The 72,089-nt window shown below is 35.7% G+C and overlaps 1 protein-coding gene across 1 annotated transcript; it reads left to right on the forward strand.

The window, feature by feature from the left end:
* The first annotated feature begins 2,276 nt into the window (after nucleotides 1-2,276).
* On the forward strand, nucleotides 2,277-56,468 carry LOC133519475 (cardioacceleratory peptide receptor-like). The gene is made up of 11 exons (XM_061853480.1): nucleotides 2,277-2,375; nucleotides 7,409-7,461; nucleotides 9,062-9,246; nucleotides 11,500-11,603; nucleotides 16,950-17,043; nucleotides 18,337-18,432; nucleotides 22,946-23,128; nucleotides 34,390-34,485; nucleotides 45,377-45,557; nucleotides 51,932-52,064; nucleotides 55,784-56,468. Exons 1-11 carry the CDS (start codon nucleotides 2,277-2,279, stop codon nucleotides 55,922-55,924), a joined length of 1,365 nt encoding a protein of 454 aa, XP_061709464.1. The 3' UTR covers nucleotides 55,925-56,468.
* Nucleotides 56,469-72,089: the final 15,621 nt, after the last annotated feature.

Here is a 72,089-nt window from a genome sequence, read left to right on the forward strand (position 1 = left end):
GATGCGATGTTTCAACTACGAAAATTGAAATTTTTCACAAAATGTGACATAATTTTGTTCATTAACTATAATTTCTTCAAAGAGTTCTTGACAAGTTGGCTTAGGGCTTAATCTGTCTTGAAATTGATGTTACTTTGTGAAAGAGAAATCAACTTAAAGCTCGTCTTATTATTTGGCTTAGACTGACATTTTAGTAGAATTAATTAATTGTAATGGTTATTGAATCTGTTTAAGAAATAAGATTGAATAATAATCGTCTTAATTAAATTACTTTCTTTATTGCTTCAAAACGGAAAAAAGGGGAGATTAGTGTATATCGGGTGTAGGGGTAAAAACGATACATTTCGACAAGGAGCATTTAATCAGAAATAAGACATTATTTATGTGCATCGATATAGAATGGGGATTTAACAATACAATTTAACATGCAAGCGTGCAAATTTATAATCAGTAAAATTGAAACAAATATATGATGTATAAGAAGATAATGTATTTTTACTAAATTCAAACAAAGCGAATCAAATAAACTATTATTATTCAATATTTAGTTTGTTTTATTATAAGTAGACACTTATTATGTCACATATGAAAAATGGAATGGAATGGAAAAATGACTAAGGGCAGGTCCAGGCAGTGCCCAGGATTGGAATCAAACGACCAGCAACTTTTTTTTAGTAATAGGGAGCAAACGAGCAGACGAGCCGCCTGATGGGAAGCAGTCATCGCCGCCCATGGACATAAGCAACATCGGAGGAGCCACTTATGCGTTGCCAACCTTTGAGAATCCTAAATACCTGCTTCTTGAAGAACCCCATGTCATAACTTAGCTATCCCGCTTTTTTTCGTATTTTTATTAAACCTATTTATGTTTATGTAGCCCTATTTTTTTACAATAACATGAATTGTATTATTATTGGATGTAATTTTAAGAGGCTGTCAATACCTAAAGCGCGCACACTGTCTATTTGTATCGGAGTAAATGAGATAGCACTGTCGCATGTTACTGGGCCTGGGCAAGGGAATAATAAGAAAAATATTTAAATAAAAAAAGTGGATTATTAGTGTAATATTTTACTCAATAGCGGTTTAGATATAAATGTTTTGAAATTGTGATTTTAATTGCAGACCCATAAGTCAAAACAATAAAGACATAGAACCGTTTAATTGTGATTTTAAGACCAATCTTTGCAATTATTTTCTATCAAGCCGATTTCGTTCAATCATCTATCGAGTATAACCACGGTCTTTGAAATATAATTAATATGAACATATATTTTTCTTACTTGACTAAAACAAATAGTCTTTCTTAAAAAACTGTTTAAGTAACATCAATTTCAAGGACATTGGGTGTTGACAGCCTCTTAATTACTATCAAAATACGAGTGTGTCGGGTCAATGTCAAACACCAGATATTTACAGTGCAATAAGAATAAATCAAAGAGGTATGTAGAGATATAATAAAATAACCAACACTCTCAATTAATAGTTATCAATATTGATAACACTGAGTGGATATTTAATTAATACTGAAAGTCTAAAACCTAGGTCCATGGGGTCCTAGCACTCACAAGTTTTTGAAATCGCGAAGCGTCTGGTTGATGTAACTGGTGACCGAAGAGCTGGCGGCGGCTTCCTCGCACAACGTATATACATTGCGATACAACGAGGAAATGCCGCCAGCATTCCTGCTACAATGCCTCAAGGGTCTATTTTAGATTTAAGCTAGTTATTTATTTACTTTAGTATTTTTACAGTAACTGTAATATCTCTGTATACACTTTGTATTTTTGATATAACCTCAAACTTAAACTAGACGTAGGTTTTAGTGCTATAAAACAATTCTGAAAGATATTTTTAGTTTAGTCTTCCCTACCAGAGCACAATTAATTTTTGAAATTTTTTCGAGCGGCAATGTATATCGTACATCATGATCACTTTTGACAGTTGTGACGCCGCCGCGTCATTAATGAGACGTTTTGAGTTAAAACAAAGTAGTGTTACATTGCTTGCTGAATCATTTTGTATGAATAAATAAAAGTCGTCCATTTTTTAAAAACCTATGAAAGTGTGTTCATTACAGCCTAAACTAACTGCCCTTTGATTATATGTTAATATCAAAAATACACGCTGTATATCTATTATGTGAATAAATTTATGTTTTACAATATTTATATGTTCATAAGTTACGTAATTCAATAATAAGTTCCCCTGAAAATCTTGGCTATGCTAAAAAAAATTGCCTTGTTGCAGGTACATTGACAAGATGTGACATCGTCATGGAGGATTTAGATTGTCCGGAATGCGTCGCCTTGAATGGCTCGTTCTACAACGGCTCTGCAAATTTCACGTTTATCAACAAATTTTACTTCTACCAGGTACGTTCTAGAACATTTTTGAAAATATATTTAAGTAAAAAACCGGGCAAGTGCGAGTCGGACTCGCGCACAAAGGGTTCCGTACCATTATTTATAAAAACGGCAAAAAAAATGTTTGTTGTATGGGAGCCCCCTTAAATATTTATTTTATTCTGTTTTTAGTATTTGTTGTTATAGCGGCAACAGAAATACATCATCTGTGAAAATTTCAGCTGTCTAGCTATCACGGTTCATGGGATACAGCCTGGTGACAGACGGACGCGTCTGTTTTAGTATTTATTGTTATAGTGGCAACAGAAATACATAATCTGTAGAAATTTCAACTTGCTAACTATCACAGTTCATGGGACGGACGGATGGACGGACGGACGGACAGCGAAGTCTCAGTAATAGGGTCCCGTTTGACCCTTTGGGTATGGAACCCTAAAAAAAACTATATGATGCGCATTAGGCTCGGTTCTCCATTCAAACGTAGTTACGCTCTCATTTTGAAAGACTAGCTTGCTCTGAAATTTTGTACTTCCTGTAAGATAAGGTATATCTATACTTGGAATTAGTTTATGTAGCTTCAGATACCATAGTTCAAAAAATACAGCGAATTTAACTTTTTCATAGAAAACATGTTTTTGCTGTATTTTTCTTGTTTTAAAAGCTGGAGCTATATAAACGAATTACAGTCCTAGATATACCTCATTTCATTGTATGTGCAAAGTTTCATTACAATCCAACACGTAGTTTTAAAATGAGAACGAGACTTTGTTTGTATGTGAAGGTGAAATTCGACAGAGCTTGCTGCGGACTCTTAACAATACAACTCCATGTATTTACAATACATAATATATACATAAATACAATAAATTACATGATGTTTTAATTTTAATCGGCGATATTAATTGTCACGAAAAAATCTGAACAGCTTATAAACTAGCCACATCGTAAAGTGCTTAATTTTGTCAGAAAAAGTATGTCTTGCGTTAAAATTTATATTACAAGTCTACACAAATGTAAATTTTAAATGAATTACTAATGCACAAATATAGTGTAGGCATCATTTGTTCTTTCAAATCTAGGAGTAACATACTAAGCTTTTATTTTATCATTACTTAAAAATGTTTCAGAATCAAAGTCAAAATATATTTATTTGTAAACATACGTTAAGAGGCTGTCAACACCCAATGTCCTTGAAATTGATGTTACTTAAACAGTTTTTTAAGAAAGACTATTTGTTTTAGTCAAGTAAGAAAAATATATGTTCATATTAATTATATTTCAAAGACCGTGGTTGTACTCGATACACGATTGAACGAAATCGGCTCGATAGAAAATAATTGCAAAGATTGGTCTTAAAATCACAATTAAACGGTTTTATGTCTTTATTGTTTTGACTTATGCGTCTGCAATTAAAATCACAATTTCAAAACATTTATATGTAAACCGTGGTCGAGTTAAATATTACACTAATAATCCACTTTTTTTTATTTAAATATTTTTCTTATTATTCCCTTGCCCAGGCCCAGTAACATGCGACAGTGCTATCTCATTTACTCCGATACAAATAGACAGTGTGCGCGCTTTAGGTATTGACAGCCTCTTAAATATAACTCTTATGTTTCACTATGTTTTGCCATTTGGCATACAAGTTTCGCAATATATTTTCCAAGATAATTGTTAATTGATTAAGTTACCCTATTCCCCGCTGGTCATCATGCCCCATCCTACCCTACTCTTATGGCTGCGATCTTCTGTAAAGTCGAGGTAGTTGCCAATTTACGTAAGAATGTCCTATAATCAGGGCCCGTACTTGTCATGCCGTTGACGCAAAAATGACGTAATTTAACATACAGGAAGTTTAGATAACTTACTTATTGACGGGTATCAGAATAAATACTTGATACGAGAATAAAAGCTTGTTACACTGTTAAAAATCTAAAATATGTATTATTTAATAAATTAATAATCTATTATTTATTTGAGTGACAATAAGATGAAAGTCAGATGTTTCTGTACTGATTGTCAAGTCAGTGGCGGATTAACCGAACAGCAGAAAAAGCATATGCTAAGGGCCCCGCGCCTAAGGGGGGCCCCGCGCTCCGACCCTGACCATGCGATTTCGGCACGCGGAACCGGCCAAGTAGAACTCGCACTCCGCGGATCCTGTACCACCACATTTTATTTACAGTGTATTTTTTTTCGTAACTCAGTAACAATATTGATCAATTATTATTATTTGTTATTATCCTGTCTATTTTTCTTTACAACGATACCAAATTTAAAGATTTTTTTAGGCTTACGCAAAGACCTAGAGCAGAGTTTAGCATAATACCGAAGGTGCAGTGTTGGGGAAGGTGCAAACTTTTGTGCATGGCTAAGCTGCAGGAAACAGCAGAGCTCGGTAACGAACAAAAGAAGATACTGTGTTTAAAAACATATTAGTGAAAAGCAAGGAAGGATGATTTATTTACTAATTATTATTTCAAATAACAAATTGCACCTTACAGCTAATGCCTAATGATGATCAGCTTTGAGCCCGTAGTAGGCCAAAGGACGCGCTCCTCTACGGCTGGCCGGGCCCAAAATATGCCGAGTTGCTGCAAAGCCGTGATACATATGATCTAATTGTCAAAATGTTATAAAAAGAAAACAGCGGGGCCCCTATGCAGGGCTTTGCATTCGCATAAGCCGGATGTAAAGCCCTACATAGGGTCCGATACCCAAAGCATCCCAGCAAGTCGCACTTTCGAGCAAGAACTAAGGCCGAGCAGCAGGCGAGCCGAGATCAATTCCAAACTCTGTTCTCCTACAATTCAGTCTTTGCATGGTGGCGTGGCGCGCCGTGATTGAACGCTCCGGGCCTCCATCCTTATACGGAGCTCGGCCTACGGCCTCGTTCACACTCTGGCATTGATTTCATTCTAGACTCTGCTTTCCTGCAGCTTGGCCTTCGGTTTCGCACGGGAACGCTACGAAATCGGGTGGTCCGATCGGTCCGGATATTCAGCTCGCGGGGCTCAGCCTTCGGGCTTGTTTTTTGGCTCACTTAGCCATTAGTTCCCACTTCTTAGGTCCGACTCACTTTTCACCTATTTTTACAAGCTTTTATTAAACTTAATAATCTTGATGTTGTTAAACAGTATCCCTACATGCTTTAACTTGTAATACTCGTAAGTTGTTTTCAAAACCTGCAAACCATCTGCAAACTATTTTTTTGACCATTTGTCAAAATTTGGCAAAATCGACCTAATCTGATGATGAAAACCGAAGGTAAGGAGGAAACCTATATAAAAGAAAAGAACTGTGATAAAATAACACAACTTTATTAAGATTAGGCTCTTTTAAAATGTATTAGTAATAAAAATAAAAAGATCAAAATTCCTCCCTACATTTTTTTTTAACTTTCGGAGCGATTATTTCCGTAAATAATAACTTTATTTAAAAAAAGGTTTTTGGAGACCATTATTCGTTTCGAAAGAGCTTATCCAACCATACGCCACACTACAGGGTCAAAGCAAAAAAATATCAAAGTAAAAACATTTTGTACGAGAGGTATCCTAATTTTTTTTATAGTTTTTATTTTACCCGTTCTGTCGCAATGCATGATTTATGTATCCATGCCAAATTACAGCTATCTAGCACTAAAGATCACGGAGCAAACCCTCGGACAGACGGACATGGTGAAACTGCTTATATAAGAGTTTCTAGGTGACTACGAAACCCTAAAAAATACACTGCATAACATGTTAAAAACTAATAGAGAACGAGTGGACAAAAATTAAGACATCGTAAAAATGTTGTGATGGTACTGAATCCTCGGGGTGCGAATCCGACTCGCACTTAATCATTTTTTTTTTCAAACCAGGGGGGCCCCGCGAGCTATTGTGCTAAGGGCCCCGCGCCTTCTTAATCCGCCCCTGTGTCAAGTATATGTATAACTTACGTAAAGAGGTTGATAAATGATTAATTATTACGAAAATATTAATTGGATTCATACTCTATGTAGCGTGACGTCATTTTTCTGTCAACGGCATTTAAAGTACGGGCTCTGCCTATAAAGCATATATTTATTTATGTATATAATTATTTAACCTACACAAAATCAAGAGCTCTTTCCATCTCAATAGGGGAAAAAGTATCCCAAGATTTTAATTTCCAATACGTTACCATTTTGCAAATATTTTATACGGCGGTACCTAACTGAATAGAAAGAACGACAAATGTATGGATTTTTTTGTTAAAAAATTATATGTATATAAATTGTATATATAGATGTCAATCGCAATGAAAAAATCAACGATGATCAACTCTGGCCAACGTGGGACTCGAACCCACATCTTTGGATCTTTGGATTGGAGATTTGAGTTCGGGTCCCGCGTTGGCCAGAGTTACCTAATCATCGTTGATTTTATAATTGTGATCGACATCTGTATATACAATTTATAGATTGTAATGTGGCACGTTCCACAATCAAAAAAGGAAAAAAAAATTATGTATGTAATGCTAATGAACCTCTAGTTGATGATACTTAAGTATAAAAAAAAAAAAAAAAAAAAAAACATTTAATAGACATGTTGTTTGTACCACACACCATAGCTCATCAGTAACACTTGCTTATTTATATTCTTCATACGCCACTGAAAACATGCGTAAGCCTCGTTTAGACACGATTAAGTACGCATCACGCGCGAGTGACTAAGTCACGGGATTATAAATGACATCCAGACAATCCTTAGTGTATAGGGTAATGACTCCTAATGTGTCTAACGATGAATTAAGTGACTGAAATTTGGAAATAATTATGTCACGTTACAGTTTACCTACTCTTTAGCAGATTTATAATATAATTTATTGAAGGACGAGTCCGTGGGTAATAATTGTTTTGATTCTGCTCAATTTAGAGGCAGCGGCTGGAGGAGTAATCCTTTGGCGGGTAGATTTAGAATAATTTATTCTGTATTAATTAGTATAAATACAGTAGTGTTGTCATAATACTAGATTTTTAATTTACATTATCTAAAGTAACTATCTCTATTATCTAGCTATTGTCACGCGCTGATAATATTCTACTGATCAGCACCCTCAGCTATAGCAAGTAAGGTATCAATTTAGTAAATAGATAATGTCGTAGTTTGTAGTGGTATTCTCCAATAAAAATGGTCAAATAATGCACTATACTTTTATTTGGAAATATAAAATAAAACACAGTACATAATAGGAATATTAGAGACAAGAAAAAATATATTAGCAAAATAACGTCCGTTCAGTACGACTCGCATTCGGATCTCTGGTTGGTGGGGTCATCCCTGCTCCGCGCGCCCTCACCTACGTTCGGTAGTCGTCGGCAACAGATAATAAATAAGGGCCTACGCTAGCTGACGCGGGTGCACGGAGCGGACGAGCGTGTTAACGAAAAATAGTATGAGCAACGCTAACTGAAGCGGACGCGTGCGGCGGATCTCACCTACAAATAGCACCCGCGTGCGTGCGCACGCGGCGGGCGTCCGCGTCAGCTAGCGTAGGGCCTAAATATTTGAGGACAATCTTACACAGATAATCAGAATCTTATACGTATATAAATAAATACAATACAATACAAATAAATGTCCTTATTGGGATTCGAACCCATCATAGGCAGGTACCCACTAGGCCAGACCGGTCGTCAAAAATAGCTATTAGAAGTCACAATCACTGCACTATTTCATCTCGGGACGGAGATCTTTTTTGCAAACTATTTAGTAGTTTTTGACACTAAAAAGCGTATCGTAATATGTCGAAAGAAACTATCTTCTTCTTTAATTCAAAAGAACGCAGCATTCAGAAAACGCCCATTTTCTAAATACAGTTCGTTATTTATTTTAGTCACTTCTTCCTTCTTGAAAAAAAATGACTTTCATCAAATTCAAGATGAATTCGCCATTGTCAAAAGTGTACTCGCAGAGCATGGCGTTATTCAGTAGTTGCTTTTAGTATATAGTGTTGGACTTTACAAATAGCCACGATGGATTGCCGGGTGTTAACTAACGAATGGTTAAAGCCATTACTAGACAAACTTATGAACTGCTGACTTCCACATCAATACACTTTAAACAATATTAACGAGCAAAAAACAGCAAAAAATTCTAGAAAATTATTCGCCACTTTAAAGTTCAACACGTAATCTTCACGTAGTCACGTTCTTCAAAAGAAACTACAAAAATAACGTCGAACTTTCATGAAAGCGACGTTTATTTTTAGGCTTTACTAGTAGTTTCGAGCGTTTATCCATTCATTTGGTAACTTTCCTGTCAAATCAAAAGGTCGCAAGTGCCTTGCTTCACCGAAGAACTTTGACCCTTTTTACTTTTGTGTTTAACTTTGAATTGGCCACACGGGTATCGTTATCCTTTATTAGTGAGGGCCTTCATTTACCTGTGGAAAGCATTATCGGTGTTGCTGAAGTGATATTAAGTGTCGGTCCAATACAAGTTTTCTGGTATACACGGTACAGGATAGTGAGTATAGATACTGAGTGTTTAGAGAAGCAGTTTTTCGATTTGATAATTTGATTTATAAAACTAGAAAAAGTAAGTCTCACTTTGTATGGGTCACGCTATCGAATAAATTTACACTAGGGGCTCTGTATATTGACATCGAACAATAATACGTTCCGTGACACGGTGAAAAAAGTTTTCATTTTCTGCCATTTCGTTCAGTTTATCATTTAAACATAGTTTGTATAAAATTATTATATTATTGTTTCAGACTGCTCAAGTAGCCGTCCTCTGGATCCTTCTGGTAGCGATAGTGGCTGGCAACGCCACGGTCGTTCTCGCCCTCCTTCTCACCAAGTCCAGGAAGAGCAGGATGAACTTCTTCATCATGCAGCTGGCTATAGCTGGTATGTTCACAAAGGAAGGTGTTAAGCAGCAAAACTGATTCCCAATTCTTAGATACATGGCACCACGAATAAGCGAGCATCTTGCTAGTTTAGTTGCTAGTTCCTTGCAGCTGGTTATAGCTGGTATGTTCGCAAAGGAAGGTATTAAGGAGCAAAGCTCATTCCCACCTATATAGCTACTGGTGGTGATAGTGGCCGGCAACGCCACGGTCGTTCTCGCCCTTCTGCTCACCAAGTCCAGGAAGAGCAGAATGAACTTCTTCATCATTCAGCTGGCTATAGCTGGTATGTTCACAAAGGAAGATGTTAAGGAACAAAACTGATTCCCAATTCTTAGATACATGGCACCACGAATAAGCGGGCATCTTGCTAGTTAGTTGCTAGTTCCTTGCAGCTGGTTATAGCTGGTATGTTCGCAAAGGAAGGTATTAAGGAGCAAAGCTCATTCCCACCTATATAGCTACTGGTGGTGATAGTGGCCGGCAACGCCACGGCCGTTCTCGCCCTTCTGCTCACCAAGTCCAGGAAGAGCAGAATGAACTTCTTCATCATTCAGCTGGCTATAGCTGGTATGTTCACAAAGGAAGGTGTTAAGAAACAAAACTGTTTCCCACTTCTTAGATCCATGACACAAAGTATAAGCGGACATCTCGCTAGTTTCTTCCTTGCAGCTGGTTATAGGTGGTATGTTCGCAAAGGAAGGTGTTAAAGAGTCCCACTTCTATGGCTACTGGTGGCGATAGTTAACGCCAAGGTTGTTTTCGCCCTCCTGCTCACCAAGTCCAGGAAGAGCAGGATGAACTTCTTCATCATGCAGTTGGCTATAGCTGGTATGTTATCGATTCCAATATAACAATTTGTTGGGTCATATCATAACCAGTTCAAAACCATATTGAACTGGTTTTGTTATGACCTTGACGTTCGTCTGAGTAATTAGCGCGATATCACACAGGATTTTTACTTCATTTCGCGTGCAACAATCAGCGTGAGCGATATTCAAGGTCATATCGAGATGAATCGGATCCTGTAAACGAGGTGATTTTGTTATGCCTGCCTTACAATGAGACTAAGCCCGAAATCGCAAAAGAAAACTTTGTACAGGAAATTTCGCCGCAATGTATGAAACAGCCATTTATTTTTGCCATTCAATGCCGGGGGGAAAAGAAAATGTTGTTCAAAATCTCCTACATATTTGTTTACCTTTAAGTATACCACGTACTCGTCCATAATCATAATCATAATAATCATAATCATATTTATTGGTAATATCATATTACATGTCATAATAAATTGTATACTTAAGTACATATGTACATATTGCAGATAATTAATATAAAACATTTATATAAAACAATATTTTCGCGAGTGCCACCCAATTACTTAAAAATCTACTTTAATGGTAACTGCTTCTATATTATTATCTTGACTTTACGTCAACGATCAATAGAAAATTACGTAAACTTTTTAAGATGTTTGTACTACTTTGTACCTACTTACTGACCCACAAACAATAGCAGTTAACCAAAGACTTGTAAAAGCCACTTTGTTTTCACAAGTTTAATTGTAAGAATCCCTGCAGAAGAGGTTTTCCTGTCCAAAGTTTTATTCTCGCGAGTGAGGTTTGGGTGAACGTGGGGGGATTAACAATTTGGATGCAAAGTGTTTTGTCAAGTCGCTTTTGCACGAAATGAGGCGAAAGTTGGGCGGTTTTTCATTTTATTTTAACGTTAAGAATAGGGTAATAGGAGAAACGGTGGTGGCCAAGTGGATCTCTCGTCTGACTGCAAATCCGGAGATTGCAAATTCAAATCCTGGCTTGTACTTAGTTACTAGTAAATTTTTGGAACTTAGGTATGTCATCATTTGGTACTTACCACTAGCTTTTCGGTGAAGGAAAACATTGTGAGGAAACCTGCATAGGCATGGTCACAGACATTAATTGTTGAACAATCTACGGTTCAAGCTAATTTGGTTATCAATACTACCGCTATGACATCTCCAATGTAAAGTAAACCCTAAATGGCTCAAGTCCATGACTGTACAGTCGAGTTCATAAATATGTATACGTTTTTTCACCTTATTGCAATGGATTATGGTGAATAAATGTATACATATTTATGAACTCGACTGCGCTACATCTGCGAAGAAATTCAACTGTATATTTGGTCCCTACACTCGAATTGGACTAAACAAGGATTATTCAAATTATTTATTACATCTGTGCAATATATATGCTAAGATTTTTTGTTACAGATTTGTGGGTCGGCCTTATAAGCGTATTGCCGGACCTGGTCCAGAGGATGACCATTTCTTGGCTAGCGGGCTCCTTGGCCTGCAAGCTGGTCAAATATTTACAGGTGAGATACATTACTTTACGAACGCAGATGATGATGATGGTCCAGAGGATGACCATCTTGTGGCTAGCGGGCTCGCTGGCCTGCAAGCTGGTCAAATATTTACAGGTGAGTTACATTACTTTACGAACGCAGATGATGATGATGGTCCAGAGGATGACCATCTCGTGGCTAGCGGGCTCGCTGGTCTGCAAGCTGGTCAAATATTTACAGGTGAGTTACATTAATTTACGAACGCAGATGATAATGATGGTTCAGAGGATGACCATCTCGTGGCTAGTCAGACACAAACAAGGCTTATTTAATTTTATAATGTTTTATTTTTAAATTATTACTTAAGAGTCGCTGGATTGAGTGTGTGCTCCAAATTTCAACCAAACGTTACAAAGACCATCATCACTTAAGAATCGGATTTAATTCAAGTGTAGATTTTGTGTTTCATACAGATGCAACATAAATGTGCATACATATTTGTCCTTCTTTCCTTCGTGATAAAGTTCTATACAAAGTATATATATTTATGTTGCCAACTTTACTTACTTTTCAAATACTTGAAACAACTTGATCTTTGTATGTCTAGCGGGGTTTTCCGCGGAATTCAATATTTTCTTGTTTGTATTACTTAGTATAGTATTTCAATTTCGTTGAACTCATTTCGTTATTTGTTATGTAATTTATATTTTCGTTTGTTATTGTTATCTCAAGACTTTGTTATGTCTGCTGTTTGATTTCACGAACTGGATTGAAACTTGATAGCTTCTAGTCTATTTTCGGGGAAAATTCTGCGTATACATTTGTTACATTTTCCGCAAATTTGACTTATATTCAAATGACGGTTAAATAAGGCACGATGGCAAAAAATGCAAAATAGGTACTTATCATGAGTTCTTTTATTTTGTTAGGCATTATAGGTAATTAACATTCGTATGGCGACTATAGTTCGTGTCATCGACGATGACGCGCAGATTTGTCAAATCTAACCTTTAATAACAAAACAATACGAATCAAGGCACACGTCTTCGTGAATGACACAATCTATACAGCAGCGTTTCCTGTTGCAGATGGATCACACTGTGACATGTATATTGTATTTGATATAATTTTATGATTCACATTGTAATTGTAATATTTGTAATATACGAAAGTCAATAAACAACATACAAGGACGTTATATTTTCTTATCTCGAGGAATCCTTAGGATTAATTACTTAGCTATCGTAATGCTCACAAATAGACCATAATCTGATGATCCAGGTCATTTTGCAACATCAGAAGTGGGATTCGAACCCACGCGCACAGAAATACAATAATCTGATGATCCAGGCCATTCTGCTACATATAAGTATATTTCATGTAAATTGTATACGATGAACAGACACCACTCGTTCCCTTGAGCGGGCTTAAGGAAGTGCAAATAAATATAGTTGGTCCTATATGTAGTTAAAACTACGTCGAACGAGGAAAACCTTTGCGAAGCTTTGTTACAAAGGACATCAATTAATTGTTTGATGATAAATCTAGGGAATCTTTTATTTGAAGCTTATTGCGATACTAGAAAATAGTAATTCGAGAAACCGATTGTAAGGCAATAGTAATTAGGATTAGGTGAGTACTTACCAAAATAAACAAGGTTTATTTACAGTAAATAAATGCTTAAAAGCAAAATAAACAATTATGTATATCACAATCACATATATTTTGCGAAAAGCTCAAGTAAGTTAAGTGTAGAGTGTAGATATGGATATGGGTGAGATAATACAGTAATGGTTAATTTTCAACATTTTCAATTCTAATTAACGTTCGCCCAACACTGCTCGTAGTACCCGTCCACTACTGATTAACAAATAACACACCACGAATCATTCCGGCACAGAAGTACCCAACACCACAAAGTAAATAGCGGCGGAGCAGAGAGTCCGCTCAGTAAAAAGTGCTATTTTCGCCGCACGCACACAGACGTGACATTTACGCACACAGACGTTACATTTACAGGCGTTCTCGGGCACTCACGGGCAATGCTTAGTCGGGCTGTGCGCGCGTTGCTCACTTGACGTCCCCGCCGCTACGTAGGTACCTACTGTCATGTACGTCAAAATACAGTCTCTAAGGAATGTAAACATGATAAGATGTATGTATAAACGAATCGATGTATGTATGTCTGTAAACTTATATTACCTACTGCTTTTTAAAATTCGAAATTAATACAGAAGCAACCCTAGTGAGTCGGGCAAGTTTAGGTATGTATTTTCAAAAACGGCGAGTACGGACCTTCTGTTTATTTTTTATTTTGTGCCAATACGCTCGCTGCGTTTCCGCGTTGATACGCGATAGAGTCAGACCACGCTAACTCCGCATGGCATGTATAATGACTAAGTGTTGTATTGTCAAATTTCTATGAAAATATGACGTTTATAATGACCCTACCTCACTTTGTTGTCTTCAGCTCCACCAGGTCCCTAAATTGTATCTCTATTTTATTGACTTCTCTAAATATGAATAGAGCGTTATAACTCAAAATATTTAATAACAGGATATTTATTATGCAAATCTGTTTTTATTAGTTCACGCTTCGATATTTTATAAGCTTCATCTTCACGAAGTTTAGACAGTAAATAGTGCGAAACGAAATATCGGGAACTTAATAAAACATATTTACTTACATGGCAAACATCCTGTTATATTATAGTTATTGAATTTTTGAGAAGTTCTACAGCATCTACAATAAATATTATACAAAAAACATGATTACCTACTTATAATCATAGCCAATAACGGAACTCCCTGGAATTTACACAAAATAAAATATCATCTGTGGGTAGACTTGTGACTTGTGCTGGACAAGAATTGTAAATAAAATAAATTAAATTGTAAATCTTTGATACAAATAAAAACAGAATAAGAAAAAAAAACATAGTAAGAAATAAAGTAGGAACGTAATTTTTTTTTCTTATTTAATGCATGTTAATAAGATGTAACGTTTTGACAAGACTTGTCCCGCCGAGTTTCTTGCCGGTCCATATTGGGATACCCTCCTCCAATTTAGTAGGGATTTAAATCTTCTCGGGTCAGAGATATAGGGTTAGAGCCGGTATAGCTCAGTTATTTGAACCCACATTTTAACGACCGATCTGGTCTAGTGGGTAGTGACCCTGCCTATGAAGCCGATGGTCCTGGGTTCGAATCCCGGGCGAATAAGGGCATTTATTTGTGTGATAAACCCAAATATTTGTTCCTGAGTCATGGATGTTTTCTATGTATTTAAGTATTTGTATAAGAAGTATATCGTTGTCTGAGTACCCACAACACAAGCCTTCTGGAGCTTACCGTGGGACTTAGTCAATTTGTGTTAGAATGTCTCTATAATATTTATTTTATTTATTTAATATTATTTGACGTTTATAAACGCATTGTAATAAACTTGAATAATAAACTTTGTCTTTAACTGAATAAGGTAGTACCTAAGCTGTACCAGAGGCTAATAGAGAGAACAAACTTAGATGGTATTGACAGTCATTAACTGTGCATTTCTCCAGAAACTTCCTGCCTTGCACAGCTTAAGCTGTGGAATGAACTATCGCGGTATTTCCGGACCGATGCGACCTTCAAATCTTGATGATAAGAGCGTAGTCCCATCTTAAACGCTGGTAACGCACTTGCAACCCCTCTATTATAGCAGGGGTCCATGGGCGACAGTAATTGCTTGCCATCAGGTTTTCATCCCCACTTTACTTGTAGGAGAGATACCCTAAAAAAATATTTTTATTTTTTATATTACCATTTTGTTGCATTTATTGTTTTATATATCTTCTTCTTCCTCACGTTTTCCTGGCATTTTTGCCGCGGCTCATAGGAGCTTGCGGTCCGCTTGACAACCTAATCCCCAGAATTGGCGTAGGCACTAGTTTTTACGAAAGAGAGTGCCATCTGACCTTCCAAACCAGAGGGTAAACTAGACCTTATTGAGATTAGTCCGGTTTCCTCACGATGATTTATGTATCCATGCCAAATTGCAGCATTTTAGCACTAACGATCACGGAGCAAAGCCTCAGACAGACAGACGGATAAAACGAAACTATAACGGTTCCTAGTTGACTACGGAACCCTAAAAATGAGGCACGCGGGGACTGAGGCTTGAGGCTGTCTTGAATATTTATTACTCTCTCCTCTAAGCTGTACTTAAGTGATGAATTATCACTTATAATAGTTATCTTTGATATGTGGAATGACCAAGTCTCTGAAATAAGTCGGAAAGTTTCAGGAACATTGCGTTATCTCGATAAATTTAAGAATTTTCTCCCGGTAGGTATTAAGAAATTACTTGTGCAGGCTCTACTTTCGCCAGTTATTAACTATGCGGACGCGTGCACGACTAATATCTCTCAGGAGTACCTCAATAAGCTAGACCGTCTTATGAATAATGGCATACGTTTCATTTTCGGACTTCGCAAATACGACCATGTTTCTTTTTATCGCCGTCAGCTAAATTGGCTCTCCATCCGTCGTCGTAGGTCCCTTAGAATCCTGAGTATTTTATTCTCCATTTTGTTCGAGCCTTCCTCCCCTGGTTATCTTAAACGTAAATTCACTTTCATCACCCCCGTCCAGGATGTGAACTCCGTTCCTCCCGTTCTCTCAAACTCTCGATTCCTTTTCACCGTACTGGTTTTATGTCTAACTCTTTCGCCGTTGAGGCAATCCGTCTCTGGAATTCCCTCCCTCTCTTTATTCGACAAGCCCCAAGCAAACCCGTTTTCAAACGACTACTTCGCAAGCATCTTCTGTCAGAAGAACTTAAATAAGGTTCACCATCATGTATATGTACATAATTATATGTATAAGTCTATCTTTTATACATTATATAAGTACTAGTATTTAACTATTTATATATTTACAGTACATATGGGGCTACTTTATAGCACTAGTGCGAGAAGTAGCATATTATGTTACTGTGTCGAACATTTAAAGGGCCATATGTACTGTAAAACGTTGTACGATACATGTGCGAATAGGTAATTCGCAACTCGTGTCGATTTAAAACACTCCCTTCGGTCGTGTTTTAATTTATCGCCACTCGTTTCGAATTTCCTATTTTTCGCACTTGTATCGTAATGTACTATTTTAATATTATTTGACTTCACGTTTAATTTTTTCCTTATTATGTGTTATTATTTTTTCCTGCACCAACATACGCAAATGTCTCTGTTTGACCCAATGGTTGACTGGTAGAGAATGCTTTTTGGCATTAAGTTCGCCATTGGACATTTTTCTTTATGTGTGCAATAAAGTTTAAATGAATAAATAAATAAATGTTAAGGTAATATCGCATATTAATAAATGATTTGTTCACAGGGTGTAGTAACGTATTCCTCAACCTACGTGCTAGTGGCATTGAGTATAGACAGATGCGATGCCATTACGCATCCCATGAATTTCACAGGGAGCTGTAAGTATTCAATAATTAAAGTAATTAGTTGTAATTAATTAGTATTTCTTAGGAAACCGACTGCCATCGGATATACAACCAAATTTCGTCATTAAAAGTGTTCTTACGATTTTTTCTATAATTTAAGATTTCGCGGCGTCGTTTGATATTCTATATTTCGAAGAGCATTTAAAATATGTTTTACAGTACATATGGGGCTACTTTATAGCACTAGTGCGAGAAGTAGCATATTACGTTACTGTGTCGAACATTTAAAGGGCCATATGTACTGTAAAACGTTGTACGATACATGTGCGAATAGGTAATTCGCAACTCGTGTCGATTTAAAACACTCCCTTCGGTCGTGTTTTAATTTATCGCCACTCGTTTCGAATTTCCTATTTTTCGCACTTGTATCGTAATGTACTATTCTCCAATATACTTGGAAATATTCACCTTTATGTAGCAAAAATAGTACGGGAAGTTCTTCATTATGGTAAAACTCAAATAAAAAAAATTCAACCTCTTTCGTGTTTTAGCAGGCCGCGTCTACACGACCCTTTTATTTAATTTTTAATCAAAGTCTATGTAATATAACTTTTATATTATTTTAAGGATCTCGTGCCTGCACATACAGCTTATATTGCACAATTATATTGAATGAACGAATATTGAATGATACTGAATGGTAGAATAAGTTGTCCCTTTAACTTTTATTAAATAATTAAACAGGAAAATTGATTTTGACGTTTTTGATGTGACGGTTCGATTTGAGTGCTGATTGATGCTTAAATAATGATTATTTTACCTTATTTCCTCGCATGTTTGGAGAAAAGCACTATATAAAGCACTCGATTAAATCATGGTCAGACATCCACGGATTCCCTACCTGCCTTGTGTCTTAGTGTACCCATGCTAACCTAATCGCTCAAGGCCGCACTGGCCGGGTCGCCATGTGAGGCGTGGCGTCAATGATACAACGGTTGCTGTCTAAATACGAATAAGTTCTAAAAAAAGTAATGCGTACATGCTATTATACATTACAGTGTGGGGTTGAGGTATAAACAGTACACATACCACATAAATTCCTCGGCAGGAACAGCAATTCGTGGATTTGTCTACTTTGTCGGACTCCGCTTCTCCATTCGACGAAGGCTGATAAATTAATATCAAAAGAAAAGTTCCGAAGTAGTTAAGTCAATGTTCGAGTTATTAACCTTACCGCTCGTAGGTACCAATAGTAATCACAATCAACGATAAAGGTTGATGATGTGTAATAATTAATTAAATTGTGTTTTCTATGTATGTTGACAGGGAGAAGAGCGCGAGCCCTAATAATAGGGGCTTGGCTGGTCAGCTTCCTATTTTGCATTCCAATGCTCATCCTATTCGATGAAGACAAAATACAAGGTAACTTATATCAAATACTATAATTAATTATTGATTGCATAGCTATTAGGGGGGTCCATATTGGGTTGCATAAAAGTTTAAGTCATATCTTTGATACGAATAACAACTTGTGTCATAATCATCATTGCGCATACAAATGAAAAGTCATATTATATTGTGTCATACATTTTTAGCCATAATATTTGATGACACACATCATGTGCATACTTAACGAACCTAACCTAAAATGTTATGCGAATTAAATTTATGACTGTAAAAATTATGACATAACTCATTTATGACAAAAACCCAGTTATGCACAGGAAAAATTCTGACTAAAGTTTATTAAGATTATGACTTACAATTTTATGCATAAAGTATTATGACAATTAAAAATATGACAAAAGATTATGCGACCAGAGGGAGTCCCCTATTAGGATGGTCTATTTTTGTATGGAGTAGTAAAATCTCCTCAAGTCTCCCTTTATTGTATTTTGAAGTAATAACTAGAAGTAATCTATTTGCCTAATTTTGACTCATCTGCTCTCAAATTAATGGTTGCCCTACATTGCTATAGAATTTTAAAATATTAAATCAAAAACTAAAAAAATTACATGTTTGTGTTTTATGTAGTTGTAACTTAATAGGAAAAAAAATTCCATAACCATTAAAACGCCTCCTTCATTGTTTCTTTGATCAAGTTCATTTCATACATTTTAGTATAATTAATTATATTGCATAATTGTTGCATTTAGAGCGACCTCTAAATAATGTTTGATTGTTCTTAAAATTATTTTATATAATTTTTACATGTATTGAACTGAAAAGAATCTTGTGGACATTATAAAAACATTTTTGTGTCACCCTAATATCTATTGACACCGAACTTCAATGTATAGTTTATGAAAAATAATTTGGCCACTTTGACTCTCATTCTCATAATAAATATTTGTGACAGTCCATATCAAAAGGGACCTTACATCAAAGGGGAAGCGCTGAGCTCCATAAGGTCTCTTTTGATGTGGACTGTCACATTTGAATAATATTTGAAGATCTTGGAGGACATTCAATTAGTTCTCGATATCATAATGGCTCCAACGACTTCCATAAAATGTTCAATACGAGTATGAAGTGTATCCCTAATTTTCTTAGTCAATATACTTAAATAGGTCATATACAAAAGAAAGTGACCAAGGCCTGCAGTGTTCAGGGGTTGTACCGAATTAATCAATTCAATTCGAACTTTAAGATACGTTAAAAATTAGGTCTAGTTACGATATGGATCCGATATATCAGTGTTAAAAGTGACGTTTGTGTTTGAAGAACTTAGCCTAATATTTGACGTATCTTGAAGTTCGAAATGGGGCCGAGAGTCTTCTGCATTCGCGGAAAACGCCATAAACACTACTACTACTACAAGGGAACAAAACCCTCAGTGTAAATTTATTCGATAGCGTGACGTAACGTACGCGTTTGCAGTATGGGATTTAGAAAGAGCGCGCCAAGCGGGACATTTTGGAAACTCAAAATCCTATACAAAAGGAAACTTAACGCAAACGCGTACGTCACGTTTAAAGGTAAGCTAGGCTACAGCTACAGGTAGGTAGGTTTTGTCAAGGTCATCCGAAAATGTACCAGTTATATATAATTAATTAATCTTTTTTATATGTAAATAATCACACCCTGCTCGCATTCAAGAGCCTGCCTAGCCTGAATATATCGTAGCCTGAATAATCTGAATGAATGAGCATTACCATTAAATTAAATCTTAAACTACCGCGAATGGCATTCAAATTTAAAAATTAAATCTTGATTTGATATCGAACTGATACTTACTATTACTAAAATATTAGGATAGAGTCTGCCCGGAAAGAGAAGAGTCGTGGAATGTATGGGGCTCAATACATTCCACGACTTTTCTCTTTCCTGACAGACTCTAGAAATCAATATAAATTCCAACCATAGGCAATCGTGTCATTATGCATTTTTTTTTCTATTTGTCAAAGGCATACCGGGTGTGGCGTGTAACAGCAACAAAAAATGAAATTGTAGGCTGTACTCTTCAAACTGACCAACATTTTTACAGCGACTCTTAAAAATAACTTGTATATTGAATTTTAAGGGGCCCACTGATTAACAGTCCGCCGGACGGTATCGGCCTGTCAGAACAAAAAGTTGACAGTTACGAACAACTGACAGTCCGATACCGTCCGGCAAACTGTTAATCAGTGTTAACTTAGTACACCATAAACTTTATTTTTTTATGTTTAAAACATAATAAAAGCGTACTTAAAATAATATTTCTTTCGTGTGCAAAAGACACATTCTAAAGACTACATAATTTTACAAACTTTTATTTAACTTGCAAAGCACTTATTTATGTTTGTACGAGTCAAATCTTGCAAGTTAAATTTGCTCTTCTTCCCGGTTTCCGACGAAGCTGAAAATTTACATGCCTATGTAAGTCGGGTGATAATGCAATATTATGATACCATCGAGCTGATCTGATGATGGAGACAAGAAGTGGCCATAGGACTTCTGTGATAGAACAACGCAACCCAATTAAGTTTGTGGGGTTGTTAGAATTATCTCGATGACTTTTACTTGCCGGTAAATAGAAAAGTAGTCAGAGATATAAACTTTAATCAAAAATGCAATTTTTGCCAAAAACTTATTTACAAGTTTTTTTTTCGTTTGAGATGTTCGTGGTAGGAGTAAAAATTATGTTTTAATTACTTGCTCGTGTTGCAGGAGATATCCCTTATAAGTAAAAGTGAGATACACTGCGAATCATTATCAAATCAAGTTAACATGATTATATCTCAAATGCCGCCGACTGACAATAATTAATCAACTACGCTTCCTAACGATGATAAATTTTACATGATTTTGAATCTCAAGTTCAAGAGCATAAAGTGCATTTCAAGCCTAGGAAAGAAGACACCTGATTGTGAAAGTTAATAATGGGCTGGTAGATCTGCATTTTGTTTGGATGATGAATGAGTCGAACCTTTGAGTATCCCTTAAGATTAATGAAGTTTTACACTCAATGATTTTCTCTCAAGCTCAAGGAAGAAGACAATGCCTATGGTCCTGCGAAGCTTTTGTTTAGGGATTAGAATATGGGGTTCTTCAAAATCACAATTAATACTTTGTAGAAAGTTGGAAATGGACATAAAATTATAATTGGAATGAATAAAAAAAAATCTTAACATAGCTCTACAACAATTTAAATACATATATATGTAGTTTATTGAATTCAATAATAATAAAAAAAGCAATCAACTATCAAAACTTAAGAATAACAATACAAACTATAGATACACTTTTAAATAAGGCCTTACAAATATGATACCTGCCGCTGGGCAGTGTGCCCAGAAGGCTGGCCGCAATGTACCATTGAATGGTAATGCTAATGCGTTGAGATATATGCTGGCCAGCCTTCTGTTCCCCGGTGGCGTCGCCGACGTCGTCTTGTAGAGCCGACGCGCGCTTAGCCCCACGGCCCCAGCGTTTCGACCCCAAACACCTCAAAAATATAACTACTACCGAGAGGATATGTACCAAATTTTAATGGCCCTACCTTCAACGGCTTTTCTGCGACTGCAAAATAATTATAGGCTGCAACAGATATTATTTAACGGAGCTTTTTAGGGTTCCGTAGCCAAATGGCAAAAAACGGAACCCTTATAGATTCGTCATGTCCGTCTGTCTGTCCGATTCTGTCACAGCCACTTTTTTCCGAAACTATAAAAGCTATACTGTTCAAACTTGGTAAGTAGATGTATTCTATGAACCGCATTATGATGTTTACACAAAAATAGAAAAAAAACAATAAATTTTGGGGGTTCCCCATACTTAGAACTGAAACTCAAAAAATCTTTTTTCATCAAACCCATACGTGTGGGGTATCTATGGATAGGTCTTTAAAAATGATATTGAGGTTTCTAATATCATTTTTTTCTAAACTGAATAGTTTGCGCGAGAGACACTTCCAAAGTGGTAAAAAGTGTGTCCACCCCCCCCCCCCCCCCTAACTTCTAAAATAACAGAATGAAAAATCTAAAAAAAATATATGATATACATTGCCATGCAAACTTCCACCGAAAATTGGTTCGAACGAGATCTAGTAAGTAGTTTTTTTTTAATACGTCATAAAAAATAAAAAATAAAATTTTTTTCTTCAAACCCATACGTGTGGGGTATCTAAGGATAGGTCTTCAAAAATGATATTTAGGTTTCTAATATCATTTTTTTCTAAACTGAATAGTTTGCGCGAGAGACACTTCCAAAGTGAAAAAAAGTGTGTCCCCCCCCCCCTGTAACTTCTAAAATAACGGAATGAAAATCTAAAAAAAATATATGATATACATTACCATGCAAACTTCCAACGAAAATTGGTTTGAACCAGATCTAGTAAGTAGTTTTTTTAATACGTCATAAATGGTACGGAACCCTTCATGGGCGAGTCCGACTCGCACTTGGCCGCTTTTTTATATTATCAAGATTAACAAATAAATAATTTTTGTCTCAGGCACCCTCCAATGCTGGTCAAGCATCAGCAAGCTCCAATGGCGGATATGGATGACCAGCGTCTTCGTCTCACTCTTCGTGGCGCCAGCCCTCACGATATCCGCTTGCTACGGAGTCATAGTCATCACTATACGACAGAAGAGTAGAAGAGTGCTTGGGAAGAGAACAACTGCCAGTAGACAGAGTAAGTAGGTCACTCGCTTTCTTTGCTTGCAGTCTCCTTTCCTTGTTTTTTTAGTGTGATTATGGTACCTGTGCTCAGTCAGTCTGTGATCTTCATCACAATACGACAGAAGAGCAGGAGAGTGCTTGGAAAGAGAGCAACAGAACTGCCAGTAGACAGGGTAGGTCACTTGCTTTCTTTATTTGCTTCCACTTTTCTTTCATTAGGCATTTGACTGAGATATCAGCTTGCATTGTCATCATTCATCAATATACGGCATAAAAATACGATATTACTGGGGAAAAGAGCAAGAGCTGCTGCAGACAGTGTAGTCACAAGCTTTTTTTGTTTCCTACTTAGCGTATTTATCCTCGAGGCCTACTTTAAACCATTTTCATTTGGAGCAGAGTTATATTTTCTTTTCTTTCGATTTCAAAACAAAAGAAATTCAACCATATTTCCTTCACAAATGTTTACAAATTCAACTGGCATTGATTTTGTATGGTGAACCTAGGTAAATTATGATGTCTTCTTTCTTTGTTGCTTCCTTTATTGCTTTATTTTTCAGTCTTAATCAGAAAATTAAGCTCGAGTATACCTAACTTTCGGGAACAGTACCCCTAGTGTAAATAAATTCGATTTCGAAACGTGACGTACGCGTTTGCGTTTAGTCTCATTTTGTATTGGATTTAGAAAGAGCGCGCCAAGCGGGACGTTTTGGAAACTCAAAATCCTATACAAAATGAGACTTAACGCAAACGCGTTCGTCACGTTATGATGTCGATCAAACTTACACTAGGGGTACAGAACAGACATTTTTAGTTTTTCTGCGAAAGTATGACGCAATCCAACCATAGCCAAGAATACATCGTACGTAAATGCAAACCAAATTGTTTCTCAGGAAATCCGCAATTATTGACTTAAGAGCTAATTTACGTTTACCCGCTCAACATCAAAGAATCGTTAAAGTTTATGTAATAACTAACAATCAGTTTTCGGATACTAAAGAATGAAGTGTGCAGTAAAAATGGCAAAATACATAAACAAAAAACGGGAAAATAAGCACGTCATGCAATGAGGAAGAACTTTAAAAATAGTGCGGTGGTTGTTTTATTTTAGGAAGCTATTTATGGGCCACTTAACTGAAACACGATATGGATACCGAATGTACCGATGACGATGCAAAATAAATTCAAGCTATTTATAAAATGTTTGGGTATGGATAAAAAAAAGAAGGCATTTCCCCGGCAGAGGAAAAATTTGAGGCTTGTAAAAAAATAAAACAAAAAATAAAAAGACAAACGAAATCTCTTAAGTTTTGAGAACAGAATAAAGTAAACAACTTTAGTTTTTCTGCGTATGTATGTCTCAATAGGCTTAACGCAGATATCTGGAGTTAAATTAATTTTACCGTTTAACTCATGCAGGTATTTTTAGTCAAAATGTGCGCCATGTTTCAAAAAGTCTACGTCTCTGTTTACCAATTCTAAGATTTATGAGGCATATTAATATCTTGACGACCGGTCTGGCCTTGGTAGCGACATTGCACATGAAGCCATGGTCTTGGGTTCGAATCCCGGCAAGGGCATTTATTTGTGTGATGAACACAGATATTTGTTCCTGAGTCATGGATGTTTTCCCCAATATGGGCAATATTGGGGTTCATATGTATAAATATGTACTTATCTATATGCGTATATATATTGTCGCTTAGTACCCATAGCACAAGCTTTGCTTAAACGGGGCTAGGTTGATCTGTGTATGATTGTCCCCAAATATTTTTGTGTTTATATTATTTTAAACATATTTAATTAGATTATATAGTTATTTATATAGTTATAAAATGCTCACGTTTCTCCTAAACCGTGCCTCGTAGCGCAAAAATAATCAAATTTTCGTTCCCCTTCGGAACCCGACGCACTGAATAACCTATCACATTAGGACATAAAACAATCATCATCATCATCATCATCCTATTTTTTTATTAGAATTTCATTGCAAGTTTGAGAAAAGCACTATACAAATCTCGGCGAGAAACGGGGTTGCCGGCCGCGTATCCCAATCATCGCCTCACAAGTAAAAAATAACATCATAACAAACCATTCTCAAAAAAGTCCCATGCACTCATAGAAATTTTCCCCACGTCTCACCCACATAAAATCGCAGCTTCCTAATCTTCTCATATTTCACCGAGAACAGCCGCCGACTGGAGTCACGTTTCATTTAATTTTCTCTGATTCCCGTTTTAGTTTTTCTGCCCATCAATTTTGGGAACGTTGACGTTACGAAAAGAGCGAGCTTTTAGCGCTGGTATTTTCTTTTAACATTACTTTGTTTGTACATTGTCGTCAAATATTTGATGATTATATTAAAATTTAGTAATTCTCCGTTTTAACTCGGGAATTTTGCTTTCGTATGCCCGGATGTTGTTCTTCTGTACGAAATGTCATTTGATATTTACCAGTCGCTTTTCGGTGAAGGAAAACATCGTGAGGAAACCGGACTAAACCCAATAAGGGCTAGTTTACCCTCTGGGTTGGAAGGTCAGATGGCAGTCGCTTTCGTAAAAACTAGCCCCTACCACAATTCTTGGGATTAGTTGCCAAGCGGACCCCAGGCTACCATGAGCCGTGGCAAAATGCGGGAACAACGCGAGGATGATGATTATTATTATACATTCCCATACTCATAGAACACGATACAATCTGCACTCCACTATGCAAACAAATATTAGTTTTCTTCGCAAAGCTGTCAATAGTAACGTCTCTGTTTGTTTTCCATTTGTCTGACATTTGAACCCTGTTTGTATGCAAATAACAAATATATTTACCTTTTCATCTGATTAATGCGAAGCTCTTTTGTTTCTATTTGGACGTAATATTAAAATATATTTTATTTCAGAGAGAGAATCCATATATCGATACCCTAGCTCACAATATTACTAATTACGCGGAAAAAAAATGTTGTGATCAGGACTGTAGTACACAGACATAAAGTATGAATTACAACCTTTCTAAGTACTAAATTGTAATACCTAATATGTACGTATGTTTAACAAATAAAAATATTGATTGATTGACAACCACGATTTCCGCTTAATTACACTGAGAAATAAAAAAGCGGCCAAGTGCGAGTCGGACTCGCGCATGAAGGGTTCCGTACCATTTACGACGTATTAAAAAAAAAACTACTTGCTAGATCTTGTTCAACATTTTACCACTTTGGACACACATTTTACCACTTTGGAACTGTCTCTCGCGCAAACTATTCAGTTTAGAAAAAAATGATGTTAGGAACCTAAATATCATTTTTGAAGACCTATCCATAGATACCCCACACGTATGGGTTTGATGAAAAAAATTTTTTTTTAATTTATTGACGTATAAAAAAAAACTATTCACTAGATCTCGTTCAAACCAATTTTCGGTGGAAGTTTGCATGGTAATGTATATCATATATTTTTTTTAGATTTTTCATTCTGTTATTTTAGAAGTTACAGGGGGGGGGGACACACATTTTTTCACTTTGGAAGTGTCTCTCGCGCAAACTATTCAGTTTAGAAAAAAATTATATTAGAAACCTAAATATCATTTTTGAAGACCTATCCATAGATACCCCACACGTATGGGTTTGATGAAAAAATTTTTTTTTTTTAATTTTTATGACGTATTAAAAAAAAACTACTTACTAGATCTCGTTCGAACCAATTTTCGGTGGAAGTTTGCATGGCAATGTATATCATATATTTTTTTTAGATTTTTCATTCTGTTATTTTAGAAGTTACAGGGGGGGGGGACACACATTTTTTCACTTTGGAAGTGTCTCTCGCGCAAACTATTCAGTTTAGAAAAAAATTATATTAGAAACCTAAATATCATTTTTGAAGACCTATCCATAGATACCCCACACGTATGGGTTTGATGAAAAAATTTTTTTTTTTAAATTTTTATGACGTATTAAAAAAAAACTACTTACTAGATCTCGTTCGAACCAATTTTCGGTGAAAGTTTGCATGGCAATGTATATCATATATTTTTTTTAGATTTTTCATTCTGTTATTTTAGAAGTTACGGGGGGGGGACACACTTTTTACCACTTTGGAAGTGTCTCTCGCGCAAACTATTCAGTTTAGAAAAAAATGATATTAGAAACCTCAATATCATTTTTAAAGACCTATCCATAGATACCCCACACGTATGAGTTTGATGAAAAAAGATTTTTTGAGTTTCAGTTCTAAGTATGGGGAACCCCCAAAATTTATTGTTTTTTTTCTATTTTTGTGTGAACATCATAATGCGGTTCATAGAATACATCTACTTACCAAGTTTGAACAGTATAGCTTTTATAGTTTCGGAAAAAAGTGGCTGTGACAGAATCGGACAGACAGACGGACATGACGAATCTATAAGGGTTCCGTTTTTTGCCATTTGGCTACGGAACCCTAAAAACCATTTAAAACAATTTACATTGCATTAACGTTTAATGCTATAAACAGTTCCATATGAACGCATCGAACAAAACAGTAAATTTTACTGTTCTGAGAAGACAGTAAATTTTACTGTTTTGAGTAGCTAAAATGTAGTGAGTGTTCGTAAATTTTTATCGTTTTTTTTTCAATACTTAGAAATGTTATTGACGAACGAAATGCAACTGTCACTGTCGCGATAAAGAAGAGTGACAGAGAGTGATGATTACGATACGCTACGGAGCGTTAACGATTGGCATGTTGGCTACGCAGGCAGGTTACTTTCGCATGTATATATGAAATTTTCACAGAAATATAAGAAACGTCCATTTCATGTTTCGGAAACTTTCAATCCTCATACAAAAATGTGAATAGTTTCTGAAACATTCTCATGTGGAAAATTTCGCCATTTTGGAAATTTTCCTTCGGCACATCATGAGTTGGGTGCAACACCTAATTAATAGAGGAAATTAAAAGAACGGAAATTGCCCCAGTAAAATAAATAAAAAAAGGCATAATATACCTTATGAGCTCACGTGTAACAAATTGCACTCATTTCTCCGTTTAGTGTAAGAGAAATATAAGATTTTTGCGTAACGAGTTACCCCACCGCTAGTTACTAGGTGTATACCATTTTTAGGGTTCCGTAGCCAAATGGCATAAAACGGAACCCTTATAGTTTCGCCATGTCCGTCTGTCTGTCTGTCTGTCTGTCTGTCTGTCCGAGGCTTTGCTCCGTGGTCGTTAGTGTTAGAAAGCTGAAATTTGGCATGGATATATAAATCAATAAAGCCGACAAAGTCGTACAATAAAATCTAAAAATTTAATTTTTTTTAGGGTACCTCCCCTACACGTAAAGTGGGGGTGAAATTTTTTTTTCGCTTCAACCCTAGAGTGTGGGGTATCGTTAGAAAGGTCTTTCAAAACTAATAGGGGTTTTCAAGAAACATTTTTTGATAAAGTGAATATATTCGGAGATGATTCGCTCAGAAAGAAAAAAAAAATGTGTCCCCCCCCTCTAACTTTTGAACCATAGGTCCAAAAAATATGGAAAAAATCGTGGAAGTAGAGCTTAACAAAGACATTAAATGAAAACTATAGCAGACATGATCAGTTTAGCTGTTTTTGAGTTATCGCAAAAAAAATTCCCTTCATAGTAAAAAGACTTACTTTAATTAGGTACTGATTATGCAAATTTGCCTATTTGTTTAACTCGGGTGAAAGGTACCGTTTCATCCCTTGGTTAACAATTTACTATACTTTAAGCTCCAGTTTAGCTTATTGTGACGGAAGAGTAACTACGGAGCCCTACACTGAGCGTGGCCCGACATGCTCTTGGCCGGTTTTTATTATTTATTTAGCATGGTGGGTTCAAAACTGATGGTAGCTGTACTGACATCGAGCGTTGATAACCTTTGACAACCTAAATTAAATTAAATTAAAAAAGTTAAACATTATTTCATATCAAATAATTACGACTATATTTTGTAAACATATATTTGCTTTGTTATATAAATTAGTTTAATAAGTCCGAACCCTTGCTGTAATTAAGCCATTCATGACTTTAGCAGTAAGTAAACATGAAACTCTGCGAATCTTTTTTAAAACTAATTGGAACTTTAATAAATAAAAAAATAAAAAACGCACTGTAAAAAAGTCCTCCGGTCTAATGCTATCTGGAATGGGTGCCTTGAGCGCATTATTGTCACTTGTCAAAATTTTTATTGAATCCTATTGTCATAAATGTTACAGTTTGTAGGATTGAAGGCTTGTTACATGACCTCGTGCACTTACTTTCATTCATTATTTATGCTGACGTTTCAGGCATGATAAATATCCCACTTAATCGCACACAGACTGGCGCAAAGTTGTATCGACATTTTCTACTTGCGCGAGTTTTTCGAACTACCAGCACTAGGTCTTGATTCGCTTTTACGCTACATTTTTGTTTTGGCTACACACAACACTCAATATTTGTGACCGCGTCCGGCAAAACGTCTCACTTTCTCGCTTGCCATAAGGACGAGATTTGCTTACAAAGGTTAGATTTGTCAAATTTGCGCGTCATCGTCGATGACACGAAGTATACCAAATAGAGTACACATGCTTTTTACGGATATGACGTACGTACATGATCTTGATTTCTTTCTTTTTCACTTCAAAAGAGTGTTCTTCATCTTATCAGTTTAAATAATTACCTACTATGCTTTGTAGTCAGCGGATGCGCCAGAGATGAGTGTTATAAGATAACTAATAGCAAAAAAATTCCATGCATAATGTAGGTTGATATACGTCAATCTTGTTTTAATGGATGAATCATATTAAGTTTTATTTATATTAAGTGACTTTAAATGTAATATGTTCATAGATAAAATCTAATCTAAATTAATTTATTTCAAATTTTTTAATGGATTAATTGAAATTTAACTAAACACATTTATTTTAGTGAAACAGGTAAGGTTTGGTTTTGCCAGTCCCAAAGTTTTAAAATGTTTAGTACCGTAAAATGGTATAACGTAACGGTTTTCAAGGCTTCCACCGTTAAATTTGCTCGTGTCACATGGTCCATGCACAAATACATCATTTACACTTCAAAGCCAAAATTAAATCCTATCCCCAACTTGCGGGAAAAGGAGCAACTTTGATTTTTAGACGGTCGGTGCATGACCCACATACGTAAGTGGCTTGCTGACCGTACCCTAACTCGACACGGCTCGTAAAGTAGGGAATACACATCGGAGCAAAAATGCCACTAACTTGTTCGTATAAAAATTTCACTGTTGTGTGGCATGTTGTTAAGAATCCGGAGCAAGTTCGGCCGAATTTCACCTTCCCATATTGCATAATTCCTTTTAGTTTCATTCTCATTTTAAAAGTACGTGTTGGAAATTTAATAGCACGACAATTTGGTTATTCGTTTATTTTACAATTAGTATTAACAGTTTAACAATTCAAGTCAAGGAACGCGTCGTCGTGAATGATACAATCTACGGTACAGTCAGCATCAAAAGTAGCGGATCAAATAACGTTTCATAAGTATCTGTCATTCTGTTACATTTTACCAGAAAGTGATGTCTTTAATAAAGAATAACTAAGACTGTAAAATATATACTTTTGAGCGCGAATTTCAACAATTTATCTATATTTGGAAAAGTTATCCGGAATATCAGGTACTTTTGGCGCGTTATTTCATCTGCTACTTTTGATGCTGACTGTACATACAATTACTTCCGCATTTATTATATTTAGTAGGGATTAGTTATTTCTAAATAATAAGGTAGTTCTCAAGATTTTTACAACATTAATATTATGGATGATGATATTTAAGAGAAAAGGAGATGACCGCTTATCCATACAAACGTAATCCCCATTTTCCTTTCTTGATATTAACATATGTTTACACAAATTGATGTATATGAACCACCGCTATATGCTTGATTTTTAATCATTAAAAAAAGTTAGAATCTTTAAAAAATTTGAATGATTTTTTTTTCGAACCCAAACATGTGAAAAATCTGAGATTAGAATAATACAAAATCGAAAATAAAGTCTAATGAAGGGCTAACGGCCAAGGCTATGCTTAATATACAATAAATGGTGTAAAAATAATCACCATAAAGTCAATATCTGAGGACCGGTCTGGCATAGTGGGTAGTGACCCTGCCTGTGAAGCCGATGATGTGTTAGCTGTAATAGTTTTGCGTGCAGTGTCCCGGAGAGGCATATGGCGCTGTTGTTTCTAGCTGTTCAACCTTATGTATTAATGTTTGTTATGTTTTAGTTATTTTGATGATGTCATTGACATATTAAATACATAGTAGTTATGTATTTTGTAGAACTAGTTTTAAGATTGTTAGCTTAACAGTCTATTGACGTGAAATATGTATTTCATACAATTTTTTATTTTTTTTATTCTTTGACATTTGGAGAACCTTTACACCTCCAAATCTTATTATTGTGTATTATTATTTTTCTCAGACCGTGGGGACCTTATACAGCTCCAAACTTAATGTATTAACCGTGGAGACTATACGTCTCTGTCATATTGTATAATATACTTGACTTGGTACATACTAGTTATGTACAGAATGTAGCATTAGTTTATGAGACTGCTAGTTTAACAGTCCAGACGCGGTTTATTTATTTAGTATAAATTTTATTTTGACACTTGGAGAGACTTTACACCTCCAAATTTTATTAGTATTAGTACTCTGACATTGGGGACCTTTTACATCTCCAGATTTAATGTGTTTTTAACCATAGAGACTATACATCTCTATTGTATTGTATTAATTATTTATTTTAAGATTATTATAATGTAATGTTTACCCAGGTATTGGCTGTTGTATTTATAAATGTTGTTACCTATGTATTTTTCATGTCACTATATGATGTTACTATAAATGTTGTATTGACTTGTAAAAGAGCCCTTGAGGCCTACTTGCAGAATAAATTTTTGAATTTTGAATTTTGAATTTTGATGGTCCTAGGTTCCAATCCCGGTTAGAGTATTTATTTGTGTGATGAACACAGATATTTGTTCCTGAGTCATGGGTGTTTTCTATGTATATAAGTATGTATTTATCTATATACGTATATATATCGTCGCCTAGTACTCATAGTACAAGCTTTGCTTAGTTTGGGGCTAGGTTGATGTGTGTAAGATGTCCCCTGATAATTATTTATTTATTAATATCCAGGAAGGAAAATGGAGACTAAGTTTATGTGGAGAAGCAGTCGTCCGCTATCGTCTTAATGGTCATGTGCCGCCATTGATTAGGAATATTAAGAAATAGTCATATAATCAGCTTTTCAATCTCATAGCTTACTTAGGCAACTCAGCAAGCTTCGTCGCCTAAACACGGTACTCGACGGAAAAGCTCCCTATCATATCACAATTGCATAATAGTACATTACGATACAAGTGCGAAAAATAGGAAATTCGAAACGAGTGGCGATAAATTAAAACACGACCGAAGGGAGTGTTTTAAATCGACACGAGTTGCGAATTACCTATTCGCACATGTATCGTACAACGTTTTACAGTACATATGGCCCTTTAAATGTTCGACACAGTAACATAATATGCTACTTCTCGCACTAGTGCTATAAAGTAGCCCCATATGTACTGTAAAATATCATTATCTCCTTTATTTATCCTTTTTCTTATGTTAGGCTTTTTACAATACCTATGTATATAAAAGTAAAATATTAAAACATTTAGAAAACAATACAATAGTACATTACGATACAAGTGCGAAAAATAGGAAATTCGCACATGTATCGTACAACGTTTTACAGTACATATGGCCCTTTAAATATTTGACACAGTAACGTAGTATGCTAATTTTCGCACTAGTGCTATAAAGTAGCACCATATGTACTGTAATAGTACATTATGATACAAGTGTGCTAAGTTGGTAATTACACACGAGGCGATATTGTGCGCAATAAGAAAGCCGATGTGTGTAATGACCAATGCACACGCGTTTCATACGATGTTTTTCAACACACTTGTGAGGAAAAAACAAAACTTATAAATTAGATATTTTTTGACAAATCAGTAGAAGTACAATTTTTCAAAATGGTGGCTTACAGTTTTAACATCGAATAATTGGACCAAAGCGTGCTGGGCTTGTAGACACTTATTCGCCAGTTCATTGAAGTACGCTACCGACACGTTTTCCAAGAACACTGGGCGTTTTTGCTGATTTTCCATTAAATAAGTTTCATATGCCGTCAATTATTTTTCACCCGATTTTGATGGTAAAAGACTATCGTTCTCGGATCTTGCCTATATTAGTATTACTGGCAGCGTCAATTTTATGTGTTCTTCATTTTCAATGCTTGAAAAAGAAATTTTCGTCAATATATAAACTAATAACATGCAAAACTATTCCAATTTTATGATAAATACCATAGATACCCCACACGTATGGGTTTGATGAAAAATATGTTTTTTTTTTTTTAATTTTATGACGTTTTAAAAAAAATCTACTTACTAGATCTCGTTCAAACCAATTTTCGGTGGAAATTTGCATGGTAATGTATATTCTGTTATTTTAGAAGTTACGGGGGGGGGGGGGGGGGACACATTTTACCACTTTGGACGTGTCTCTCGCGCAAAATATTCAGTTTAGAAAAAAAATGATATTAGAAACCTCAATATAATTTTTAAAGACCTATCCATAGATACCCCACTCGTATGGGTTTGATGAAAAAAGATTTTTTGAGTTTAAGTTCTAAGATGGGGAGCCCCCAAAATTTATTGTTTTTTTTTTCTATTTTTGTGTAAAAATCTTAATGCGGTTCATATAATACATCTACTTACCAAGTTTGAACAGTATAGGTCTTATAATTTCGGAAAAAACTGGCTGTGACATAATCGGACAAGACGGACAGGACGAATCTATAAGGGTTCCGTTTTTTGCCATTTGGCTACGGAACCCTAAAAACCGCCAGCAGCGGGGCAGGGCCGTAGAGAGAGGAACCGCCGAACTATCCGCGCCGTGTCCAAGATCACCGCCTTCTGCATCTGACCCTTGATCCAACCACCTAGCGAGAGTCTCTCAAGGTGTTGGTCGAGACTCTTCGCTACGCAACCGTTCGCTGAAACGACTATCGGGACAATGATCGTCGAATCAATCAATAAAATAGTATTATTCGCATATTATACTTAACGTTATTCATAAACAGCTGTCTAATCTTAAAAACCGTTGATAATAGTTTCTCATTTATTATTTTTTCATCAGTTTGACGTATGTATTTGTTAAAAAGAGATATTTACAGAGGATCCTAACCACCTGTTTTTTTTCAGATAGCGATGACTTGGACTCACGCCGCGCGAGCAGCCGCGGCATCATTCCAAAAGCGAAGATCAAAACTGTCAAAATGACATTCGTCATCGTGTTTGGTAAGTGGAAAGAGACAGATAACTTGTCATCTGTACTGTTGTCGCATCAATCCAAACATACATTTAACACCTAATATCGTCGCTTAAATGTAAAGTGACACTGACATAATGCGTCACTGAGTGCCTCATTTCACCGTTAAACGTAAGTTTGGCGAACCTAACACAAGTTTAAAATGTACCATACTATTTGTGAAAACAAATATAAAAAAAACTGACATTTTGGACACAAAACGTATTAAATGACAGCTCTCGAAATTTACTTTCAAGCGGCGAGCAACAATATACCAAAAAATATTAAAACTCTCAGCCTTGGTCACTTTTCCGTTCATCCGTAATTAGTTACTACACAAAAATTAAGTTATTGGTCAAAACAATATTAAATCGGAATAATTAATGTCAGATTTTATAGTTAGTTCAATGTTAAATAGAAATGGCAAATAATGTCAAAAAATATGAGAAATTTTGTTAGCATTTGACGAATAAACATTTAAGTTTCACGATGGTTGTTTTTATTGAAATATTAAGAAGTAACTTATTTTAAGTAGTAATTGATATAAATAAACGATTTAAACACATAAACTGATGGATAAATGAAGTTAAATTGGTTTGTTTACATTATTTTCCTTCCCTATTTGAACTTCACTTTATGCACCTATAAATGTCAAAACGAACCACCCGGTCCTAACCTACGCCACAGCCTCGAGAAGCATTGTTTGGCATGTTTAACTGTTTTTTTTATTTTATTATTATTCTAACCCGTTAAAATGTAACGCAGCCTGTTGGTGATTAAATGCATCATTCAACAAAGTAATTAATTGCACGGTGAATGTATAATGCTCTGTTACCTTTACGTCTTCCAAAAACTGAAAATTATTTCATCAAGAGAGCCCAGCGTTCCCTTATTGAAACGATTAGTCTACGAGTATTACGTGGAAACATGACGCATGTTTTAGCTTTATAAACAGGGCCCGTACCTTTCATGCCGTTGACAGAAAAATGACGTCACGCTACATAGAGTATGATTCCAATTAGTATTTTCATAATAATTAATCGTTTGTCAATCTCTTTAGTAAAATGATATAAATCTTTGTCAATCAGTACAGAAACGTGTAACTGACTTTCATATTTTTGTCACTCAACTTAAGAATATATTATTAGTTTATAAAATACTACATAGTTTTGATTTTTAACAGTGTTTTTTTACGTAAAAAGTATTTATTTTTCTACGAGTCATTAGGTAAATATTTGTAGTGTTGTAAAAACTTCCTGTATGTAAAATTACGTCATTCATATTAGTTTGTATAATTTTTGCATGTCGTTCACCGACTGAATACTTTATCACCAGAGCCCGTACATTTCATGCCGTTGACAGAAAAATGACGTCACGCTACATAGAGTATGATTCCAATTAGTATTTTTGTAATAATTAATCATTTATCAACCTCTTAAGTAACTTATACATATACTTGACAATCAGTACAGAAACGTCTAATTGATATTCATCTTATTGTCACTCAAATAAATAATAGATTATTAATTTATTAAATAATACATATTTTTGATTTTTAACAGCGTAACAAACTTTTATTCTCGTAACAAGTAGTTATTTTGATACCCGTCAATAAGTAAGTTATCTAAATTTGTAGTATTGTAAAACAACTCCCTGTATGTTGCATTACGTCATTTTTGCGTCAACGGCATGAAAAGTACGGGCCCTGTTTATACTTAAATAAAGTCAAAGTTAGATGTCAAATAAATGTCACATTGTTGTGTCGTAGCGAACGCCTTATTTGCCCAACTGTCAGGTTCACTTAAGTAAGTTTGACATGTATTTATGATATAGAATATCGGGTGGCAAAGCAAAAAAGTAACTTGCTAGTAAGAAATATATATAATAATATAGGAGGCAGACTATTTAGTTAGATGAGCGTTCTTGAAATAGTATATTTTGGCACGTGAAGGGAAACGGACTAATCCCAATAAGGCCTAGATTACCCTCTGGGTTGGAAGGTCAGATGGCAGTCGCTTTCGTAAAAACTAGTGCCTACACCAATTCTTGGGATTAGTTGCCAAGCGGACCCCAGGCTCCCATGAGCCGTGGCAAAATGCCGGGACAACGCGAGGAAGAAGAAGACCAGTGAAAGAATAAGGATCATATTCAAATGGCGTTCTAAAAGTTTCCATTATGTGTCAAAAGATGGCAGTCAATTTCCGTCGCTACAAAGTTTTCTTTGACAATACACCTCTATTTTAAATTATCTTTGATGAAACTGATAAAGTAAAATTAAAATTGTAGTATTAGAATACTACAATTTTAATAAGTGTAAGTAGGTATTTGCCTTAAAACTGTTTGTTTACTTTTTTTTATTATTGGGGAAAAAACAGACATAGGCAAATGATACAGAAAAGAGGATATTGGTTTTTACATTATAAGTGCAACCTACATCCTGAGACAATTCCCCCTAGGATTTATAAACTAATAATATATAAGTGGCATTGCCTTCGGATTGAGGTATAAAATGTTAGTAAAATAGGTACTAAACTAATATTATTACACTGACGATAATATTAGTAGTTACAGTGCTGACAAGATTCAAACATATAACATTCAAAAAGCAAAACGAGGGACTACACATATATAATGTTAAATATAAGCTTACTTGCCATGTTTTGGACCTGTTTGCGTCAATAAAACATGAAATTTTCCTATATTTCTTAAAATCTCGTCGATTGCCAACTTTACTGACAAGCTTTTAGTCCGCGGTGAAATGTATTTCCTTTATTTAAAATTCGCTGACCAAAAACAAGAGCGTGCCAAGGTAAATTTAAAATATGGTATATTTCAAACATTCCTAGGGAATTCGATGGAATAAAATACAATTTAGGCATAGGAGTAGAACCATAATAATGCAAGTACGGTCACGTCTGAAAACATCGATACAGACTAAATGCCAAAAATATGTATACACTACCCTAATATATGGGCCGGTTCTCTGTCTTTTCGCCGAAAATTATATTGCCGAATTTCACTTGCCAACCAACTTTTCGCCGAAATTTGTTTTGGGCGAATTTCATTTCCCAACTTTACATAGCCCAACCTAACCTAACCCAACCTAGTACGCAATTTTCATTTCCCAACTATGGGGTTGGGAAATTAAATGGTTGCGAAATAATTATTTGGTAAAAGTTATTACTTATGCCAACTAAAACGGCCGCGAAAAATTTGGTTGGCAAGTGAAATTCGGCATTACAATTTTCGGCGAAAAGGCAGGATACCATATGGGCCATAAGGTCGTGTATACATATTTTTGGCACTTCGATCGTGTCGATGTTTTCAGACGTGACTGTACATAAACCGTAAGTCATCACTACATAGTATAAAACAAAGTCGCTTACCGCTGTATGTCTGTCCATATGTATGCTTAGATCTTTAAAACTACGCAACGGATTTTGATGCGGTTTTTTTAATAGATAGAATGATTCAAGAGAAAGTTTTATATGTATAGACATACCCATGTGAAGCAGGGGCGGGTCGCTAGTAACTAATAAAAAACCTAAGTACCTTTTTTTCATATTTATTTATTTATTTAAAATAACAATATACATAATGGATATATACAGATGACTACTATAACTAGCTTATATCTAAAATAGGCCCTTGAGGCATTGTACCAAGGATGCAATACTGATACGTTGTGCGAGGAAGCTGCCAGCTCTTCGGTCACCAGTTACGTCAACCAGACGTTTCGCGATTTCTCCAAAAAACTTGTGCGCGCTGGGACCCCCATGGTCCTAGAGTTTCAACGCCAAATGGTACAAAATGGTACTCTCTACCGAGGCTCTTATATTTATTACGTTTCAAAATTTCGGCGCTTTCTGCCGCTGCGCCCGCTTTTACATTAGTCCGTTGGAAGTGGGACGGTGCCAGTGTGTCTCTACGCACACCTAAGTACCTAAGTTTACTAAGTATATCGCGCTCTTCTCAAATATACGTAAAATTACCTTCTCTTTCAGATTATATCAATGATGGTTATTAGAAATATATACACCGTGTTTTTTTTCCGTTAATTTCAAGGGTGCATCCCTGAGCTTACATTAAGTAACTTTCTCAAAGACACCGGTATTCTAATTAACTCCATTTCGGAGATAATCAATATTTAATTTTTATCTTATAAGGCCTTTACGAGCGTGTACACTTGGCTAGTGCCTGTTTACATATTGATTAGTGTTAAGTATGAGTTAATACATTTGCTACTAAACGTAAATACTATCTCGGACGATTGATGTTCAAAATGACATTGGGTTTTCAATTGTTTCGTTGAGTTAAATGTAATGCCCGTGTTACAACAACGCTATATGCAACATTTAATTACTTTTTATAAAAATACAAATAATTAAAAAAATTAAAACACATTATTATTATTAAATTTCCTTAAATGTACTTACCGATACCCCGAAGTTAACGGAATTCAATAAAAACACGGTGTATGTAGGTATATTATTATAGGTTTGGCATGGGTAAATTATATGGAATTTTAGATCTGCTCGAAGATTAATGATTACAGAGATTTATTACGATCTGACATGATCGAAGTCAATTCGTACGAGGGCTCTTTATTAATAGTGGCAGCGCTACGCAAAAAATGCAGCAAATTGAGTTAAAAGCATGAACGTCGGTACGATTGATTTTAAGGCCATTTGAATCAATTTGGCTCTTAGAAAAAAAAAATCGAGAGGTGTTATGACGTCATCTTTTTTGTTAGGGATTTTCTTGTTCAAAAACCTATCGTGTGTGTGGTATTAAATAAAAAGGTTTTTGGAGCCAATTCTAAAAATATATTACATCATTACATTTCGCTCATTTTTTATTAGAATTAATAGGACATTACGATACAAGTGCGAAAAATAGGAAATTCGAAACGAGTAGCGATAAATTAAAACACGACCGAAGGGAATTACCGAGCGAAAGTTGCGAAGTTGCGAATTACCTATTCGCACATGTATCGTACAACGTTTTACAGTACATATGGCCCTTTAAATGTTCGACACAGTAACGTAATATGCTAATTTTCGCACTGGTGCGGTAAAGTAGCACCATATGTACTGTAAAATAATTTTCAAAACATACCAAGTTTGGGCTTCTCTAGATACAAAAAAATTGAATGGTATTATATTTTTATTCTAGTCTCTTTTTAAACTGAACAAAAAAAATCCTATACAAAAAAAAAGACGTCATAACTCCTCTCCTTATTTTCGGTTCTACGAGGCAAATTGATTAAAATGGCCTAAAGATCAATCGTACTGACTTTTATACTTTTAAGAACATTTGCAGCATTTTACTGAATTTCGGAGTGTACCGCTAGGACTATGATATCATTTGGGAGGAATATGATTAATTGAATACCATACATTAAAATGTTGGACATTTTTGAATATATATTCAAAAATTAAGTATGTATATACTTAACGATACTTAAATGTTATTTTCTATACCCACGTGTTTTTATTGGTAGCTTTAATCCTTTCATTTTAGCATAAATTTAATCATATTTTTATTTTATTTACTCGGTACAAAATGTCTTAATTTTCCTAAAAAACAAATGTCATTTTTATATGCCATTTTTTTTCACCGCCATATATTAAATATCAGAACTGAAAAGATATAAATCTACACGCGTTTTCGCATAAACACGTCCACTAATGACGAGACATGATGTTGAACATGATGCCGCACGATAGAGAATGTCACATAAAATGTTTTAACACGTGACAGATGACAAATATACTGTTTCAACCTTTAGAGCATTCACCAACTGGAGACGCCTTGTTTATAATTTTCTATACGAAACAGTCTGCCAGTTTTTGCGGGGCAGGGGCACGTCAGATAAACGTCAGTACAATAAGTATGAACATTGGGCAAGGTTTTCGACACAGAGGTAATCTCTCAAAGGCGACTCCGATTGTGTTGCGACTGCAACTTAATATTATATAAAAAACAATGCAGTAGCTAAACGCAGCCGTCGGGCTCGGCTATTATTCGGAGGCTTTTTAAAAGCACCAATAGGAGCGCTCCACATAATCTGTATCGCGGCCAATTGGAAGCATTTAAATCTAAACCTTTTGTACTGATCAAATCAAATATTGCAAATCACTCTTTCATCATCCTCCATACTATAAACACCTATTTTCTACATTGAACCGTTTTGGCAAGAACCCTTGTAAACCAGTACCTTTGGGATGATTATACTTCACTTCAGTATAAATCGAAGTTTTATTTAAGTCGTCGAGATCCTGACCTGCACGGCGGCTACAGATTGTTAAATGCTCTAAGATTTCAACTGGAAAATATGAAACTTTTGCCACAACAAAGTGATTTGTGAAACGCTTTTGAACAAGAGAGCATGAAAGACGGAAAATATTTTGGTACAATCTAAACGATTGAGCTGCCAAAATATTGTGGGCGTTGTTAATTTTAGATTCTTAAGATGTTCATTTATTTTTAAATTACCTACGGTATTGTACTTTTTGTGATATTTACAGCTTTTTCCTTATCGTTTAAGATAGGTTTTTGGGTCTCTGAATACTTGCCACGATGGTACAAACAAAAACCGGCCAAGTGCGAGTCGGACTCGCGCAGGAAGGGTTCCGTACCATTATCTATAAAAAACGGTCACCCATCCGAGTACTGACCCCGCCCGACGTTGCTTAACTTCGGTGATTGGATGAGAACCTCGAGATTGGAAAGAAATATTTATTTTATTCTGTTTTTAGTATTTGTTGTTATAGCAGTAACAGAAATACATAATCTGTAGAGATTTCAACAAGCTAACTATCACGGTTCATGAGATACAGCCTGGTGACAGACGGACGGACGGACAGCGAAGTCTCAGTAATAGGGTCCCGTTTAACCCTTTGGGTACGGAACCCTAAAAATGCTACACCCATAGAGTCCGACCAAGTTATGTTGGCAGTGATTTTGATAGCCCAGCCTGTGCAAATGTTAAGTAAACGTCATAATTTTCTGGAAGTTTAACGTTTACAATAACACACACAAAATTGCTGCCCAGTTATCTTGCGTGTAGCATTTACAAATCAATCTAGTCAAGTCCATAAGTTAAAACAAACTTAATGTCTTATGTATGTTATGGGCATTAGATGACCATATCTATAAAATATATTTAGAGGTAAATAATAACTAAATTCCTACATAGAATAAAATATCCTTACTTTTAACTTTTTTTTTATTATGCGTTTAAAATTATGGTTTCAGTCCCCGCGAAGTTTACGGGCGGCTGAATCCGTAAGGTCTGTGGGATGTTTTATATTTCTAATGAAATATGTGACACTGGGGTGATATTGTGTTGTTATGAAAAGTGATGGTGGTAAAACTACTACTTACTTTTAACTGTCGATATGGGCGTGAAGATCGGTAACTTGAAATTGGTCTGATCGCATATGTATAGGTACCGACAATATGCATCTGAAAAAGGTGCGGTCAAAACTGTTAGAGTCTGTTCGGAAAGAGAAGAGACGTGGAATGTATTGGGCCCCATACATTCCACGACTCTTCTCTTTCCGCACAGACTCTAATAAGTTGGTCTCGCAAAATTACTATCGGATCAAAGTACGAACGGGAAGATGACGGAAACACTTTGTATTACGGCTTGAAAATTTAATCAATGAAGCTAGAACGAGAGGTCTCTGCCCAACTGTGGGCTGAGACCTTTCGAGAAGTAAGTTACATCACTCATATCTTGATTGGTAAACTTCATTCTAAGATGTATTAGTACTTAGGAATATATCAATGTACATACATTATTTTTCTTCAGTTGAGTACGGCACATGTAGCCGACTGCAGCGTAGCAAATAGGGGGAGTCCAGCCTGTCCCCTATCATTCTCATGATGGTGTTGGGGCTGGCGCGTATCCGGCGCACCAGGGAAGTGGCCTTCTTGCGGATAGTGGCATAGAAGCAATCGATCCTGGCTTCGGCAAACATCCCTGATGCGCTACAGAAGCGTGGCAGTCATCTACACAAGGCATATTTTTCTAACCGTATTAATGAAAGAGACATGTAGTCTATCGCGCGGGCTAAATACTGTCGGGGTACTCCTGTACATACTTTTAGGTATTAAATAGGCTTATAAAAAATACCGTCTCAATATATCTTGAGTTGACTGTACCTAGACGTCCCATAACGGAGTCGTTGACCGAACTTTGAATGGAAGTCCCATGAAACTTTATCGAATGGGCCATAAACATTGTTTAGATAAAAGGTTAGACGCGTTAAAACGTCGGGCGTTTCGGAAAATCTGTCAGTTTTGCATAAATAGTAGAAGGCGACCTTTTTTCCGAGGTGTTATAAAGTTTTATTAAGAAATATATCATAAATTCACGCAGTTTACAAACCAACCCTAAAAATGTCCCATTAAATATAAAATAAACAGGTGTGGGTTGGACACTTTCCTTAACAACTGTAGCATTAGATATGAGATATTCCGGAAACCAACAATTTGACGCTCAATATTTCTGACACTTATGCCAAAACAGTCAACGATATCATTTTTGATAAAATAAAAAATATGTCGCACTATATTTTTGAGTTTTATCCCCAAATAGCCAACACTTCTGGGTCAAAAACATTTTTGTAAAAGTTGTGCGACATCCTTTGGTGATTTTGAAATAAACAGACTAAAACGACTTATTTTTGCACTGTATGAATATGACTCTTTAGTGTAAGACCTGAGTGGACGCTCAAAGCAGAGCGTTCGGCGGGGCGTGCAGCGTGGCGTCGGGCTCACAAGTGATTTGATCAGCGTGCACTGCGACCACGCCTATACGTTTGCATTTGTTTAATATGCACGCCGCACGCCCCGCCCCGCTGCGGGCCCAACTCGAGCGTCCTCTCAAGCCTTATATTTATACTTACCTTCTACTGCTTTAAATTTGTATTATAAAATTCTTATAAAATGTATCCAAATCACTAACTTTAGTAACGTCCACGAAAAAGACTCCAGTTTTCCCAAACGTTTTTGACTCATCTAGCAGAACATTAAATGCATCATTTCTATTTGTCATGATATTCATGATTATGGGGAGACTGCCGTACAAATTATACTAGTACGCACTAATGACATGTAATAAATCGAGTGACCGAAAAACTAAATGGGTGACTTGTCGCCCAGGTAATTTATATTATTCCATTTAGAAGTCTAGCTGCCCAGTGAGTATTTATGTTAGTCCAAATAGTGGTCGGTTAGATGAATCATCTGAGTAATTTATATTGGAAGGAATCTAAGATGGCGAATATTTATGAGACATATAATGTCCAAGGGTCGTTTATTATAGTTTTTATGGTTTGGGACTTAACGCATAGAAATATTGCCATAAAATATTAAGCCGTTAAATTCTAAGAATTGTACATAGTTTTAGTGAATTAAAAGCTTTAAGAAGTGAATTTTGAAACCTTGACCTTGAACATCCTTAACATAACTAAAAACGTCATTGGGTATATTTAGAAACGCATGCGCCAAGGGCTCAAAATGTTTTTAGTGACAGTAAATTGTTTAGTCTTTTGACAGTTATTGTGCCAAACTTGGCGCGCTTTAATAGTTTCTAATACCACACCATTCGTATGCCATAGAACTTGGCCTATATGTGAAATATTTAAGTATCATATTTTATTAATTAGTTTTAGTATAAGTACATTGGAACCGCGTGGAAACCGCCGGACGGAAGCCGTGGTTCCCGGCGTCCTGTACACTCTTGGCAACGGTCCGTCCTAAGAGAGTTACGAGCGGTCGGGTTGAGCTGGAGCGAGGCCAGAAGACGAGCTGAAGATAGGAAGGCGTGGCGCGAGCTTGTGAAAGCCCTTTGCACCTCTGGGGTGCTTTAGGACAACAACTAACTAACTAACTAACTAACTATAAGTACATTGCCATATACCCTAACTGGGTTCATGTGAACTCTAGCTGTGTAAAATGCTCTTTGTAAGACCTTATGTAACACATGATTATAAATGCAATAAATGAATTATGAATTATATTTCATATTAATGTGTTGTGTGGTATACTGCTCAAGTATAGGTATAATTATAATGTAACATTAAAGCATCATAATCAACGATAACTGAGCAATCAATAAGATATAAGAAATCTAATGTCGAGAATTTTTGTGTCGAAAATTTATGTTTGACTTACACCGCCGGCTGTCCTTTTCTTTAAACAGCCATCTACTTCGCATCGAGTGAATTTAAAAAGACCTGTACCCCTAGTGTAAATTTATTCGTTAGCGAGACGTGACGTACGCGTTTGCGTTGTGTCATTTTGATGGGATTTTGAGTTTCCAAAACGTCCCGCTTGGCGCGCTGTTTCTAAATCCCATACAAAACGAGACTTAACGCAAACGCGTACGTCACGTCACGCTATCGAATAAATTTACACTAGGAGTTCTGATCTCAAAGAGGTTCCGTTGTTTTACTGTGTTCAAACAATATAGGTACGGTAGAATATATGTAGCTGAACGTTACAGACAACCTAATGTTATATTGTATTTTTATTATGTAAGTTATTTGATATCCACAATTATTGTTTGAAATGCTGTTAGAAAATGCACATTCATACAAGACCAGATTTATTCGTGTCCACACTTTAGTACTAAAGAGGTTAAATTGCCTCGGTCTCCATTAATCAGATCAGTTCGATGTCATCCTAATATGCCAGTAGCATCCGTTTTACATGAATATTCCCGAATTTCTGCTCAATTAAATTGCAATTAGTGGTTGAACTCTAGCAAAATTAAAGGCAATTTATATACGCCTACGAACATTACAATTAAAACACAGGCTTGTATAAGTAAATGCGTGACATCTAATGGAACAATTTTTTTCTCAGTGTTCGTACTATGCTGGTCCCCCTACATGATCTTCGACCTACTCCAAGTATACGACTACGTGCCAGACACGCAGGCCAACGTGGCCATCGCGTCCCTCATCCAGAGCCTCGCGCCGCTCAACTCCGCGGCGAACCCCGTCATCTACTTCATATTCTCCAACAGAATATTCCTCAGTTTAAGGTGAGTTGACAGAATCAATTCCCTGCCTTAATTCATCTCTTCATTCAATTCTATAATTTTGAGAATCTGTGCAACGGAAATCATGACTTCATTTCTGTAATGTCTGTATTCGTCTCTTTATTCTGTAACTTTAATATGATCATCATTACTAGGACCAAAATTTTCATTCACATCGTCCGCTTGCTCTTATATCATTTTAATCATTTATTCGTTACCGATAAAGCCTGTCATCTCAAATTCATCACAAGTAGCAGCTCTGTTTATATTATAGTAGCAGATTCAGCAGTATCATATATAACAGCCATATGTACGAGTATAGCAATTTTAGACCTATCGTCTATAAGTACTTTATATTTTCTATGTACGAGTACTAGGACATTTTTCACTTTAAGGTGACCTCAGGAAGTTGTTTGTCCTTATCGCATTCACTCGGAGCCGTAGCATGTCTTTCGTTATACATGATCTTCGGTTTACTACAGGTATATTCAATATTCATGTCCTCAGTCGTTAGTGTCATCGAAATAGCAGCAGTAACATTGCCCAGCCGCAAGTAAATTCGATATATAAGATTATAACGCCAAGAAAATAACTTTGAAATCATAAACATACCATGTCTAATATATTTTTAGTCTTGTAACCCTAAAATCGACGACCGGTTGGGCCTAGTGGGTAGCGACCCTGCCTACGAAGCTGATGGTCCCGGGTTCAAATCCTGGTAAGGGCATTAAAATTTATTCGTGTGATGAGCATGGATTTTGTTCTCGAGTCATGGGTGTTTTCTATGTATTTAAGTATTTATATATTATATATATCGTTGTCTAAGTACCCTCAACACAAGCCTTATTGAGCTTACTGTGGGACTTAGTCAATTTGTGTAATAATGTCCTATAATATTTATTTATTATTAAAATCACTAGATACAGTAGGCACAAAATACAACAAACTATTTCTCGCGAACTTTCAGAAATAATACGGGAGAAAGTCCACTACAAGGCGTCAAACATCATTCCATCATTGACTAGTGACGCGTTGACCTATTTTCTCTTGAAGGGCAGTAGGCAGCTTGATATTCATTACTTTTTTTTTCCTTTATTTTTCCTATTGCAGTGATAAGTCATTTGTACATGTCGTCCACACAATTTCATCCAACTTAATTGTTGACGACACAAAGAGAGCGCAAAAAAGTTCCAATTTATAAAGTCGTATAACAAAAGCTTTTGCATGTGAATTTATACGGAGTTAATTTATGTTTGACCAATTGCGAGGAGTGAATATGAAGGTCATACCTGGTAATAAACAACTTTTGCCTAGTTTGGGGACGTTACCAAAATTTGCTATTTTACGAATAGTATCAAACATTTGGTCCCAATGTCCCATATGATATTCAAATCTGTTCCAGTGATATATAAGCCTAGGTAACAGCGTGTGACTTTCAATTCGGAGGTCACGGGGTTCAACCTTATGTGAGATATATTTCATATGTACCCGTCGCTTTTCGGTGAAGGAAGACATTGTGAGGAAACCGGACTAGACCCCGATAAGGCCTAGATTCCCCTGTTGGTAGGAAGGTCAGATGGCAATCGCTTTCGTAAAAACTAGTGGCTCCCATGAGCCATGGCAATAAGCCGGGACAAACACTTGGAAAAATAAGTCAAACTTGTCTCAGTATAGCCTAGACACTTACCCTCTTATTCATAAACGTGTACTAAAGTTACGATGGCGCTAATAATCGTTTGTCCATCCATCATCCCAATACGTCGGAAAGGGACAAACGATTATTAGCGGCATCATAATTTTAGTACACGTTTATGAACAAGGGGGTTATAGGTTATATCAGTATTTATAGATACAAGTACATATCTACCAGCTCACAGCGTACAGTTAAACATAACGAAATTACTCTGTACGTAGTTTCAAACACGTGATATGCAAACCCACTAAACTTCCCTGGTTTCAGCCACCCTTTGACAAATTAGCTGCTCCAGCAGTTACTCATAATTCATGATAATTAATTTAAGAATATCGCTGGAATTCACAGATGAATAATTAATTCCTGATTTAAAGCACTGAACTTGCTCTTTCCGCCTATCCCGAGAAGTTGCTAAACATTTTGTTTTGAAATTTAATCAATTATCGCTTTTGTTTTATCGACTTATATACAAAATATTAACAAAGCTGATAGAAGTGTCTACTGAACAAGTCCATTTAAACAAACTTTTGAATAGATTCAGAGTTACAGAGATCCTGCTATAGAATTTATAATATGCTCGAGTAGCTCCAGTCATTTTACGGATTGAAAGCATGGCAAATTGGAAATCATTTATAATTAGCTGATGTTTATAATTAAACAGATATAATATCATGATCGATTCTAGTATTATATACGAAATATAATCCAACAAAGTATCGTTATATGGTTTCTGGTAGAAATTGGTATACTACTACTAATACTGTATTCACCTACAAATGTTATTCTGTAGGATTTTATTTAAAAAGCATCTAAGCAAAATACTACTTAGAAATCGTGTTAATGTGATATTTAAAGAATCTAGTTATTATATTTTATAATACAATGTTTTGCGCAACCGTATCTTTACTGAGCTAAATATGATAGCACATTGCATAGCAATATTTTGGCATAAATGAGACGAAATGATTAATTACAGCCCAAATAGATGAAGCAGATAGCTCATTTTAGATATATTTTGGGTCACGAGCACGGCAGTAATGTATGTAATACAGCATACCTATTCATCTTTCTTAATGAATAATCTGATATCAAACCAAAAGGCGTTTGTTTTCTATAGATATCCATTTACCTATGGATGTGTGAGTTTTAGTACTTGCTTTTTTATATATATAAAAAGTATTGCTTGCTTAGTAAATGCACAAAGCAGTTTAAGTATTGCACAAAGTGTTACGTATATAAGGATCACAGGTTTAGTTATTTTGTTTGTCTATGAGCAGTTGAGAGAATGATTATTTTCGTTTTGAGCACTTTAAAAATATAATATTTATATGTAGGGACATATATTACTATAGTTTCTGGCCGCGACTATTTAATGTGCAGCATAATGATTATGCGTAATAAAATGTACCCTAATTATTTCCCCGGGACTCAAACTATTTCTATATCAAATTTCTTCTAAATTGGTTGAGCAGTTTAAGCATGATAGATAGACATAGTTACTATCGAATTTATAATATTCCTCAAACCTTATATTTAGGTAGAAAATCGATAACGATGCAAGTTACATATTATTTTCCTTTGTATGTATGTATGTATATACTTTATTGTACATAGAAATAAAGACACGAAAAACACAGTTACAGAGTAAATTAAATACAACAAATGCGAACTTATCCCTGTATGGGATCTCTTCCAGTTAACCTAACTTGACTTTGTAACTAGATTGTCATAAATGCAATTTTAATCATTGGAATTCGTACTTCTTTGAAGAGTTGTTTAAGTAATACTTTTTACGATTGAAGATTTTTTGTTTTTACTTTCGAAAAAGTTTACAAAGGAACTGATTCGTCTGAATGCTTTGTTGAATTAAATTTATGTAGAAAAGGACTCCACACATACGTTATAATGAAGATGCAACAATTTGAAGAAATTTAAACCGGTCAAGCGTGAGTTTATTTTACTCGCACACCGAGGGTTTCGTACAAACTTTGAATTATCCCGTGTAACTATAAAGGCGAAAAACTTTTAATCAGAACTACCTAAATTTATTATATTTGTGTACAGCGCCATCTATCGGCATATTGTTTAACTAATTTGCGCGATGTAATGCACGTATGTTGGTTTTTTAACGATAATTCTCTATCATGTGAACCAATTTCAAATTTTTTTTTTTTTATTTGAAAGAAGGTGTCTTTAATGTGATCTCACAGAAATTTCAGGTGTGATAAATTTACATAAAGTTGGTTAAATTGCAAACTGAATTCGGAAACGGTTATTGTTAATAAAAAAATATATATCAAGATAGAGATCTGATTATATGTTTCCTTTAAAATTTATAGTAACGATAATATTATGTAAAAATATCATATTTTTTCTCCACTAAACTTCGGATATAATAATTTCACTTCATAAACCACTACTAAAAAATTATAAAAAATTGTTCTGGAATGGTTAATTTGAGCTCTTTCAAATAATACCCCACTTGACCCAGTTAGTGACTGGTTTTCGCTCGCTATAGAACCAAATAGAATACACCACTATAATATAAATCCACTATAATATTCATTGTTCCTTAAACCTCATATACACGCCAGTAAAAATATTGTAGTAAAGAGATAACTAAGAGTTGGTTTATGATCCATGAAGTGACGCATAGCTAAACTGCAGTTTAGTGCCCTAGGGACCGCAATTAGTGCGAGAACAGCGCTATTAATGGAAATATTTACTTTCCCATCGCCATTTTAAAAGTTTACTCACACTACTACAAAAAACCGCACAACGCGCGAGTCAGACTCGCCTACCTTTTTATTTTTTAGAAATGTATACTTTCTGATTTTTCCCTATAGATAGATAGATAGATAGAATACTCTTTATTGGCACACCTCAGTAAAAATATACAAGAAAAATAAACCATTGATTAAATTATAGTTTGTTGTTTAAGAAGATACTATTTTATATTTCTAGGTCGACGGAAAGTACTCTATACATATACATTTTGATTTCCTTGAGAGTGTCGAAATATACGTTTTTTGCGGCATAAATGGCCGTATCTTTTTTTATGTTAACTTCTTAGAAGTTTGATTTTTTCACAGCTTCAAGAGACCTGTATAAGTATAATTTAATTTTAACTCGATATCTCCACGCGTTCTCGAGATAAAGGGTCTTGACAGACAGACAGACGGACGGACGGACAACAAAGTGTTCCGCTTTTCCTTTTGAGGTACGGAACTCTAAAAACCCTTATAGGTACCTACACAGATTTCTATTCTAATTCAACTTTTTTGTTTACATTAAAAATTAGGAACATTGAAGCAATTTGTCCAAAATTTTGATTTCTACTGCTAATTGTTCTGTTATACATTGGTAAAAGAAAATGACGAAGAAACAGGAATTGACTAATTCCAATTTAGCCTTGATTCGATTTTGGATTCAAAGGAAAAGCTAGGAGATGGCAGTGGCATTCATAACAACTGGTTAAAAAAATGAATTTTTTTTCCCCAAAATTGGTAAGAAGGTTCCAAATTTCGGTACCTAACTACAGATATTTACCAATCCCTTTGTAGTGAAAAAACATAAGTTTTCGTTAAAATGTGTTTTTCTCGACAAGGACAATTATTGCAAATCATGATGAAGATGCTACTAAAGCTTAATAGCCTCTTTCTTGGTTGATATTTTAACATTAATTGGTCTATACCAGTGGTTCCTAACCTTTTCAATTCTGCCACCCCTACGACTAACCAGGGAACCCGATTTTACCCCTACTCCCAATAAATATCAATATTCTTTCTTACAGGTCTAATTTCTGTTATATTTAATTGAGCTTATTACCCCCGTAAAATACCAGTTTTACCCCTACGGGGGTAATTACCCCCAGGTTAGGAACCGCTGGTCTATACGTTATATGCATACAGGTAAAAATTTCTTCCAAAACAATCCAGGTTGCTTTATCTTTTGATGTCTAAACCTTTCTCATCGAATGATGGTAACTGACAGCTCTTTCAAGTCTCATTTGGTTGGGCTTCTATTATAATATTGAAAAATATTTTTTACCGTACTTTTATTATTTAAATGTTACATTTCTCAATCAATTAAAATGTGCTAAACTAATAAAAATGTCTACAGATATTTTGCGTTACAGCTACTCTATACACAGTGTTTTTTTGATTTCCGTTAATTTCAAGGGTGCATTCCTGAGCTTAAATTAAGTAACTTTCTCAAAAACACCGGTATTCTAATTAACTAAATTTTAGAGATAATACAAAATTTATGTTTATCTGATACGGCCCTTACGAGCGTGTACCTTAGGGCTTGTTTATTATATTGATTAGTGTTTTGTACGAGTTAATACATTTGATACTAAACATAAGTACTATAAGTATCTCGGATGATCGATGTTCGAAATGACAGTGATATGTCACAGTTTTCAATTGTTTGGTTGATTTAAATGTAATGCCCGTGTTACAACGACACTATTTATAAAAAATATACATTTGCAAAATTAACTATACCATGTAGTTTTCTTAAACGTACTTACAAATACCCCGTAGTTAACGAAATTTAATAAAAACACGGTGTATGATAATGAACTGTCATAGGGAAAATCATTCGACGTGAGAAATATAGCCATCCTTTTCCCGCTACCGCCTCTATTTCGTCTGCCCATCTAAAATAAATGTTGTTCTAGGAACATCCCCCCCTACAAATGGTTGTGGTGCTGGGTGCGCGCGAGCGATAGTCCCGTCGGCAACGAGTCGCGCGCGCACACGGAGCTGCTGACGTCATCACACAGGCGGACGAGGCGCGACCTTACAGTCAGGGTACGTAGGCTACAGTATATAATGTTAAGAGTTGCTGACATCATAACATCGTGGGGCATTCTGTCAGGGTATTTGGACTAAAGACCAAAACCAGCGTCGGTCAGCATCTGATGATCGAAATCAAGAAAGAAGGAAAGAAATATCACGTCGTAGGCGACAAGATACCAACGCTCGATAAGCGCCAGCAGAGTCTCATCTCTCATCTCTCTCATCTAAGAGAAACTACCTTCTGCCAGGGTGGGGTGAGTATAGTAGTCTGTGTCAAAAGTTGCTGGCAGGTGTTGGCGTCATTACGTCGCATCGCATGACATGAGGGCAATAGGGCATGGCATGACTTTATTGTCAGCAGAGTATGTGGAGCTAAAGACTGATATCCACGTGTTTCGAGCGTTGTCGTAACGTGATAAAAATCGACGATGACGACGTTTGAGAAATTGCGCCACGATAGTAGGTAATCCTTGCCCGACGACGGGCATTCTACTGACGAATTGGTTTACCAGACTATGGACTATCGGTGAACAAGGCGTAACTTCAAGTTCTGTGTTTCCGACATGATATTTATGGCTTGGTAAGACGGTCATAAACGCATCACTATGTGGATTATTTTTCATATAGTGATCTACATGGTGACATTAGTAATATATGTTTTTGTTTATATTTAAAATAGCTCTGAATATTTTCACCGAGAAATCACTTAGGTACTTCTGTGTTTCAGCGTATTTTCAAATGAATAGATAATATTTATTGCAACGTTTTTTTAAATCAGTATTGTTGTGAAATTCTGATAAAACTTTTAAAAAGTGTATTTGTATATTCACCGTTTGAAACAAACTCAAAGCGAGAGTAATGATATTCAACTCCACATGTCAGTCGCTTTGTTTATCATACGCTCGACTGAGCTAGGGTCTGTTGTTAAAGTAACAAAAAACTGCAAAGCATGCATCACAAAAAGTTTGTAAGTTGGCGTCAGAGCGTCGCGGATACACGCCATTATTTTACATACGGAAAATAAATCGTTGAAAATGCTATTCACAGACAAAGGTTATTCATCTCCTGACTCTGCTTAGCACATCTACTAAATAAATCAAGGCATTGGCTGTATAATGCATCATTTGGTATTATCCTCCAGAGACTCACAGTCCTAGCTATAGTTCACTTATTCAGTTTAATTATTTTCAATCGGAACGGGGTTCCATTTACGTTGTATCGCTAAATTTCCACAACAAAAAAATATCAACTCTTTATTAAAAATCAGTTGGTTAAAATTTCAGTAGCAAATATCTTCAATGTTGTCGTAAAAAATAAATAGAAGCATTAATTTGTTGTTTTTTACTTGCACAAAGGCTGTTCATTACGATTTTGTGCATATCCATTACGACGGAGTAAGCGTGAAGAGTAGAGTTAGGTAGTAACTTGACCTGCTTACTACTAAAATAACTTTATTAAAATTTACTAGAATTAAATGCTAATTAAGAAAAATGTTGGTGCCATGACCAGGATTAAATATATACTCGTAATTATTTTAAAACACCTTTTTGTATTGTTTTCTGTAAAGAAGGTGTGCAATAAAAAGTATTCGTATTGTAATAAAAACACAAATTGTATTTTTTATTGTAAATACATTTTTTACTACATTATAATTACATTTTTAATCTAGCCATGGTTTCAATTAAGTGGGTCTCATATGCACCTAATAAACCTAATTTTTTCTACCCACAAACCTTAAGGCTTCTTCTCTCCTCACCCCTATTTCTTTTAGTTGTATCCTTATTACTACTGCAACTGTTATTGAAAATAAATGAAACTCTGCAATCTTAATCACAAAAGACTATAAAATGATTTGTTTTTCTTGCTTTTTGCAAATTCATAGAACTATGTATCAATTCTTTAAAAAATAAGGTATAATCTCGCCTTGAAAACGGAAGGAAATTACTACAAAAAGAGGACTTACAACAACAACACGTGAAGTGAAATCTAGTGACAACTAGATCCCGAAAGAAGTGCAAAAGAAAAGTTCTCAGATAATTACTTTAAAAACACTTTAACCTCGAAAGCACGAATAACGGTATACAAACACGTTGTCACTAAGAAGTTTGTTGATCATAGCGCCTTCTGTTGGCAAGTAGAAAAACAACGTGAGACAGCAGCATCAACGCTGAACCCAGGTTTCCCGCGTACGCGCACAATATCAGAAGATTCGGGTCATTATCGATAGAGGGCGTAAATATAAAAACTAACAATGGATCAGGTCCTACAAACTCTAAAAGATATCCAGCTGAACTTATCTAAACAAAAGCAAGATATGATAGACATGGAGAATAATATTAAGGAATCTATAAATAACAATATCGATAGTAAATTTAAGCATATAGAGGAAAAAACAAAGAATTTGGAATTAAAGATCGAGCAACAACAAAAAACTATTGACATTTTAGACAAACAAATAAGAAGAAAAAACGTCATATTTTTCGGAGTCGAAGAAAAAGAAAAAGGCTACGAAAATTTACTTTCTATCATTTTAGACATATTAAATAAAAATATGAAAATATCATGCAAAAAGTGGGAAATCGAAAATGTTATCAGAATGGGGAAAAATACGGGAAAAATCAGACCTGTGGCAGTCACAATAACAACTATGAGCCGAAAAATAGAGATACTTAAAAACAAAAAATCGCTTGAAAACACGGGAATCTACTTAAAAGAAGATTTCTCCCCTACCATATTACAAAAAAGAAAGGAATTACAGGAAACCTTGAAAAAAGAGAGAGACTCTGGGAAAAGAGTAGCTCTATACTACGACAAAATAATAGAATTGAAACCTCGCGGCTCAGGATCTCGCACACCCACCGAAAGAAATATGAATAAGAGGTTTTTGTCTATTTCACCTGAAGAACCGGAGAAGAATCATCGAGGAGTCAACAACGAGACGACAAAACAAGCACCAAGCACAAGCAATATGAACCAAATACCAAAAAGAAATAAAATAAATATCGAGTCATATGTAACTCGTGAACCAAAAAGTACAAATTCCAATTCGACTTTAAATATGTAAAACTACAAACTCCGCCAAATAACAATTAGCAACGCCCGCCCCTCCAAAACGCACTCCAAAGCGAACAAGACAAAAAAAAAAAACAAAAAAAAAAAACATTAAAATTCCCCAAGCCGGCTGGTCACCGTGGGGACAGCGACCACAACCCTTCAATTGAAAATAAAAGTAAAGACAAATAGTATTTAAAGACAGAGGATTCAAATTGGAGGAGGCCTTTACCCAATAAAGTGGGGTTCCTTTACATAAATACATAAACAAAAAACAAGTTTAAATATTTACTAACCAAATAAGCTTAAAGAAGAAAATAGATATTATTTAAAATAAATTTAGAAATAGCAGTATGTACAAAAGAAAAATATTCCAAGTTTGTAAGTTATTGTTAAGGAAATAAAGAGGCTTTTTTAAAAAAAAAAAAAATCTCGCCTATGTTTATACTATTCCCCCGCTCTCGTCCGTAAAGTCAGTGCGGGGCAGTCAGTCGTGTTGCTAGACGGACTTGTGCTGCGTTGCGCGCGCGAGCAAGCGAAATTCTATTTCAAACGCATAGTTCTGCGCGCTCGATCTTTTGTAGCGGGTGTTTCGGTGAGGGGTATAAGCTCCGCCGACACGCGCGAGGTCGTTGGCGTCGGGTGCAGACTTAAATACTAACCAGCCACCTTCTCTTCAGGTAAAGGAAGAAAGCCTAAAGTTCCCCAAGCACCGCCTGAACCAGTGCAGCACCAACTCCCGCAAGGTTCGGCTCCACCTACCGGAGCATCAGAACAACAACTGCCACCCGCAACGGATCAGAGAGGACACCTTCTTATAGACTAAGTTCGTATTACTAGTGTAGTAAGGTTGAAAACTGATAAGTTGCATATGTCTTTGTTCCTAAACTCATATACAGAAGATCTAGTGAACTGACAATGATACTTTAGTTTCTACTGTGGAATAGGGTACCTACTTTTATCAAGCGATTTGCACAAATACTAGAACGCAACAATAACAACCGTCTGAGAGGCACCAGTATAAACTGGTCTCTCGCAGATCCTACAATATGACACTTCATGGGCAATAGAATGATTCAAACCTGGAACGAACTCCCAGAGGACATAGTATCGGTCCAAAACGTATTGACGACGAATCAACGAAATTAACGATAAAATAGACAAGCACAATCAAGGTAAAATTTTACGAGTACCGCCTGAACTAGTGCAGCACCAACTCACGCAAGGTGCAGCTCCATCTGCCGGAGGATCAGAACAACTGCCACCCGCAGCGGATCAGAGACACCTTCTTATAGACTTACCCCCTTATTCATAAACGTGTACTAAAGTTACGATGCCTCTGATCATCGTTTGTCCCTTTCCATCATACCAATACGTCGGAAAGGGACAAACGATGATCAGCGGCATCGTAACAGTACACGTTTATGAATAAGGGGGTAAGTTCTTATTACCATTATAATAAGGTTGACAATCTAGATGTTATCCATATGTGAGTATCGAAGTTGCAGATGTCTCAGTTCCTGAACTCTTATCTAGGTACACTGAGTTTTTTTTTAGCATTAAAAGAGGAAACAATCTTGACGACCTTAACGTGTATTATTATTGAAAAAAAACCTTTTTAAAAAATAAGTCACAGAAAATATTTAAGAATGATATAGCATTTATTATTATTAACGTTCTTTTGGTTTCATAATAGGTATGTAGTTACAATTTTTTAAAGCGTTTTTTAATAAAAATACAGGTCAGTTGGTTTAGCCCATTTCGAATGCTAAAAAAATGAAGGATATAACAGAATCGAATGTAATTCGGTATATATTCTATCAGTCATATAATTCAACCGTATTTTTTATCCAAACAAAATAATGTACTTAAGCACAAAACCAATATGAAAAGTTGCCGAATGAGATTTTTTTTTAAATATTACTTTTATACTATTTGCTTAAAGAAATAAAATTGGAAATCAATCCTTCGAAAAGTCCGTTGTGTGGTTCGGGACATAATATATAGAGTCTCTGCTATGCAAAGGTATAGTAAATCCGAAACAGCTAAAAACTTTCAAAACTGCCCTCGTAAATCGGACTGTAATAACTTTGTAATTCCATTATTATGATTAAGGCTGCAAAACCTTATTGATCAAACGTTTTTTCCCTTAGCTGACAACAGTACAGTAGGTGCCTTCATAATTTAGTATATTCCACGACATATAACAATACAATCCATCCATTTATTTATAACACAAAACTAGAGTCAGACGAAGGTAACTCCGTAGCGATGTTGATAGCACAGACTGTGCGAGTAAAAATAATACTTGCACAGTCTGTGCCATCTTAATTGCTGCAGAGTCAGCTTGGTCTGACTGTAAAAACAGGTTATGAAATTGTTCTGGTGCCATAGGTTCATAGCGCGGAGTTCTTGAAAAGTCCTATCGCCTTTTTAGATAAGAGTTTACCGCCATTTATGGTTGCCAAAAATTTAATTAGTGATCTTGAGGATGTTTCTAGTGACTTCGGCGATTCTAACATTGTTTTTTTGACTTTCGTTTGTTTGAAAAAAATCACGACCCTAAGTCTAAAACGTACTTCGAAAATTTGTATGAATTTATAGACATAAGTAAATTCAAATCCTGGTAAGGGCATTTATTCGTGTGATGAGCATGGATATTTGTTCCTGAGTCATGGGTGTTTTCTATGTATTTAAGTATTTATAAATATTTATATATTATATATATCGTTGTCTAAGTACCCTCAATACAAGCCTTATTGAGCTTACTGTGGGACTTAGTCAATTTGTGTAATAATGTCCTATAATATTTATTTATTTATATTTATTTAAGTAAGCTAATTTATTTTTGAGGGAACGGGAGGGCGATTACATTTTAAAATTGATAAAAATGATATCCGCGGTCCAGAACACGCACATCCATCTCGCTCAAACTTACGGTCAGTGAGAGTGAGAGAAGTACACGAACCTACGGGACTTTAAAGGGAATAACTTAATCACAACTACATTTTAAACTCTATATAGCCAAATGGCTAATCTATATAAGTATACAGGTGATTCATGAGACGTGCGCATGACCAAGCCTACACAATCAGTAAATGTTAATGAATCGTTCACCGTCATATTTAAGTAAAACAATCACGCTTTTTTCTGTTATCTAACTTTTTTGGGAGGACAAATTTGATTATCTACACACATGGACACCCTACAACACTTAATTAACAAAGATAAAACTTCTTTAACCGTTATGACAGCACTTTGATTATGAAGAAAATAAAATGTCACACTTGAGTGAGATACGATTTTTCAAAAGTAACCAGATTCCGATGACGTTCAATTTGTCACTTGTTATGGATAAAACAATGAGGGTGACCATAAATGACGTAAATTAAATTTAAAAAAAAAATACAGAAAAAATAAATTTAACGTTAATCTCACAAATACTGGTACGAAATAGTTATTGATAACTTACTGAATTATCTTGTATACTGAATAAATGATATGATATGATATGATATGATATGATATGATATGATATAGAAAGAAATTAATACTAAAGTAAACAAACGATAGCATAGCTAACAAATGTCAACGTTATAGGGAGTCATTATATCGAGTGACGTTATACTCGTATAGAGTTTACACTTTGGCTTGGTTAATATCTCTTGCAAATGTTGTGAAAGAAAACATTGTATTCAACGTGTGAAATCTTAAAATACTGCAGACTTTACCTACTGTCTGACACATTTCTATAATTTTTATCGTTATAAAATCTTTTCGTATTTTTGCTGAATTGATTTTATTAACCAATTTTTCCTTGAACGAAAAAAGAGAAAATAATTAATTGAGATTCCTCATTGAACGTAGCGTCCGAGTGCGCCACGTGGCTCTCGAAAGTAATAGGTGGCTGTATTTTATATATTTGTGGCATTTCCTTCAATAATTTGTGGCTTAAATTTGAATTATCTTCAAATTATTTTCCTTTTGCTTTAGAATAGAATAGAGTCAGACCAAGATAAGTTTGCAGCAATTTTGATAGCCCAGAGGGTGCAAGTGTGAAGTCTCTCTCTCTCTTCAACCTAGCGTTTTCCCGGCCTAGCGCCATGGTCCACTCTCTTACTTAATCCTCTCCACTTTACCCGGTCTTCGGCATCCTCAGATGTGAGATTGTCCATGTCCGCTCTCACGACCTCCAGCCAGCGCTTCTTAAGCCTACCGCGGCCACGTGATCTAGGGCCTTGGAGAGTGAGATTAAGGCATCTATTTCCGATGTAGTCTTCTGGTCTGCGGCTTATATGGCCATACCATCGGAGACGACTTTCCTGCAGCTTATCCGCTACGTAACGGACGCAAATGTCAATTAACCGTCATAATGTTATAGAAGTTTGACGTTGAAAATAACCCGTCCACCTTCTCAGCTATCAAAATTGTTGCCAATTTATTTTGGTTTGGCTCTAGAATTCTTTAATATAAAAATGCAAACGTTTGTCTAAATTATCAACAGAATGCCGCAGTAACAATTTTGTTTGCGTATTTTAGGCGTATTTAAAGAATGCAAATAATTTCCGTATACAAACAGGGGTATTCTTTTCGCTTCACATTTAAGACACACAGTTCTTATTTATTTTACAAAGAAAAGGTTCAAATTAGGGTAATTTACCACCAGAGCAAGACAAACAAAATAGTATCGCATTCCTGTGAGAAGAGCACATTTGCATCGCTATTTGGGGGGACGTTTTATAAAGTGACAGTCATCCGTTTGGTGCCGAGAGATGGGAAGATACAGGGTGAACAGTGTAAATGGGTCAAACAGGAAAGTTCAGGGGATCGCTTCAAACCAACGAATTAAAAAACTATAGAAGTCAGAGAACTCAAAAATGACCCTACTGTACGATTCCATCGACCGGCCGGAGTCGGGCCGCGCCGGAGCGGATTTTCAATGTGCCTATACATTATATAAATGTCAGAAGCAATGGACTCCGTTCGGAGCCACGCGAGAAGCCGACCGGCTTGCGGCCGTACAAATATGGAATGCGCGCCGACTCCGCCCGTGGGAATCGTACTTAAGTGTATCATATTGTATAGCGAGCGACTCAACTGTACTGCGCGCAGCTTGACAACGTCAAATATTGCAACGCCGCGTAAGATGTTTGACATATTAGAATTTAATTTAACCAATCAACTCTTTTAGTGATTGATCAAGTTTTTTTCTTTAATATCAGATAATGTTGTAACTACTATTAGAAGTATTAGAACAAATTAAATTATTATTAGAAAATATTTTAATTTGTTTTTATTTCAAGTAACACTACTATATAAATTATAAACTGAAATAAATGTCATATACTAAGAAAAAGTGACCAAGGCCTCCAGTGCCCCAGGCTGGAATCGAACCAGCGTCCTCTGCTATTGCGGCAGGTGCCTGAGCCACTAGGCCACCGGGGTCACGGCAGCATTGGTCGATTTTTCCCAAGTATTATGCATTTCTTACTGAAGGCTTATGACGCCCCCTATTCCCCTATTGCCTTTTTCTTAGTATATGACATTTATATCAGTTTATAATGTTGTAACTGTGAGTGATACATGTCAGATATGTGTCATTATGCGGATCGTGGTTTTAAGTCAAACGTGTATTAACTTCATCTATAAATAGATTACGTCGCTGCTTTTAACTTACGAACTGATGTCAATTTCAGATATTTAGACAACATTCGGTCGTGTAACTCGCTCGCAATAAAAAAATGGCATAACCGAAAGGTGCTACGAGTAAATAACATATAAATTATACAATTACATAGCAGATCAATAACAGATTTTTACAGTCCTGTGTGGATAAGAAATATTTTTTTGGAAAATACTTCATTTTTGATACAAGTTTTTATCACTGACTGTACTTTTGTTTCCACAGGCAACTAATACTCATCGAGACAATTCTAACGACCTCAAGCACAATTAGTTTATGTTATTTTATCACAGAGTTCCCATGGCCTCCTCCTCTCTCCATCATCAGATCAGCTCCTTGCCATTATAATATAACATTGTCATTCGATTGACGTATGTATGACAAACAATGAATATGGTCGAAGAGTATGGAAATGCATTGTACCGCGTATATTGAATAGATTTCCATACAAATTAGTAAGCTCATTAGAAGGTCGAACATGTGGGCAAGTTAGACCTATGATAAAGAAACACATGCTTAAAATGCTAAAATAATGCAAATTTATATAAAGATGAAGTGTGCTGTATAATTAATTCTACACGCCTAGACACCTTAACTCAAAACATCTTTTTAATTTAAGATTAGTAGTTAAGTTAGAAAAATGCATGTTTTTTTGGTATGAAATAAACAGATTAATTTTTTTTTTTTTGCATCCGATACACATTTTCCTAATATAACTTTTTGTACACTTTTCTGTTTTTAGTTTTGGCTAGATGCAAAAGATTTTTAAACAGGTGTACTGCAGTTTTCTTTACTCCTAAATTTTTCATTGCAAACATCTCATAGTAATTTCATCTACTGACCCATTTGCATTTCCATCCTGTATAAAAAGTATTTACAAGTTTTCTGTACCTATGTCATATAATGAAATGACAGTGACATTAGGATACCGACAGTCCAACAATGACAATCATAAAATCCTGCAGCTACATCTTTTTTTTAATAACAGGCCCTTCATCATTTCAACTTTTTCATTTATGTGGCACCCGCTGAGACTTTGGGACACAAATTTATGGGAAAAAACACTTAAATTGAGCGCAAATACATATAAATTCGGCAAGTTGATATCCATAACTCTAAATCTAAAATTTAAAGAATGAAAACATATAAAAGACATATAAAAACTCAAAACATAAACCGATTTAAGAAGCAACTAAAAACTTTTCTAATTAGTATGTATGTATTAGTAAAACATTACTCCATTAATGACTTTTTCATTGACATTTAAATCTAATTACCTGACCTGAACCTGGACCTGGCATTATGCTGAGTGTTCACCTTTTTGAGTATAATTATATACAGTGTACAAGTTAGTTATAAGTAATTTTTTCTCTTTCTTCCTCTATATGTATTGTATAATTGTGTACTTATACTGAAATAAATGATATTCTATTCTATTCTATTCTATTCTATTCTAATTGTAAACTATTTATTTCTATATTATTTGAATTATATGTTGTTTCTTGAATTGATATTTAGATTTTCTCTTATTTTAATTGTATGAATTGTATTTTTTTTTATACTACGTCGGTGGCAAACAAGCATACGGCCTGCCTGATGGTAAGCAGTCTCCGTAGCCTATGTACACCTGCAACTCCAGAGGAGTTACATGCGCGTTGCCGACCCAAACCCCACCCCCCTCGTTGAGCTCTGGCAACCTTACTGACCGGCAGGAACACAACACTATGAGTAGGGTCAAGTGTTATTTGCCTGCGGTTTTCTGTAAGATGGAGGTACTTCCCCAGTTGGGCTCTGCTCTAGATCTGGAATGACATCCGCTGTGCTGTGCCCTACCACACAAAGCGAGATGACATTCACAATGCCCATACCTCTCTTGTGGATGTAGTTTAAGGGCATACCCGGGTCCCAACCAACGGAGTCTGTGAGCTTTATTTTCACTAGCGATGTCGATCTTTTTTTGTTTCTTTTTTCATTAGCGCTATCAGAATGAAGTAGATCTCGAAATGGAGTGGTTACATTTCAATGCATCACTTGATATGATAAGGTTAAAAACACAGATATGAACTACGTTAAAGCTACTGATAATCATACATCAGGATGTTAGCAATGATATTGTATAACTATAGATAGGTTATACTCATACAGAAGGAGCACAAAAATAATTCCATAATTTCTATACGACAAAGAATCTGTTATTTTTAATTAATTTTCGCATTCTATTTATCTTTGTCATACTCTTTGTTAAACGTGAGCTTGTCTCTTTCGGTGAGCGGGAGCTCGTTAGCACGTGCACATCTCTCGCTTGCCCAGATGCGACTAAAGGCAACTTGCACAATTTGTCACAAGCGCTTCAAGTTTGGAACGCCTATAACCTATCTTAATTTATTAAATAATAGGTATTTTGGTGCAGGATTTCGTGTATTTATAACTTCGTTTATTGTAAAATAATTACCAAACTATGAATTCAAAATAGGTAGTAAGCTTCAAATGTGCTTAGAAATGTTTAAATAGTATCGGTTTTTACAGTTTTAACCTATTTTTTGACTAGTTAGTGTAAAACATTCCCGCACTAAAAACCCCGATGTATCCGAGTCATCCACGATGACGCGCAAATTCGTCAAATCCAACCTTTAATAACATGACAATAAGATTCAAGGCGCGCGTCTTCGTGAATGACACGATCTATATATTATGTTAATAATTCACCCTAGTGAAAATGTAATAATAGTATGAGGTGTATTATACGACATACAAGCGATATCTAAATGAGAACTCGTTATTGTATTTCATTCTTCGAATCGGGCCGTGAATCCCTCACACATCATATGAATGCGAGCAACATACTCTGAAATTATGAGAACAGAGTAGAATAACATAATGTTTATATCTAAATATGCCTCTTTAAGAGGAAACATCAATAGTCATTTTTCTATACAAACGTTCACGACATTTTCCTCTCTGGATTTTGGTCCTAGATGTTGTTTTTTATATGAGTTCAATATTACCATAACCTATCAGTACGTTATAAGAACTAGGTTACTTCAAACAGCGCTAAAATGGCCCATAAAATGCGAGATTTTTACGCACTTTTTCGCCTAAGCTACAGTTGTCCTTATCGCACTAATTCTAGGAGCCGCCTCCGTCAGTGCGACAGAAATATTTACTTAAAACTCTCAAATCTGAGAAGGGGATCAGCTGGTATTTCCTCCTAACCATTCGTAGCACGCTACGTAATAGCGTTCTACGTAAATAATCGCTACGCCGTAGCAAAGAATAGATCGTGTCATTCACGAAGACGCGTATCTTGACACGTATGACACGAACTATAAGGTTCTTAATGCAAAAATTCTTCTACCAGTAACGGTACTTTTGACTAACGCCCGATTTGTACTTTAAGATACGTCAAATAATAGGCCTAGTTACCAGGGACTGATTTCGGTTACGGTATAACGGTATGGTAGCGGTATAAAATTACGATACCGATACATTGTACCGGTTAGGCCGCGCGGTTCCGATATAAAAGTATCGCTACCATTTTAAAATAACGGTACCGGTATTTTTTCCGATATACACATTAACCGTTATTATAGCCAAACTGATAGTATTAAATAAAATCAAAAGGGCTTACAAGCTTATACTTACGTAGACAGCTTCATCCAATAGGAACCAAGTTGGCGCAAGGCTTGGGAGCGACGCCTAAGCTGATAGGGTACCTATATGAAATTGGTTAAGGTACCCGAAAAAATAACGGTACGGCTACCTAAATGGTTCGGATTAAACCGGTATGACGGGTTACCGTTATATAAAGGTATCGTTATTTTTCGGTTATGTAGTCCCAACTAGATACGCTATGGATCAGATATTTCAGTGCCAAAAGTGACGTTTTTATTTGAATAAACGTCACTTTTGACACTATTATACATAAAAAATAAATGGCGTTTAATTGTAAGAGAGAGTGAACGGAAACGCATTGATGCTTTAGAAATGTGGTGCTGGAGAAGGATGCTGCGGATATCGTGGACTCAGCGTCGCACTAATATATCAATTCTCCAGGAGCTCAAAGTTACACAAAGACTTTCGGCAATCGTTCACTCTCGCATCCTTAGCTACTACGGTCACGTTACGCGCAGGGAAGACGAGAGGCTGGTTGTTCAGGGCAGAGTGGATGGCACAAGACCCAGATTGCGGCCCTCAATGCGATGGACTGACCAAGAGAAAGCTCTCACCGGGTCACCTCTGAATCTGTGCGCGCGGCAGGCAATAAATAGAGAAGCATGGCGGGAAACAGCGGAAAAAGCCGTATAACGACCGCAATGACCACGACTACTCTGACAAGAGTATACGACTAAGAAGAAGAAGAAGAGAATTGTGTGGCAATAGAGTCTTAGGCAAAATTATATACAGTATTATTTATAAGGCAACGTCCAAGTTTTGCAACCACTGCACATCATCGGGCGTCAAGTCTAATGGATCACCCGGGCATTTTTGACAGTGGCATATCCGTATTTAGTCCGTCGTACCTAGACCTAATATTTGACGTATCTTAAAGTTCGAATCGGGCCGTGACAGATCTTATTCATAACCTGTTATAACAATCCTAATACCAAAGATGCATTGTTTGAGTAAGATGTATAATTTAAGACAGTTTCGTGCTTCGAATTTGACAGGTACCTACCTAAAGGAGATGGCGCTGTGCAGATCCATACATTTTGCGGTAACTCTGACTGTCAAACATTGATGTTTGACACAGTGACCGCAAAACATATGGCGCAGTACAGCGCCATCTGTTTTGGATATCAAACTAAGTGGCACGTTTTTTTCTTAGACTTTACTAACATGCCTCAAGGTCAAGATCAGAATGACCGAGAGAAATATCTTATTTTGTTAAGATTTTTAAGATCCTAACGGATTAAAATATAGATAACTATTGCAATGTATAAAAACTTTTTTAAAGTGTACTTATCTAAAATCAGGTGTAAACAAGAATATCTAAAAAAGTATACTATTAAAAGTTTTAAATTCATTAAATGTTAGACACTTTATTTATGAAATAAATTAAGTCAACTTCGAAATATAATGCCGTCAGTCGCTCCAATAAGGGAAAAAAATATGAATAATAATAGTATATTTTGTTTAGTTCAAAATATTATATTCTAAAAAAATTACGGCGCAATAGGGCATTTTAGTACATCATGGAGCCTAACCAAGTTGAAAATCGTTCGCACAAAAACGAAACGAAACACTATCTGTTTCTATCACACTAATATAGAAGAGTGAAAGAGTGACGCGTTTCGTGTCATTTTCTACAAATGATTGCCATCTTGGCCCCCTGAGCAATAACAATGAAACGTGTCCATATAAAAATAAAATAGTCATGAGGTCCCTTTCCACAGTATTATCCTTTCTTCAACAAAATATACTCCGATCCGATGTGAACGAGGCCGATTATGCTTTGATATTTTGATATGGTTCAACTTTATTTTGATATGACCTTGACCAAGAGCGCTTGATGCTTGATGTCGTGGAGGCGGACCTGCGTCGGCTGAATGCCAATTCATGGCAGGAAACCGCGCTGGATCGGGACAGGTGGCGTTCTCTCGTTTCGGAGGCCAAGATTCTTTTTTGATCGCTGAGCCAAAGCAGTGAGTCAGTCAGTTAGTTGACCGAGAGCACCAATCAGCATTAGGTCGTCCGCTAGAGTAAGCGGGCGTACGCACGCGGGTGCCATTGTAATTAAAATCAGTCGCACGCGTCCGCGCCAGGTAGCGTTGCTCATACTATTTTTCGTTAACTCGCTCCGTCCGACCGCGTCAGCTAGCACTTGGCAGCTCAAACTGATTGGCGCTGTCGAAATTCATTCAGGAGCATGTTGAAATTCATTCAAAATTGGGATTGACAAAACATTCTACCGTAGAGAACCTTAGCTTTACCGATGGTGCGGCACTGTTAGTGCCCAACTTCGCCGAAGTAAAATATTAAAATAATAATTTTACCAATAAATGCATATACCAACATTCAATTCAAAATAAGCTGTGTAAAAATTGTATTTTGAAAAAATATCTAAAATAACTTATCGTCTCCACCCATCAACAACTTAGTAAGTAGTTTTTTTTACTTAGCAAATTTTATTTAAACTTATTCCAAATCCTAAATGCTAGTTAAGGTGAAGTTATGTACTAACGACGAATTTAGGGTACGTATTTTTGCCAACCCCGATTTTAAACGAATCGCAATAACGGGGTTTACTGATGACATGACTTACAGTCGTATCAAAAAATAACGTGAAATCCATATCAAATATCAGAATCGGCCCCGCAACATTACATGTTATTTTTTGTATTGTGTATGCGAATGTAGAAATCTTTTGAGGTCTTTGTATTGTGAGATGGAATGTGAAGATATCTGAACAACACCATTGTATGTTTTCCTTTAGAGTTTAGGAAAATACGTTGGATGTCGATGAAATTTTTCACGTTTATGTGATTGAAACCAGTTCACCAATACCAGTTTTTTTATATTATACTTAATGTACTTGCAGTAAAATAAAATGTTATAATCTATTCCATTAGCACATTGAAATATTGTACCTAAGCAAACCAAACCCAGTGACTCAATCATTCCACCAATGGGGAGTCGGCATGCCCAACTGGGCATAGCGCGGTGCGTGTTGTGACTCGCCCGTACACAAAAAGAGATCGAGGTGTGCAATATTTGTCTTTGACGTGTGCCATTTTCTATGTATTTGTGTCGTCATTACAGATTGGATTTTGTATGTAGTGAGTGAGAAATGTGACTGTGTGCACGTTTCCCCCCGCAAAAAATGGGAGAACCATTTGTACGGTAAGATATCGCTTGGATTCCGCCCTTATGACGTGTCGGAAGACGGTGTTGCTCGAAGCGTCAATGATATATAAAACTATTGTATCTGTTGAATTAGGAGGACCTTTGGCTGAGCTACCGTTTGACATGGTATTGTTTGTTTACATTCCTTTAAGGTCCTAATGGAATAGAGTATAGACAATGATCCATTTTATACGTGCAAATCTTTAATAAGTGTATGTTATTTTTTAGTGATTTGAATTATAAGTGTAAACTTAGCAATCCCATGTTTTTTTTTTCATAGTAAAACTTAAATTACATACAGAAGTGTATATATTATATATTATAAAGAAAAGATTAGAACATATTGACATTGCCTACAACGAAATGGAATGCCTCAGCATAATGCTGACCCGAAGGTCCGCGCTGATCTTCCGGCGCAACTATTTCTGAAATATTTGGTTGATCTTGCAGTGTTTATTTATTTAATTTGTGCTTGAAAGATTTTACGTATTTATACACTTAATTTCCTACCATTTTGTATAAGAAAAAAATTAAGTCAGTATTATTATACATCATAATAATTGAATGGATCATTTTAAATATTGATTTCATTTTTCATATATTTAAGTACCTATAAAATAATGTTTACAGTACATATGGTGCTACGTTACCTCCCTAGTGCGGGAACTAGCACTATAGGGACCGCGCACGGTTGGAGGGTCTGCCATCTTGTGGCCTGAATCGGAACCATAAATTTACACGTCACGTGTTTTGGTTGTGCATAGTAGGTTCTGCCATCTTGTGGGCTACATCGGAACAATAAACATCACATTTACGCCTCGCGCCAAAAATTTGACGGCTCCTGTGCTGCCTCCTACAGTTTATGCACGCTCCCTATACGTGCCTATGTCGATAATTTAAAGGGCCATATTGTATACTGTAAAACGTTGCACAACACACGCGCGAATAGGTAATTCGCAGCACGTGTCGATTTAAAACACTCCCTTTGGTAGTGTTTTAATTTATCGCTACTCGAGTCAACAACGAATTAGCAGTTTACGGTTCATTTTACATTGGGCAACTCTTAGCATAAGTATGAACAACCAAATTTACTTGAACCGCAAATTGCTAAAGAATCAATTTCTTCGACCGCACTATGAAATACTTACTTACCTGTACTGTATTTGTGACATCAAAAAATAAAATACGTTTATCATGTTGTTTTGTTAACGGGTTTGAAATCAACTACGTAAGTATGTAGATATGAATTAAACTTTATGTAATGAGTAACATATAATAATGTAACATTGTCATTTGTATCAAAATTAGCGATTTATGAAAACACGGACATTTTTCTCAGAGTTCATACACAAAATGTCCTTGTTTCCATTACTCCAGGCTGTATTAATATTTTTTTATTATACCCTGACAAGATTTTATTTAGCCTTCAGATTTTTAGTGGTACTAATTTATTGTACTCGCAATTTTTTTTAAAAACAACAGGCTTCATCAAGATTAAAAAAAAATGGACGGATCTTTTGGCCCGATTCGAACTTTAAGATTGTCAAATGTATGGCGGCATCTTTTCGAGCCATGGCGCCATACCTTAGACCTATGCTCTAGTAGATGGCGCCACCTTTTGATATGTTACAAATTTAACACATATCAGTGAAAAAATAAGGATCAAAGTCAATTGAAGTTCTAAAAGTTTTAAGCATGTGTTGAAAGACGGCGGTAAATTTATTGTGGTTATAGGTAAAAAACTTAAGTAAGTCACCTGTTGTATGTAGTTGTGACGTGTTCGAATAGACATTTGTTTTGTTTGTGTGTGTCTTTTAAACATGTATTGTCTATTCGAACACGCCACAACAACATACAACAGGTGACTTACTTAAGTTTTTTACCTATACAAAGTTTACTTTGACAATCGTCACTTATATCTCAAATTCTCTTGGTGGTACTGACATTTTATTTGGCTATACATACAGGACGCACTGAAAAAAATAGATAGCCGAACTGGTTTTGTAACTTTACTAAATAACTAAACTACGGTTATAAGAAAATAAACTTTGCATAAATTTACAAACTTATTTTGTAGTGTATACCCAGTACCTGAACACTGATAGCCAAACACGGTTTTGTAACATATAACACATAGTTCGCAAGTCCCAATTTTTGTGTAAACAGTAACCAAAATTTTGTTACAGTTATGCAAACCATTTCTTTCAGTGCGTACGCACATTATTGTCATTATCAGCCGCTTGTAGCAACACAGTCTCAGGACCAAATAGAATCCTGTCAGTCTTTAAATATAACGGTAATACGAAATACAGGGATTATTTAGAGGGCTTCTTTGTAAGTTTGTCCACATTTTGTACTGGTAGATCTCTTACCTTACCAAAGATAGTTCTAGTTAGAGCCGGTTTCTTAATTATCTGAATTAGATAATAAAACTAGGTTAAATATATTATAGTGAGGTTTTTTGTCAAATGGTAATTGATTTGATAATTTTAAATAACAATGAAACTTTTATGTTTTACTTTTGACTCTCAATTGCTCAAAGGTTGACTGGAAGAGATTCCTTATAGGGATAAGTTCGCCTTTGTACATTGCCAACATTATTATTTTTTTCCTTTTATTGTAGCTTTACCTGTCCCTTATGTACAATAAAGTTTTTACATACATTACATACAAAATTAAAGGATAGTACCTACTTATGAGTCCCCGGCAAGCTCGGCCGAATTTCACCTTCGATACAAACGAAGTTTCGTTCTTATTTTTAAACTGCGTGTTGGATTGTAATGAAACTTTGTACATATAATGACATAAGATATATCTGGTCCTCTAATTAGTTTATATAGCTCCAGTTTATAAAACAAACAAAATAGATAAAAAAACAAGTTTTATACTACATATTATTATTGATTGTTCCCGACATTATTGTTGAAATGTTTTAATGCCATAATAGAATTTATTATTGACGTGACAACGTCTTATAATTCGATGGAGCCGGCTGCACGCACGAAAAAATATCCAGGCGTTCCATTTAAGGCTTGAAGTGCAAGCGAGAGCGCGCAACGAGTCAATCGCAAAGCGCAACAATCGGCCTCCGCGTTCGGCAGCGTTCGACATCTGTCTCTCTCCTACTTGAGTGAGCAATGCGTCCGCGTGGACAGCTGCTATACAATTATACATTTATATGTTTTCGTCAAGTATGAAGTGCAGTGAAAAGTGAATGTGGTGTCAATTGTTTATAGCGTTTCTTATGACGTTGTCACGTTCAACTATCGTCAGTAAACCGACTTTACAGACAACCGATTTTTTGAGTTATCATTTATGTTTTGCATGCTAGGTTAATATTAATTGTATATATATGTATGTATAATGAATCAAACACGATGTAAATTTTTCTGAAACTGGAACTGTATGAAAAACTTAAATTTGCTGTATTTTTTAACTACGCTATCTGAAGATACATAAATTAAATACACGACTATATATACCTTATCCTATTGTAAGTACAATGTTTTAGAGCAATCTAGCTAGTCGTTAAAATGAGAGCGTAACTACTTACGTTTGTATGAAGAACTGAGTTTGCTGGGAATAAGGGTTTATTTTTAAATTAAGGCCAACGAACGAAATAAAAATACTAAAAACTGGCCGTAAATGTTGAATTTCAGGTAAAAAAATGGGGACTACATTTGTATTTAGAAGCCGTCGTCCACTATCCTCTTGACGTGAATTGTGAATCTATGTGCTTTTTAGGGTTCCGTAGCCAAATGGCAAAAAACGGAACCCTTATAGATTCGTCATGTCCGTCTGTCTGTCCGATTATGTCACAGCCACTTTTTTCCAAAACTATAAGAGCTATACTGTTCAAACTTGGTAAGTAGATGTATTCTATGAACCGCGTTAAGATTTTTACACAAAAATAGAAAAAAAAACAATATATTTTGGGGGTTCCCCATACTTAGAACTGAAACTCAAAAAATATTTTTTCATCAAATCCATACGTGTGGGTAGGTCTTTAAAAATGATATTGAGGTTTCTAATATCATTTTTTTCTAAACTGAATAGTTTGCGCGAGAGACACTTCCAAAGTGGTAAAATGTGTGTGTGTGTGTGTCCCCGTAACTTCTAAAATAACAGAATGAAAAATCTAAAAAAAATATATGATATACATTACCATGCAAACTTCCACCGAAAATTGGTTTGAACGAGATGTAGTAAGTAGTTTTTTTTTAATACGTCATAAATGGTACGGAACCCTTCATGGGCGAGTCCGACTCGCACTTGGGCGCTTTTTTTAACTTAGATACTGAAAATAGTTTGATTTCCCAAATTCCCAAATAACTACCTAACCATCATGTTATTTATCAATTTTGTATTAAAATCACAGAATGGTTGGACATATTTGGGTAATCGAACTGTGATTATATTAAGGTCAATACGGAAGGTTCGGCCACACCACTGCTAAAAGA

Source organism: Cydia pomonella, chromosome 7 (assembly GCF_033807575.1).
Source record: "Cydia pomonella isolate Wapato2018A chromosome 7, ilCydPomo1, whole genome shotgun sequence".
Taxonomy (NCBI): domain Eukaryota; kingdom Metazoa; phylum Arthropoda; class Insecta; order Lepidoptera; family Tortricidae; genus Cydia; species Cydia pomonella.

What these genes read in the sequence shown, in the direction of transcription:
- LOC133519475 (XM_061853480.1), top strand. Translation starts at nt 2,277, where the DNA reads ATGGAGGATTTAGATTGTCCGGAATGCGTCGCCTTGAATGGCTCGTTC. An exon ending in ACAAATTTTACTTCTACCAG is followed by an intron (nt 2,376 to 7,408) that starts GTACGTTCTAGA and finishes TCTATTATCTAG; the next exon opens with CTATTGTCACGCGCTGATAA. An exon ending in AGCTGGTCAAATATTTACAG is followed by an intron (nt 11,604 to 16,949) that starts GTGAGATACATT and finishes ATTTGTTCACAG; the next exon opens with GGTGTAGTAACGTATTCCTC.